This window comes from Anabas testudineus, chromosome 22 (assembly GCF_900324465.2).
Source record: "Anabas testudineus chromosome 22, fAnaTes1.2, whole genome shotgun sequence".
NCBI lineage: Eukaryota > Metazoa > Chordata > Actinopteri > Anabantiformes > Anabantidae > Anabas > Anabas testudineus.
In genome coordinates this window covers 20,896,504-20,966,779 of record NC_046630.1, presented here as the reverse complement: position 1 = coordinate 20,966,779, position 70,276 = coordinate 20,896,504, and the positions used below count along the sequence as shown (strand labels likewise).

Genomic DNA, 70,276 nt, shown 5'->3' with positions numbered 1-70,276 from the left:
CTCAGCTTTTCCTTTTGCTCTTTATGATTTGCTTTCTTGACTTATGTGGGTGCTTTCATTTGTGTGCTTTTCTCTAGGTCAGTGGTGACGTCATCCAGAACTGAAAGTTTGCGTGAAAGTGCAGGGGCCTCAACACCGTGCCCAATTGAGTCCTAAATCCTGTCGAGAGATCCTTCTGGGTAACTCACTGGTGACGTTGGCCGGAAGTGAAAAGGTTGTGGATCTGTTTGCTTCTCCGCGCCAACATTGACCTCTTAACACAATGACATTGTGAAAAGAGTTTTTTGCAGGTACAGCTCTCGCTTACGGCCACACCACTGTGAGCGCACCCGATCTCGTCTGATCTCGGAAGCTTAGCACGGTCGGGCCTGGTTAGTACTTGGATGGGAGACCGCCTGGGAATACCAGGTGCTGTAAGCCTTTTCATTTCTGCTTATCGACAGCATGCTTTACTGGAGACGCGTCTCAGCTTTTCCTTTTGCTCTTTATGATTTGCTTTCTTGACTTATGTGGGTGCTTTCATTTGTGTGCTTTTCTCTAGGTCAGTGGTGACGTCATCCAGAACTGAAAGTTTGCGTGAAAGTGCAGGGGCCTCAACACCGTGCCCAATTGAGTCCGAAATCCTGTCGAGAGGTCTGTCTGGCTAACTCACTGGTGACGTTGGCCGGAAGTGAAAAGGTTGTGGATCTGTTTGCTTCTCCGCGCCAACATTGACCTCTTAACACAATGACATTGTGAAAAGAGTTTTTTGCAGGTACAGCTCTCGCTTACGGCCACACCACTGTGAGCGCACCCGATCTCGTCTGATCTCGGAAGCTTAGCACGGTCGGGCCTGGTTAGTACTTGGATGGGAGACCGCCTGGGAATACCAGGTGCTGTAAGCCTTTTCATTTCTGCTTATCGACAGCATGCTTTACTGGAGACGCGTCTCAGCTTTTCCTTTTGCTCTTTATGATTTGCTTTCTTGACTTATGTGGGTGCTTTCATTTGTGTGCTTTTCTCTAGGTCAGTGGTGACGTCATCCAGAACTGAAAGTTTGCGTGAAAGTGCAGGGGCCTCAACACCGTGCCCAATTGAGTCCTAAATCCTGTCGAGAGATCCTTCTGTGTAACTCACTGGTGATGTTGGCCGGAAGTGAAAAGGTTGTGGATCTGTTTGCTTCTCCGCGCCAACATTGACCTCTTAACACAATGACATTGTGAAAAGAGTTTTTTGCAGGTACATCTCTCGCTTACGGCCACACCACTGTGAGCGCACCCGATCTCGTCTGATCTCGGAAGCTTAGCACGGTCGGGCCTGGTTAGTACTTGGATGGGAGACCGCCTGGGAATACCAGGTGCTGTAAGCCTTTTCATTTCTGCTTATCGACAGCATGCTTTACTGGAGACGCGTCTCAGCTTTTCCTTTTGCTCTTTATGATTTGCTTTCTTGACTTATGTGGGTGCTTTCATTTGTGTGCTTTTCTCTAGGTCAGTGGTGACGTCATCCAGAACTGAAAGTTTGCGTGAAAGTGCAGGGGCCTCAACACCGTGCCCAATTGAGTCCTAAATCCTGTCGAGAGATCCTTCTGGCTAACTCACTGGTGACGTTGGCCGGAAGTGAAAAGGTTGTGGATCTGTTTGCTTCTCCGCGCCAACATTGACCTCTTAACACAATGACATTGTGAAAAGAGTTTTTTGCAGGTACATCTCTCGCTTACGGCCACACCACTGTGAGCGCACCCGATCTCGTCTGATCTCGGAAGCTTAGCACGGTCGGGCCTGGTTAGTACTTGGATGGGAGACCGCCTGGGAATACCAGGTGCTGTAAGCCTTTTCATTTCTGCTTATCGACAGCATGCTTTACTGGAGACGCGTCTCAGCTTTTCCTTTTGCTCTTTATGATTTGCTTTCTTGACTTATGTGGGTGCTTTCATTTGTGTGCTTTTCTCTAGGTCAGTGGTGACGTCATCCAGAACTGAAAGTTTGCGTGAAAGTGCAGGGGCCTCAACACCGTGCCCAATTGAGTCCTAAATCCTGTCGAGAGGTCCTGTCTGGCTAACTCACTGGTGACGTTGGCCGGAAGTGAAAAGGTTGTGGATCTGTTTGCTTCTCCGCGCCAACATTGACCTCTTAACACAATGACATTGTGAAAAGAGTTTTTTGCAGGTACAGCTCTCGCTTACGGCCACACCACTGTGAGCGCACCCGATCTCGTCTGATCTCGGAAGCTTAGCACGGTCGGGCCTGGTTAGTACTTGGATGGGAGACCGCCTGGGAATACCAGGTGCTGTAAGCCTTTTCATTTCTGCTTATCGACAGCATGCTTTACTGGAGACGCGTCTCAGCTTTTCCTTTTGCTCTTTATGATTTGCTTTCTTGACTTATGTGGGTGCTTTCATTTGTGTGCTTTTCTCTAGGTCAGTGGTGACGTCATCCAGAACTGAAAGTTTGCGTGAAAGTGCAGGGGCCTCAACACCGTGCCCAATTGAGTCCTAAATCCTGTCGAGAGATCTGTCTGGCTAACTCACTGGTGACGTTGGCCGGAAGTGAAAAGGTTGTGGATCTGTTTGCTTCTCCGCGCCAACATTGACCTCTTAACACAATGACATTGTGAAAAGAGTTTTTTGCAGGTACATCTCTCGCTTACGGCCACACCACTGTGAGCGCACCCGATCTCGTCTGATCTCGGAAGCTTAGCACGGTCGGGCCTGGTTAGTACTTGGATGGGAGACCGCCTGGGAATACCAGGTGCTGTAAGCCTTTTCATTTCTGCTTATCGACAGCATGCTTTACTGGAGACGCGTCTCAGCTTTTCCTTTTGCTCTTTATGATTTGCTTTCTTGACTTATGTGGGTGCTTTCATTTGTGTGCTTTTCTCTAGGTCAGTGGTGACGTCATCCAGAACTGAAAGTTTGCGTGAAAGTGCAGGGGCCTCAACACCGTGCCCAATTGAGTCCTAAATCCTGTCGAGAGGTCTGTCTGGCTAACTCACTGGTGACGTTGGCCGGAAGTGAAAAGGTTGTGGATCTGTTTGCTTCTCCGCGCCAACATTGACCTCTTAACACAATGACATTGTGAAAAGAGTTTTTTGCAGGTACATCTCTCGCTTACGGCCACACCACTGTGAGCGCCCCCGATCTCGTCTGATCTCGGAAGCTTAGCACGGTCGGGCCTGGTTAGTACTTGGATGGGAGACCGCCTGGGAATACCAGGTGCTGTAAGCCTTTTCATTTCTGCTTATCGACAGCATGCTTTACTGGAGACGTGTCTCAGCTTTTCCTTTTGCTCTTTATGATTTGCTTTCTTGACTTATGTGGGTGCTTTCATTTGTGTGCTTTTCTCTAGGTCAGTGGTGACGTCATCCAGAACTGAAAGTTTGCGTGAAAGTGCAGGGGCCTCAACACCGTGCCCAATTGAGTCCAAAATCCTGTCGAGAGATCCTTCTGTGTAACTCACTGGTGATGTTGGCCGGAAGTGAAAAGGTTGTGGATCTGTTTGCTTCTCCGCGCCAACATTGACCTCTTAACACAATGACATTGTGAAAAGAGTTTTTTGCAGGTACAGCTCTCGCTTACGGCCACACCACTGTGAGCCACGCCCACTCTGAGAGCTTTGGCAGACAGTGTGGTTCAGCTGGCCTGGTGGTGTTTCGCCTTGGTTTTTTCTGGGTTTTTTTATCCTGGTGACAGCTTTTTGCAATCTCCCCCTCTCAGTCTCGGCTGTTAGGGGGTGTTCCTTTCCTTCTGTCTTGGTTTTCTTTCTTTTTTAGGTGGCTACATTTTTGGTTTTGGACTGAGGTGGATTCGGCCATTTTTTGTTTGGTGCGCATTCTCCCCGGCCGCTTTGCCGGACCGGGGACGCTTTGCTTTGTGTTTTTTCAATCGCTAATTTATGTGTGTTGGTTTTGGACTGCCTATCTTTTCTCTTTTGTTTTTGTGGCCATATTCCTGAAAGGGGATGATGTCCGGGAAGAAGATGGCGGCCATGACGGCCGGGACGGCGATTTCGGCGGGCCGCACGGGACTTCCGGCGGCCGGGACGGCGATCGCGGCGGTCCGCACGGGACTTGCGGCGGCCGGGACGGCGATCGCGGCGGTCCGCACGGGACTTGCGGCGGCCGGGGCGGAGATGGCGGCGGCCATGACGGCCGCGCCGACGACGGCGACGGCTGTGACCTCGGCCAGGGCGGCCGCGGAGGAGCGGAGACTGGTTCCGGCGGCCGTTGTGCGCGTTGAAGCGGCGGAGGGAGCAGCACTTCGAAACCGAATGGTGGAGGGCGTGACGAGGGACGTCGCGATCAAATATGAAAAGGATTTGACTGTTCTGGCTGAAGTTATTGGAGATCAGCGGTTGAAAACGTTGGAACTGTTGCGGGCAATCCGTGATGTGTGTGGAGGAGTGGCGGCTTTACGAGAGACTGGACCTAACAAATATGAAATAACTGTGAAGAATGGAGCTGCCAAGACGAGACTTTTGGACGGTTTTAAAGTGGGTTCGGCGGTCGTCATGGTGAAGTCTCTGGCTCTGGATGAGCTGGTGGTTTCCTTTTTGAACCTGCCGGCCTATGTGCCTGATGAGGACATCCTGGAGAGACTGGACGGGTGGGGGGTTAGGGCAATTTCGCCTATTAAACGGAGGATGTGGCCAGGCACGGATGTGGCCGATGGCACCAGGTACGTTAAAGTTAAATTTAATGATACTGTCCAGTCTTTGCCATATTCTACTCGGTTTGTGACTGCTACAGGACCGGAGTATTTTCGTGTCATTCATAATAATCAGGTGAAAGTGTGTCGCATGTGCCTGCAGCCTGGCCACATTGTCCGGGACTGTCCGGAATTTCTGTGCTTTCAATGTAATAAGCAGGGGCATTTTGCGAGGGAATGTGATGTGCGGTTGCGCAGGTGCGTCACCTGCCATAGTCTGGAGAGTGAGTGTGTGTGTGGGGGGGATGAGGCTGTGGAAATGAGACAAGGTATGGCAGAGGGGGGAGACTGTAGGGGGTCGGATGTTGAGTTGGATGGGGAGGGTGGGTGCCTTGGGAGGGACTATGGGGCGGCAGTCAGTAGCGATGAGGGGAGTGAAGGGGGCTTGGAGCCTAGTGGAGTCGGTGGGTGTATGACGGCGGAACAATTTTTTGCACAGGACTCCGACCTTGAAATCGGGTCCAGCATGGACACGCTGCTACGCGAGCGGAGTGGGACTGGGGGTGGGGGTCCTGAGATGAGGACCCTGCTGGCCCCGGCCACCTCCGCTTCTCCGGCGTTGTTCCCACCCAGTGCCGGTGACTCGGGTTTGGCCAAGCCCTCCTTCTCTGTGGGGCCGGTGGTTCTTAAAACAGCCCTCACCGATTCTGAGTCGGAGATGGATATTCAGATGGTTAAGAAGGTGCGGAAAGGTTTGGCTGCAACTACGCTGGGGAAGGCTTTTCATAATGAGGGTGGTGGGAATCGCAAGAGTCGCAGGCAACCGAAAAGCTGATTTTCCTACTTCTTGCCATGATTATAGTCTCACAGAACATTGCCGGTGTGCGCCAGTTTGACCGTGTGTGCTTGTTGTGTGAGACTATGGCGGGTGACGTCCTGTGCTTCCAGGAGTGTAGGTGGGGAATGGATTTCCTGGTGAGGATGCGTGCGGTCTGGAGGGGGGAGTTTTATTACTCTGCCGGGCCGACTAATTCGGCAGGGGTAGCGATCTTTATTAGGCCGGGGGTGTGTGATGGCCAGGTGTTGGTTCACAACGATGCGGGGGGGCGCCTGTTGGTGGTGGACATCCTCCGGGGGGTGGAGCGTCTCCGGGTCATGAACTTGTATGGTCCAAATGGTGAGGGGGAGCGGGCAGCTTTCTTCCGCCGCTGCCGGCGGTGGGTGGATGCTCAGTCGGTGGTTATAGGGGATTGGAATGTGGTAATGACGAGGGCTGACGTAGGTGTCCATAACACCTTTAAGAGTGACACTAGTAGGACGGCTGTTTTGAACTGGATGAGTGAGAGTGATTTAGTGGATGCGTGGCGACTCCTGAACCCGACTGCTAGAGCTTATTCGCGCAGGCAGGTGGTGTTAGGCAAGTTGAAACAATCGCGGATCGATATGTGCATGTTGGCGACCGGTCTGGTCTCGCACCTGGCTTGTGTCCGATATGCATGGGCCTCCTGGGGTGATCACGCCTCGCTGACGGTGACTCTGGCAGAGGGCGGTCTGCGACGTAACGGGGGCATGTGGTGCTTTAACTCCGCCCATTTAGAGGATGACGGGTGTCGGCGTAAGCTGCGGTCTTTTCTCTCTGATCTGTGTGATGAAAGTGCGTATGTCACCGACATCATAGAGTGGTGGGAGGCTGCTAAGGACAGGATTAAGAGGCGCTGCATTGCGATGGGCAGGGAGAAAAGACAGCGGGACCGGCGGGTGGAGGCAGAGCTGAGGGAGGGGATGATGAGGGAGCTTGAGCTTCTTGAGGCCGAACCAGGGCACCCGGTGGACGGTTATCTTGGTCTGAGAGAGCAGCTGAGGCAGATGGATGAGGAGAAATGCCGGGGCGCAGTCGTAAGGAGCAAAGCTCAGTATATGTTAGAGGGGGAGCGCTGTACTGCCTTTTTCCTGGGGCTGGAGAAGCAGCGTCAGGCTAAGACATTTATTTCAGAACTGAGGACTAGTCAGGGCACTTTGTGCAGGGATGAGGTGGATGTGCTGCAGGTCGTGCAGGATTTTTACACTGCACTGTATGCACACCAGCCTGTGGCTCCTGCACAGGTCGAGAGAGTTTTGGGAGCCATTGACAGCTCTCTCAGTGATGAGGAGGTGGCACTATGTGAGGGGGGAATCAGGCTGGAGGAGGTGAAGCTGGCTGTGGCTGCTCTCAACCGGGCCAAGAGCCCTGGCTCGGACGGGCTCACGGCTGAGTTCTATCAATGTTATGTTGATCTGTTGGCACCTGTTCTTTGTAGACTGTTCTCCGTGATGCAGGAGGAGCGGCGGTGTGCCGAGTCCTTTTTGAGAGGCGTGATCACTCTGGTGTACAAGAAGGGTGACAGGGCAGACCTGGCTAACTACAGGCCCATCAGCCTGCTCAACACAGATTATAAGATTTTGGCTAAGGTGTTGGGGTTCAGGCTTCGGGATGTGATTGGCTCTGTGGTGGGGCCGGCCCAGACATATAGTGTGCCGGGGAGGGACATCAGTGACTGCATCTTGTCCATTAAGTGCTCCTTTGAGCGCATGATGGCTTCCGGCGGATTTCTCCTGAGTGTTGATCTGGAGAAGGCTTTTGACAGGGTCAGTCACGATTTCCTCTTCGGCTGCCTGGAGGTGTTTGGGTTTGGTCCAGACTTCAGAGCGTGGATGAAGTTGCTGTATGGGGGGGCGACTAGTGTGGTCAAGTGTAATGGTTTGGTGACGGACCCATTTCCCTTGGAGCGGTCAGTGCGGCAGGGCTGCCCCCTGTCGGCCATGCTGTATGCCATCGTTGCTGAGCCATTGGCTCAGCTGATTCTTCGGGACCCGATGGTTCAGGGTATCTCCTCCCCGGCAGGACGCCATTTTAAGATAATGCAGTATGCTGATGACATCACCATCATGGTCGCAGACTGTGACGGGCTGGGGAGGGTCCTGGGGCATTTGACTGCCTACGAGCTGGCAGCAGGGGCACGTGTGAACAGGCAGAAGTCATGCCTCATTGCTGCGCCGGGCTCCTCTGCAGGGGAACTGGGTCAGTTGTTTCAGACTCGGGGTTCTGGCCTTGAGCTCCTGGGCACCTACGTCAGCTCTCAGCCGCAGGAGGGGGACAGGAAATCTTGGGAGCGCAGACTTGCATGGTGTAAATCTAGGCTTGGCTTGTGGAGGTATAGAGGCCTGGGTCTTAAGGGCCGGGTGGCGGTTGTGAATTCTCTTATCGTGCAGGGCCTCATTTACACCATGCAGGTCTGTCATGTGCCGGCTGATGGGATGTCTGGCATTCGGGGCGCGGTGGCTGCCTTCCTCTGGCGGGGAAAGGCCACGGCCATTGCGCACAAAACTTTGATTGGGGAGTACAGGAGGGGGGGGCTCGGCCTGTGTGACTTGCCGACTAAGCTGGCCTCACTCCGTCTTAAGCTGCTAACTAAGCTGCTGTGTGATGACACGGAGTATGTTTGGAAGGATTACTTGAGGGCGGAGATCGGGGCGCGGGGGGGTTGCGGGCTGTATAATCTTTGCTCCACCCTACTGGCCAAGCGCGGAGTGGGGGGTGCTTCTCTCTGGCAAGAGGTCGCACGGGCATGGGTGAGAGCTCTCCCCTTCCTGGAGTGCGTGGTCCGCTCGCCTTCGGCTGTTCGCCGCCAGCCGCTGTTTGGCAACCCCGCTTTAGGGGGGGGCACGGGGTGTCTGGCTGGGGCAGGGGTCCTGGCCACGTTGTTGAAAATGGTGGGAGAAGTGGTGACTGCCCAAGGGTCAGTCGATAAGCAACGGGTTCTCGCTGGCCTGAGGGCCAGGGGTTATGTGGGGAGGAGGGGCGCCGTGGTGCGGTTGTGTGACAGGGTGGAGGGTAGCCTGCCGATGGGGTGGCGGGAGGTGTTGAGGGGGACCCCTGACGCTCTGGTGGGGGAGGAGAGGGTGAGCTTTGTGCTCGCTGATGACGTCAGACATCGGTCATTGCAGGATCTCACGTCCAGGTTTTGGTATAAACTGTTTGTCTCCGCTTTGTTCAAACCTCCTGCTTCAGCGGCTGCCTGGGTGCAGCTTTTTCCTGGTCGGTCCATAACCGACCACTGGCTTTCGTTGCATGACAGGTCCCTGCATCCGTCTGTTTTTCGTTCCAATTTTAAGCTGCGTCATCGGCGGGTGCTGCCCTCGATTGTCCTCCATCAGATCAACAAGGCGGCGTACTCCAGGACCTGTCCGGTGTGTCACCTGGTGGAGGAGGATTATGCTCACCTCCTCCTTGCCTGCCCTGTGGTCCAGGGATTCAGGAATTGGGTGCGGGGTTTTCTGCTCCGGACGTGTGAGGGCTTTCAGGTGCAGGGGGAAGAGTGGGATTGGGTGTGGGTGATGGGTGTGGGGAAGCGGCAGAAGGGCATGAATGTTCGGTTGATCAATTATTTGCTGTGTATCGCCAGACACGTGCTCTGCATTGCGAGGAATTTCGCTTTATATGAGGGGAAGAAAGTGGACAGGGTGTGTCTGTATCGGCGTTTTGTGTCTTATTATGTGGGTCTTCTCTTTTCGGCCGATGGCGAGCGACTGTTTGCAGTGTGGGGTGATCTCTCCTCTTTCTGTACAATGACTGAGGGGGGGAATGTGGTCTTTGATTATGGGTAATTTGGGGTACTGGTGGGGGCGGTGAGGTCATGATATCTGTGTTTTGGGTTTGGGTGCTTTCCTTTTTTCCGGATTGTGCCTTTTGTTACTTTGATTTCTTTTGATGTTCGTTATTTTTACTTTGTGAGGGCTCTTCTGTATGTGGCATCTTTTGTCGATGGAGTTTGTTTATATTGAGTTTTTCATATCTCTTTCATTGTGGGGGGGCGTGGTTAGGGCTTTTTGGTGTCTTGTTATATTGTCTGTTTCTGTGTTGCTCTTTTTGTTGTTCTAATGTGTTTTCTGTGTCTGTATTTTTCTTTATTTAGGGGCTTCTAATGTCCTGTCTGGTAGTTGTTAATTCTGTGTGATGCTTGGTTTGACTATTGTTTTCTGTCTTGTGCCGTCGCTTATTGACGCTGTGCCTCTGTGTATATGGTGTGGTTACTGTACATGTATTTCTGATAATAAAAAGATAAAAAAAAAAAAAAGCGCACCCGATCTCGTCTGATCTCGGAAGCTTAGCACGGTCGGGCTTGGTTAGTACTTGGATGGGAGACCACCTGGGAATACCAGGTGCTGTAAGCCTTTTCATTTCTGCTTATCGACAGCATTCTTTACTGGAGACGCGTCTCAGCTTTTCCTTTTGCTATTTATGATTTGCTTTCTTGACTTATGTGGGTGCATTCATTTGTGTGCTTTTCTCTAGGTCAGTGGTGACGTCATCCGGAACTGAAAGTTTGCGTGAACGTGCAGGGGTCTCCACACCGTGCCCAATTGAGTCCTAAATCCTGTCGAGAGATCCTTCTGCGTAACTCACTGGTGACGTTGGCCGGAAGTGAAAAGGTTGTGGATCTGTTTGCTTCTCCGCGCCAACATTGACCTCTTAACACAATGACATTAAGAAAAGAGTTTTTTACAGGTAGAGCGCTCGCTTACGGCCACACCACTGTGAGCGCACCCGATCTCGGCTGATCTCGGAAGCTTAGCACGGTCGGGCTTGGTTAGTACTTGGATGGGAGACCACCTGGGAATACCAGGTGCTGTAAGCCTTTTCATTTCTGCTTATCGACAGCATGCTTTACTGGAGACGCGTCTCAGCTTTTCCTTTTGCTATTTATGATTTGCTTTCTTGACTTATGTGGGTGCTTTCATTTGTGTGCTTTTCTCTAGGTCAGTGGTGACGTCATCCAGAACTGAAAGTTTGCGTGAAAGTGCAGGGGCCTCAACACCGTGCCCAATTGAGTCCGAAATCCTGTTGAGAGGTCTGTCTGGCTAACTCACTGGTGAAGTTGGCCGGAAGTGAAAAGGTTGTGGATCTGTTTGCTTCTCCGCGCCAACATTGACCTCTTAACACAATGACATTAAGAAAAGAGTTTGTTGCAGGTACAGCTCTCGCTTACGGCCACACCACTGTGAGCGTACCCGATCTCGTCTGATCTCGGAAGCTTAGCACGGTCGGGCCTTGTTAGTACTTGCATGGGAGACCGCCTGGGAATACCAGGTGCTGTAAGCCTTTTCATTTCTGCTTATCGACAGCATGCTTTACTGGAGACGCGTCTCAGCTTTTCCTTTTGCTATTTATGATTTGCTTTCTTGATTTATGTGGGTGCTTTCATTTGTGTGCTTTTCTCTAGGTCAGTGGTGACGTCATCCAGAACTGAAAGTTTGCGTGAAAGTGCAGGGGCCTCAACACCGTGCCCAATTGAGTCCTAAATCCTGTCGAGAGATCCTTCTGCGTAACTCACTGGTGACGTTACCCCGAAGTGAAAAGGTTGTGGATCTGTTTGCCTCTCCGCGCCAACATTGACCTCTTAACACAATGACATTGTGAAAAGAGTTTTTTGCAGGTACATCTCTCGCTTACGGCCACACCACTGTGAGCGCACCCGATCTCGTCTGATCTCGGAAGCTTAGCACGGTCGGGCTTGGTTAGTACTTGGATGGGAGACCACCTGGGAATACCAGGTGCTGTAAGCCTTTTCATTTCTGCTTATCGACAGCATGCTTTACTGGAGACGCTTCTCAGCTTTTCCTTTTGCTCTTTATGATTTCCTTTCTTGACTTATGTGGGTGCTTTCATTTGTGTGCTTTTCTCTAGGTCAGTGACTTCCAGCGGCCGGGACGGCGATCGCGGCGGTCCGCACGGGACTTCCAGCGGCCGGGACGGCGATCGCGGCGGTCCGCACGGGACTTACGGCGGCCGGGGCGGAGATGGCGGCGGCCATGACGGCCGCGAAGACGACGGGGACGGCCGTGACCTCGGCCAGGGCGGCCGCGGAGGCGCGGAGATTGGTTCCGGCGGCCGTTGTGCGCGTTGAAGCGGCGGAGGGAAAAGCACTTCGAAACCGAACGGTGGAGGGCGTGACGAGGGACGTCGCGATCAAATATGAAAAGGATTTGACTGTTCTGGCTGAAGTTATTGGGGATCAGCGGTTAAAAACGTTGGAACTGTTGCGGGCAATCCGTGATGTGTGTGGAGGAGTGGCGGCTTTACGAGAGACTGGACCTAACAAATATGAAATCACTGTGAAGAATGGAGCTGCCAAGACGAGACTTTTGGACGGTTTTAAAGTGGGTTCAGCGGTCGTCATGGTGAAGTCTCTGGCTCTGGATGAGCTGGTGGTTTCCTTTTTGAACCTGCCGGCCTATGTGCCTGATGAAGACATACTGGAGAGACTGGACGGGTGGGGGGTTAGGGCAATTTCGCCTATTAAACGGAGGATGTGGCCAGGCACGGATGTGGCCGATGGCACCAGGTACGTTAAAGTTAAATTTAATGATACTGTCCAGTCTTTGCCATATTCTACTCGGTTTGTGACTGCTACAGGACCAGAGTATTTTCGTGTCATTCATAATAATCAGGTGAAAGTGTGTCGCATGTGCCTGCAGCCTGGCCACATTGTCCGGGACTGTCCGGAATTTCTCTGCTTTACATGTAATAAGCAGGGGCATTTTGCGAGGGAATGTGATGTGCGGTTGCGCAGGTGCGTCACCTGCCATAGTCTGGAGAGTGAGTGTGTGTGTGTGGGGGATGAGGCTGTGGAAATGAGACAAGGTATGGCAGAGGGGGGAGACTGTAGGGGGTCAGATGTTGAGGTGGATGGGGAGGGTGGGTGCCTTGGGAGGGACTATGGGGCGGCAGTCAGTAGCGATGAGGGGAGTGAAGGGGGCTTGGAGCCTAGTGGAGTCGGTGGGGCCCCAGCAGAGTGTATGACGGCGGAACAATTTTTTGCACAGGACTCCGACCTTGAAATCGGGTCCAGCATGGACACGCTGCTACGCGAGCGGAGTGGGACTGGGGGTGGGGGTCCTGAGATGAGGAGCCTGCTGGCCCCGGCCACCTCCGCTTCTCCGGCGTTGTTCCCACCCAGTGCCGGTGACTCGGGTTTGGCCAAGCCCTCCTTCTCTGTGGGGCCGGTGGTTCTTAAAACAGCCCTCACCGATTCTGAGTCAGAGATGGATATTCAGATGGTTAAGAAGGTGCGGAAAGGTTTGGCTGCAACTACGCTGGGGAAGGCTTTTCATAATGAGGGTGGTGGGAATCGCAAGAGTCGCAGGCAACCGAAAAGCTGATTTTCCTACTTCTTGCCCTGATTATAGTCTCACAGAACATTGCCGGTGTGTGCCAGTTTGACCGTGTGTGCTTGTTGTGTGAGACTATGGCGGGTGACGTCCTGTGCTTCCAGGAGTGTAGGTGGGGAATGGTATTCCTGGTGAGGATGCGTGCGGTCTGGAGGGGGGAGTTTTATTACTCTGCCGGGCTGACTAATTCGGCGGGGGTAGCGATCTTTATTAGGCCGGGGGTGTGTGATGGCCAGGTGTTGGTTCACAACGATGCGGGGGGGCGCCTGTTGGTGGTGGACATCCTCCGGGGGGTGGAGCGTCTCCAGGTCATGAACTTGTACGGTCCAAATGGCGAGGGGGAGCGGGCAGCTTTCTTCCGCCGCTGCCGGCGGTGGGTGGATGCTCAGTCGGTGGTTATAGGGGATTGGAATGTGTTAATGACGAGGGCTGACGTAGGTGTCCATAATACCTTTAAGAGTGACACTAGTAGGACGGCTGTTTTGAACTGGATGAGTGAGAGTGATTTAGTGGATGCGTGGCGACTCCTGAACCCGAATGCTAGAGCTTATTCGCGCAGGCAGGTGGTGTTAGGCAAGTTGAAACAATCGCGGATCGATATGTGCATGTTGGCGACCGGTCTGGTCTCGCACCTGGCTTGTGTCCGATATGCGTGGGCCTCCTGGGGTGATCACGCCTCGCTGACGGTGACTCTGGCAGAGGGCGGTCTGCGACGTAACGGGGGCATGTGGTGCTTTAACTTCGCCCATTTAGCGGATGACGGGTGTCGGCGTAAGCTGCGGTCTTTTCTCTCTGATCTGTGTGATGAACGTGCGTATGTCACCGACATCATAGAGTGGTGGGAGGGTGCTAAGGACAGGATTAAGAGGCGCTGCATTGCGATGGGCAGGGAGAAAAGACAGCGGGACCGGCGGGTGGAGGCAGAGCTGAGGGAGGGGGTGATGAGGGAGCTTGAGCTTCTTGAGGCCGAACCAGGGCACCCGGTGGACGGTTATCTTGGTCTGAGAGAGCAGCTGAGGCAGATGGATGAGGAGAAATGCAGGGGCGTGGTAGTAAGGAGCAAAGCTCAGTATATGTTAGAGGGGGAGCGCTGTACTGCCTTTTTCCTGGGGCTGGAGAAGCAGCGTCAGGCTAAGACATTCATTTCAGAACTGAGGACTAGTCAGGGCACTTTGTGCAGGGATGAGGTGGATGTGCTGCAGGTCGTGCAGGATTTTTACACTGCACTGTATGCACACCAGCCTGTGGCTCCTGCACAGGTCGAGACAGTTTTGGGAGCCATTGACAGCTCTCTCAGTGATGAGGAGGTGGCACTATGTGAGGGGGGAATCAGGCTGGAGGAGGTGAAGCTGGCTGTGGCTGCTCTCAACCGGGCCAAGAGCCCTGTTTCGGACGGGCTCACGGCTGAGTTCTATCAATGTTATGTTGATCTGTTGGCACCTGTTCTTTGTAGACTGTTCTCCGTGATGCAGGAGGAGCGGCGGTGTGCCGAGTCCTTTTTGAGAGGCGTGATCACTCTGGTATACAAGAAGGGTGACAGGGCAGATTAGGCTAACTATAGGCCAAATAGCCTGCTCAAAACAGATTCTAAGATTCTGGCGTGGTGTTGGGGTTTCGGCTTCGTGATGTGATTGGCTCTGTGGTGGGGCCAGCCCAGATTATAGTGTGCCAGGGAGAGATATCAGTGACTGTATCTTGTCCATTAAGTGCTCCTTTGAGTGCTTGATGACTTCAGGGCGTTCACGATTTCCTCTTCGGCTGCCTGGAGGTTTTTGGGTTCGGTCCAGGCTTCAGAACCTGGATGAAGTTGCTGTATGGGGGCGCGACAAGTGTGGCCCCTGTCAGCCATGCTGTACACCATCGTCGCTGAGCCATTGGCTCAGGACCCAGTGATTCAGGGCATCTCCTCCCTGGCAGGATGCCATTTTAAGATCATGCAGTATGCTGATGACATCACCATCATGGTCGCGGACTGTGATGGGCTAAGGAGGGTCCTAAGTCATCTGACCGCTTATGAGCTGGCTGCAGGGGCACGTGTGAACAGGCAGAAGCTGTGCCTCATTGCTGCGCCAGGCTCCTCTGCGGGGGAACTGGGTTGGTTATTTCAGACTCGGGGTTCTGGCCTTGAGATCTTGGGCACCTACATCAGCTCTCGGCCACAGGAGGGGGACAGAACATCTTGGGAGTGCAGGCTTGCATGGTGTAAATCTAGGCTTGGCCTGTGGAGGTATAGAGGCCTGGGTCTTAAGGGTCGGGTGGTGGTTGTGAACTCTCTCATCGTGCCGGGCCTAATTTACACCATGCAGGTCTGTCATATGCCGGCTGAGTGGATGTCTAGCCTTTGTGGCGTGGTGGAAGACCACGGCCATAGTGCACAGAACCTTGATTGGGGAGTACGGGGGGAGGGGCTCAGCCTGTGTGACTTGCCGACTAAGCTGGCCTCGCTCCGTCTTAAGTTGCTGACTAAGCTACTGTGTGATGACACGGAGTATATGACACGGAGTATATTTGGAAAGACTACTTGAGGGCGGAGATCGGGGCGAGGGGGGGTTGCGGGCTGTATAATCTTTGCTCCACCCTAGTGGCCAAGCGTGGTGCGGGGGGTGTCCTCTCTGGCAAGAGGTCGCAAGAGCATGGGTGAGGGCTCTCCTCTTCCTGGAGTGCGTGGTCCGCTCGCCTGTGGATGTTCGCTGCCAGCCGCTGTTTGTCAACCCCGCTCTAGGGGGGACCACGGGATGTCTGGCTGGTGCAGGGGTACTAGCCACTCTGTTAGAAACAGTGGGAGAAGTGGTGACAGACCAAGGGTCAGTGGACAAGCAACCGGTTCTCGCTGGCCTGAGGGCTAGGGGGTGAGCTTTGTGCTCGCTGATGACGCCAGAAATAGGTAATTGCAGGATCTCACACCCAGGTTTTGGTATAAACTGTTTGTCTCTGCTTTGTTCCTGCTTCCGCTGCTGCCAGAGCGCAGCTTTTTCCATATCAATCCATAACCGAACACTGGATTTCATTGCACGATAAGTCACTGCATCCTTCTGTCTTTCATTCCAATTTTAAGCTACGTCATCGGCAAGTGCTGCTCTCAATTGTCCTCTATCAGATTAATAAGGCGGCATACCCTAGGACCTGTCCGATGTGTCACCTGATGGAGGAGGATTTTGCTCACCTCCTCTTTCTTTTCTCCCTCCTCTGTCAGGTGACCTGCTAATTACCAATTGTCTGCACCTGTGCTTCCCCTGTCCTTTTATTAGCAGGCCTGTCAGTCTCCTCGTTGCCAGATAGTTACGTCTACCTGAGAATCACACTATCCAGCAATATCTTGGACTGCTTATCGGATACGAACCCTGCCTGACCTGAAACTTGTCTCTGCCTGACTCCCCTCTAACCGGACCTGCCTTCTGTTTTGACCTGCCCCTGCCCCTGGCCCTGCTCTGCGGTAACGTTTGTCTTTTTCTGCCTGACCTGTTCCTGCTCCCCTCCGTCTCCTTCCCTGTCCTGTCCCTGAATTGGATTTCACTGTGTTTTCACAGTCCGGGACTGTCCTGAATTTCTGTGTTTTAAATGTAACAAGCAGGCTGTTTTAAATGTAACAAGCAGGGGAATGCAGAAAGGCAGGGGCATTTTGATAGGGAATGTGATGTATGGTTGCGCAGGTGCGGTAATTATACGGCGCTAGCGCATGGCAAGCTAATGAATGTTAAAAAGGACACGGTACTAGGAAAGCGCTAATTACTTAAAGTAATTATTTAATTATTTTTGTTTAGATCCAGTCGAAGTGGAAACAAGGTTTGTTCACGGATTTGTAAAGTTTTAATTGTATTGTGTTTAAGTTATCATGGCATTATTTTACTTTAGCTCTTACGTTAATTTGTGGAGTTAAGCCCAAGGAAATAAAAATTACCAGACCATCAGTAAAACACGTTTCTTTTTAATTGGACGGGGATGCTACAGTAAGAGCTTGTCCCCACTGGTCCCACTACATTGAAGTTGATGGTCATGATGACTGCAGAGGGACTTGATGATGGTCTAAGTTTGTAATGCTAAAATGGAAGCATCAGAAATATTAACCCAAAATAACAAGGATTCAGACCAGAGATTGGATGCCTGTCAGCATGGCGGAGAAGAGGAACTTCGCCGGTCTGCTCGCTCACAGAATCCCACAGAGAGGATGCTAGCATATCAGAGAGAGGAGGCCTACAGTAGGGAGAAAAGGCTTTTGCAACTTTATGAGCAATGGAAAATCCAGGCACGAAAGGCCAGAGAACAGCTGAAGGTAGATATTCCTGAGAGCCAAATTGCAGATCTCATAGACACATTAGAAAAGGCAAAGAATGATATTCCTGATATCTACATGGAAGTTAGAGACCATGTTACGCCGTCTGGTGAAACAAGACCATGGATTGATGCTTATGAGGCAGTGACAAGGGACATTGTTAATGTTGCCTATGAAAGGATTGCAGGCATAGATGAAGATTTTGACAGTACAACAGTGAAGCAGCGTCTTTGTGAACTACTCAATAGAGATGCTCGCTCCATCTATGGAGCATACATTCTGTAACCTCCAACGTAGCAACCAAAATTGCAGATACTGCAGCAGAACTAGCAGCAAAGAAAGTGGAGAATGAGATGCTAATGGAAGAAGAAAAACAATGTGAAAGAATCCAACAGTTGGAAGAACAACAGAAAAGGAATCTAGCAGTTCAAAAACATGAACTGGAAAAGTTGAAATTTGATATAGGGATATAAAAGCAGCACAAGCTAAACTGAATGTCTACAATACAGAAATGAAGCGGGAAACTGATGTAGAAAGTGTTGATTACAACGCAAGTAGACAGCAGCAGACATATCCCCAGGCAACTACTGTATGTTTCCAGCCCCAGTCCAGTAGCCCATCAACGGTCCAGTGGTAACATCACCTTCGCAAAATGATGTTTCTTATCTTGCTCAAGCCCTCCAAGACAGCATGGTCATGAATAGGCTTTTTATGCCACAACCATCTGTATTCACTGAAGACCCCATCCAGTTCATTGAATGGAAAGCTTAATTTATATCACTCATAGATAGAAAACACATCTCTTCAGCAGACAAACTACATTTTTTGAAGAGGTATGTGGGAGGTCCAGCCAGAAAGACACTTGATGGCATATTTTATAGGAATATAGGATAAAGTATACAAGGATGCTTGGACTCGTCTCAACCACAGGTATGGTCAGCCATTCATCATACAGAGAGCTTTCAGAGAAAGACTGGCAAGCTGGTCAAAGCTTCGCTCAAAGGATGCTGAAGTATTTAGGACATTAGCAGATTTCCTACAAACATGTCAAGAAGCCATGCCCCATGTCAAAGGTCTTGATATTTTGAATGACTGTGAAGAAAATCAGAAAGTAGTTCAACGGCTACCCGACTGGGCAGCATCACGGTGGAACCGACAGGTCACTAAAATTATGGAAGACAGGCAGGACTTTCCAAGCCTCCAGGGCTTTGTAACCTTTATGCTGAAAGAGGCAGATATTGTCTGCAACCCCATAACATCCTTTCATGCCCTTCACTCCTCAGGAACACACACAGAGAAATTCTGTCTTAAGGAAAGAAAGGCTAAATTCAGTGTGGTCCACACACAGACAGCAACCGAGGCTGATAGCCACACACAAGTGAAACCACGTATAAAGGCACCATGCACATTTTGTCAAGACAGCAAACATCGTCTGCACGCCTGTCCTGAGTTTAAAGGGATCTCTTGAAGAAAGACGAAAATATGTAAGGGAAAGGAGACTTTGCTATGGTTGTCTGCAGCCAGGTCATAGGGCACGGGAATGCCAACACAGACACACATGTGATGTCTGCAAAGGGAAACACCCAACCTGTCTCCATGATGATAACTTCAACAAGGGCAAGGCAATAGCAGCGTAAGTGAAGGAGCTACCGCATTGTCTCTCAGTGTGGAGACTGAGCAACCATCCTCCAACACCTCCATGATTGTCAGCAACCCAGGTATGAAAAGACTGGTTTATGCCTTGCTCGACAGACAAAGTGACACAGTTTTCATTGACCAAGAAGTCAGCCATAGCATACAGACTAAGTCACACCCTGTTAAACTGAAGCTTACCACTATGACTGGACAAAATCCATTAGTGCACAGTGAAAGAATCACAGGGCTCAGAGTGCGAGGCTACAACTCCACTCTCTTCATTGATCTCCCTCCTGCTTATACCAAAGATTGCATACCGTTAATAGAGCATGCATTCCTACTTGTGAAACGGCAAAGCACTGGAATCATCTGCGCAAAATAACAGAGAAAATTCCACCACAACTGGAGTGTGAAGTTGGTCTATTAATAGGCTATAACTGTTCAAGGGCACTGGCACCACAGCAAGTAATCTTGGGGAAGGATAACGAGCCTTATGCAGTTCTCACAGATCTTGGCTAGAGCATTGTAGGCTGTACACCATCCTGCCATATCACACAAAACACCACCAAAATGTGCCACAGGGTAGCAGTCAAGGAACTTCCTCCTGCAACTCCATCTGATGTGATTAAGGTGCTTGAGTCCAACTTTAAAGACACTTGTAAGGATGATAGGACTGTGTCCCAGGATGACATATTTTTAAAATGCTAAAAGAAGGCATTCAGAAAAATGCTCAAGAACACTACGAGATGCCACTACCCTTTAAGAAAAGACCACAACTCCCTGATAACAAACAACTAGCCATTGTCAGGCTTGGTCATCTGAAGAGGAAGCTGTTAAAGGATGACAACTACAAGGAACATTACATAAAGTTCGTTAACAAGGTAATCGAAAGAGGTTATGCAGAAGAGGTCTGTGGTGAAGGAAAGGAAGGGGGAAAATGGTATATACCCCACCACGGAGTTTATCACTCAAGAAAACCAGATAAGCTTTGTGTTGTCTTGTTCTGCTAGGTACCACTCAATGGCCATTTGCTATCAGGCCCAGATCTGACAAATAGTTTAGCTGGCGTTCTCATCAGATTCAGAAGACACCACATAGCACTCGTGTGATGTTGAGCAGATGTTTCATCAATTCCATGTGCTCAAGGCTGATCGAGACTATCGGCGTTTCCTGTGGTGGAAGGATGGAGACCTGAATTCAGAGCCACAAGAGTACTGCATGAAGGTCCATCTTTTTGGTGCTGCATTGTCTCCTGGATGTGCCAACTATGGTCTGAAATATCTCACAAAGGAGAATGAGAGCCAGTTTCCCCTAGGCAAACAGTTCATCATGAGAAACTTCTATGTTGATGATGGTGTTGCAAGCTTAGCTAGTTTGAATGAAGCTGTACAGCTTGCGAGTGAAGCACAGAAACTTTGTGCTGTTGGCGGTCTGAGGCTGCACAAGTTCGTGTGTAACAACAAAGCAGTGCTGGAAAAAATCCCACTGTCTGAGCAGGTTACGGAAGCAAAGACCCTTGGACCTTCCCTTTTGTGACACAAGGATAGAAAGAGCTCTGGGAGTATTTTAGCACATTGAAAGTGACACTCAAAGATATCACATCTGCTTGAAGGATCAACCAGCAACACGCCGGACATTACTGTCTACAGTCGCTTGTCTTTATGATTCACTGGGGTTTGTTGCTCCTTTTTTATAGACTGGAAAAAGAATTCTTCAGGAAATGTGCAGAAATGGAACAGGCTCGGATGCTCCTCTCACCAGTCAACTGCAGCCAGTATGGGAACACTGGAAGAGTGACATTGCAAATAAAGATACCTCGTTGCTATGTGCCAGCTGAATTTGGACGTTTTAAAAAGAGAGTTACACCACTTCTCTGATGCAAACACACATGGTTATGGTCAGTGTTCTTATCTGAGACAGGTGAATGAAGATGGGAATGTTCATTGTGCTCTCATCACAGGAAAGTCGAGAGTGGCTCCTTTAAAGGTCATTACCATCCCTAGGTTAGAGTTAACAGCGGCTTTTGTTTCAGTTGCAGTGAGTAGTATTCTAAGGGAGGAGCTTGGTTTCTCAAACATGGTGATTACTTCTGGACCGACTTCAAGGTGGTTTTGGGGTACATCAACAAAGAGGCACGTTGTCGGTGAAGATTCTCAGTCGTCCAGGTGAAGTTATCGGGAAGTTCTTCAGTCTGACTGAAGAAGCTACTTGGATGAGTAGCGAAACCTTTCAACTAACTAAAGGAAGTCCAGTTGCCATGACTCAACTTCCAAAGAGGCACGTTGTTTTCACATGTTTGTATCAAATCGGATACATCTCACCACAACCCCTCAACAGTGGCAATATGTTCCTACTGATAGGAACCCTGCAGACATTGCCTCAAGAGGTGCAAGTGTAAGTGAGCTTCTTTCATCAGACTGGTTTGCAGGACCACAGTTTTTGTGGGAGAAAGAGATTGTTCTACCTACAGAGGTCATCACAGAAATAACAATTGGTGACCCAGGAGTCAGAAAGGTTCAGTCACTGAATGTGCAAACCGCAGAAGAAATAGGTCTCACACTGCTTGTTAAGATTTTCTTCATGGTATAAAGTCACTCAAGCTATCGCACGTTTGCTTCGCCGTATCAGGGGCAACAAGTCCACAGGCCACACCACTGTTCAAGAACTAGAGGAAGCAGGGTGCATCATTGTAAGAGATGTGCAGAAACAAGTGTATTCAGAGGAGATCAATTTGCTTAGTAAGGGATCCCAACTTCCATCTAAGAGCAAACTGTATCACCTGGATGCTTTTCTGGATAAGGATGGAACCCTTAGGGGTGGGAGGAAGACTGAAAAATGCTTGTCTCCCTACTTCACAGAAACATCCAATGATTTTGCCAAAGGACCATCATGTCACCATCAAGATGATAATTATTCACTATCATGAGCAGGGTCAGCATCAAGGAAAAGGTTTCACTATTAATGAAATCAGATCATATGGATTTTGGGTTCCAGGAATAAACAAGGCTGTTGCATCACACATACATCAGTGTGTCAATTGCCAGAAACTCAGAAGACTCACAGAAGAACAGCGAATGGCAGATCTGCCGTCAGAGCGTGTAGAGCCATCACCACCATTCACCTATTGTGGAATGGACTGCTTTGGCCCATTCATTACCAAGGAAGGACACAAAGTACACAAGCAATATGGTCTGCTTTTTACCTGCCTTTGCTGTCGAGCTATCCACATTGAAATGCTACATGACATGTCAACAGATGCCTTTATAAATGGGCTACGTTGTTTTATAGCATTAAGAGGGGCAGTACGTGAATAAGGTGTGATCAGGGAGGTAATTTTGTGGGAGCAAAAAATGAACTTAAAGATGCTCTAAAGCAAGTGGATGCTAATCGTTTAACTGCATTTCTGGCAGAGACACAGTGTGACTTCAACATGAATACTCCTCATTCCAGCCATGTTGGAGGCGTATGGGAAAGACAAATCAGGACTGTGAGGTACGTGCTTCGTTACACACTCTCACTCTCACCAGGCAGGTTAGATGACGCCTCACTGCGGACTTTCCTCTATGAGGCAATGGCTATTGTAAATAGTCGTCCACACACACACACACTTCAAAACTTAAATGAACCGTTAAACCTTAAGGAGTAAAGGTCACTTTGATTTTGAAAATTATATGTGTTTAGTTGTAGCTATATGTAAACACCCATAATTTGGTGGGAGTGTAAGTGACCTCAAAGGCAAATATTGGAGTGTTAATGGTTTTGCTATAGTTAGTTTTGTTGAATGCATTTGTTTTGGTATTTCCTGTTAGGATGGACATTTTATTTTGAAGAGTCAATTCAAGGAAGTAGACGGTGATTATACGGCGCTAGTGCACGGCAAGCTAATGTATGTTAACAAGGAACAAGGAAAGTGCTAATTACTAAAAAGTAATTAATTATTTTTGTTTAGATCCCGTCAAAGTGGTTTGTTCACGGATTTGTAAATTGTATTGTGTTTAAGTTATCATGGCATTATTTTAATTGTTTGTACTTGTTTTACTTTAGCTCTTATGTTGGTTTGTGGAGCCCAAGGAAATTAAAAACTACCAGACCATCAGTAAAACATGTTTCTTTTTAATTGGATGGGGCATGGCAGAGGGGGGCGACTGTCTGGTGTCTGATGTTGAGGTGGATGAAGAGGGTGGCTGCACTGAGAGGGACTGTGGGGAGGCAGCCAGTAGCGATGTGGGGAGGGAAGGGGGCTTGGAGCCTGGTGGAGTCTGTGGGGCCCCAGCAGAGAGTATGTCAGCTGAACAATTTTTTGCACAGGACTCCGACCTTGAAATCGGTTTCAGCATGGACATGCTTTTGCGAGAGCAGAGTTGGACTAGGGGAGCCTGCTGGCCCCGCCCTCATCCGCTTCTCCAGCGCTGTTCTCGCTCAGTGCCTGTGAATCAAGTTTGGCCAAGCCCTCTTTGTCGGTCCGGTGCTTCTTGGGGCGGCCCTCACCGATTCGGGGTTAGAGATGGATGTTCAGATGGTTAAAATGGTGCGGAAAGGTTTGGCTGCAACCACGCTGGGGAAGGTTTTTCAAAATGAGGGTGTTGGGAATAGCAAGGGTTGCAGGCAGCCGAAAAAAAAACTGATTTCCCTACTTCTTGCTATGATTATAGTTTAGAACATTGCCTGTGTGCGCCAGTTTTACCGTGTTTGCATGTTGTGTGAGACTATGGTAGGGGACGTCCTGTGCTTCCAGGAGTGTAGGTGGGGACTGGATTTCTTGGTGAGAATGCGGGGGTAGCAATCTTTATTAGGCCAGGGGGTGTGGGTGTTGGTTCACAACGATGCGGGGTGGCGCCTTATTGGTGGTGGACATCCTCCGGGGGGTGGAGCGTCTCCGGGTCATGAACCTGTATGGTTTGAACAGTGAGGTGGAGCGGGTAGCTTTCTTCTGCCAGTGGGTGGATGCTCAGTCAGTGATTATAGGGGATTGGAATGTGGTATTAACGAGGGCTGACGTGGGTGTCCAAAACACCTTTAAGAGTGAAACTAGTTGAACAGCTGTTTTGGACTGGATGTGTGAGAGTCTCTGGTGAAAAGAGCAAAAGATAAAGAGCAAAGAAGCCAAAGTAAATCTTCGACTCTCGACTGTCTTTAACATCATGCAGCACCACCTTTACCCTCTCTCTGCTTGAACATGGAGTAAACACTGTAAACTGTTCATTTGTATTATTTATATTTACGTTATAAAAATAAGTTTGTTCAAACTTAAAAATATAAAGTATTCTTTTGTTTGCACAACAAAACCTGATGACAGTGACAGTAGAGTGATGTAATCCAGTAAGAACAGCAATATGATGTGTTGGAGAAAAAATAAAATCACCTAGAAATTAACTCATTTCAAAAGTTAAGTTACTAATCACCTGCTGCCTGAAATTAATTGATATGGAACTAATGCGATTGATAAAGTAATCAATCTTTAATACATCGGAAATGTGTGAAAACTGGTTCCGTTTCCGCTTCTTGGAAGATGCACGTTTTTTCGTCTGAGAACAGCGGAATTTTTAAACTCTACACAACATTTCTCCAACTCAGGTACGTTAAAATGAGTAATATTCAGCTTGTTCAGTGTGTGGAGTGCAGGAAGTTTAGACCGTCTTCCTCCGCCGTTAGCGATAATTTTACCTGTGACAGGTGTGTGTTAGTTAGCACTTTGACGAAGAAGATAACAGCGTTAGAGGAGCGCATCCAGACTTTAGAGAGAGTCAGAGAGAGCGAGAGTAGTGTTATTTCTGTAGCGGAAAGTCTGGGTGCCGCTGGCGGAGATAGCCAGTCCCCGACTCCGGCATTAGAGCCCTCACAGCGGGGCAAGTGGGTGACGACTCTGCGGCATACTCACGCAGCCAAGGCTAAGGCTAACCCACCGGAGCACACCACCCCCTCGCTTCACATGTCCAACAGGTTTGCCCCTCTCAGTGATTCACCCGCTGAGAAACCTGGAAGAACTCTGGTCATAGGAGACTCGATAATGAGACACGTGAAATTAGCCAGACCTTTAGGGGCTCCAGCGGCTGTGGTCAGGTGTATCCCGGGGGCCAGGGCACCGGACATTGAAGGCAATCTTAGGGCCTTAGGACAGCATTGCTTAAGCTCTTACTGTTAATGAAGCTATCACAGATCAGAATTTTGATATACTCTGTTTAACAGAAACCTGGATTAAACAGGACGAGTATGTAGCTTTAAATGAAGCAACTCCTCCTGGATACAGCTACGTTCACCAGCCTCGTCTGACTGGTAGAGGAGGAGGTGTCGCAGTTATTTATAATGATAAACTGACTATCGTACAAAAATATGTACACAAATTTAAAGCTTTTGAATGTCTCTATAGTAACATAACAAGTGTAGATACAAATATAAAGTCTGCTCAGCCGATCCCGCTAATTATCATTTACAGACCCCCAGGGCCCTACTCTGAATTTCTTTGTGAATTTGCAAATTTCCTTTCTAACCTAGTCGTTTCTGTAGACAAAGCGTTAATTGCTGGAGATTTTAATATTCACTTTGAGAATTCAGAAGACCCTCTGAGAACAGCATTTATGTCCATATTGAACTCACTAGGAGTAGATCAGTGTGTAGTAGGACCCACTTATAAAGCGGGTCACAAGATTTAATAATATGCTCCGGTTTAAGTATAAGAAATTTACTTACGCTCCCACTGTCTGAAGTTATCTCAGACCACTATCTTGTTTCAACTACAGTGTGTCATATTAATAATGTATACTCAGCATTAAACGTACATTTACATCAACTACCGCACAGAGCTTTATTAGTAATTTCCCAGAGTTATCAACGTTGATTGGATCACCGTCTGACCCTACAGAACTAGACCAGGCGACTGAATATCTATAGTTGTCATTCCGTTATACCTTAGATAATGTAGCTCCAGTTAAAAGAAAAGTCATTAGAGATAAGAAACTTGCTCCTTGGTATAACGATGACACGCGCGCCTTAAAACAGACTGCTCGAAAGTTAGAACATAAATGGCGCCAAACTAAATTGTTAGTATTTCAGATAGCATGGAAGGAGAGCATCCTGAACTATAAAAAAGCTCTTAGTGCAGCTAGATCAACGTATCTCTCCACTCTTATAGAAAACAAAAATAACCCTAGATTTTTATTTAATACAGTAGCCAAATTAACTAGAAAGAAAACCACTGCAGATATCTCCACAACAACGTTGTGCAGTAGTGAGGACTTCATGAACTTTTTCAATAACAAAATTGTAAATATAAGGCATAAAATTCAAGCTTTAAAACCAGACAATTCAGTTAACGCAGATGATGCGCTAACCACAGCAGATCAGTACCTTGAATACTTTACTCCTCTTGAAGACCATGAACTAATTTCACTCATCTCTTCTGCAAAATCTTCAACCTGTACATTAGACCCTATACCGACACACTTTCTAAAACTGAAATAATAGAACCCCTGCTGACAATCATAAATTCTTCTCTCAGCTGTGGGTATGTCCCAAAGTGTTTTAAATTAGCAAGTTATTAATCCGTTAATCAAGAAACCAAATATCGACCCCTGTCAGCTGTCCAATTACAGGCCGATATCAAACCTCCCCTTTATCTCAAAGATTCTCGAAAAGATAGTAGCTGGGCAGCTATCCTCGTATCTTCATAGAAATAACATACATGAACTCTATCAGTCAGGATTTAGGCCTCATCACAGCACAGAGACGGCACTTGTTAAAGTAGTAAATGACCTCCTATTGGCCTCTGATCAGGGTAGTGTCTCTATGCTTGTGCTACTCGACCTCAGTGCAGCGTTTGACACCATTGACCATAGTATTCTCCTTCACAGACTAGAAAATGTTGTTGGAATTAAGGGAACGGCCCTCTCCTGGCTTAGGTCCTATTTGACTGATCGTTATCAGTATGTAGATCTAAATGGCGATTACTCCACTCCAGTGGAGTTTGGTGTTCCACAGGGTTCAGTTTTAGGCCCACTGCTATTTTCCCTCTACATGCCTTCTCTGGGCAACATTATCCATAAGCATGGTATTAACTTTCATTGTTATGCTGACGACACACAGTTATGCTTCATCAAAACCAGATGAGATCAAACAGCTTAATAAAGTTGAGCAATGTGTAAAGGATATACGAGACTGGATGCTAATTAACTTCCTTCTGCTAAATCCTGATAAGACAGAAGTACTAGTTATAGGATCATCTGCAGCTGGAAGCAAGATTTTAGATCACGCCGTAACTCTCGATGGTCTTTCTGTTACATCTAGTGCAACAGTAAAAGACCTTGGTGTGATTCTAGATTTGAGTCTTTCATTTGAAGCTCATGTAGATAATGTCACCAGGACAGCTTTCTTTCACCTCAGAAATATTGCCAAGATAAGGAATATTTTGTCACTAAATAATGCAGAAAAATTAGTCCATGCTTTCATAACCTCTAGGTTGGACTACTGTAATGCCTTACTGTCTGGCTGTTCAACCAGGTGCATAAACAAGCTTCAGTTAGTTCAGAATGCAGCAGCGAGAGTCCTCACTAGAACCAGAAGATATGAGCACATCACCCCTATCTTATCTACACTTCATTGGCTCCCCGTGAAATTTCGCATTGATTTTAAAATACTACTTTTGACATTTAAAGCATTAAATGGTCTAGCGCCGCAGTATCTAAGTGAACTGCTAGTGTCTTATGATCCACTGCGCCTACTTCGATCAAAGGATGCAGGCTGCCTGTCAGTGCCTCGTATCACGAAAACTACAGCTGGTGGCAGAGCTTTTACTTACAAAGCCCCAAAGTTATGGAATAGCCTTCCAAATAGCGTTCGGGACTCAGACACAGTCTCAGTATTTAAGTCTAGGCTGAAAACCTATTTATTTAATCAAGCATTTTTGTAAATAGATTTGGGAAGGACTCATGGACGTAGAGCATTATGGTGAACTGGTATGTTTAGATGCTGTCTTCCCCACTCTCATTGATCACTCAGGTTTGTTGATGGTGAAGTGATCGGTTGCTCTACATCCCAGTGAGCCCTCATGTCTGTGTTTCCTTCAGGCTCACCCTTTTAGTTAGGCTGTCATAGTTAGTTCTACCGGAGTCCCTGCTGCACTATACACTAAAAATACATTCACCTCAAACTTTATCTGACTGTGAATACAGCTAACTGCCATCTCTCCTCTTCTCTTTCTCTCCCTCTCTCTTTTCCCTCTTCCCGTCTCTCTGTCGAGCTACACGTCGTTCCAACCTTTGCCCTCTGGACATGTCTGACTCGTCCTGATGTCCAACTTCTGGCTGGAGATCTTGTCGCCTGGATCCACTGTTTGCCCAATGGGATGCGTGTGGAGACTGGAGTTGGTCACACGCTACTATGAAGTCGGTCTTGGCCTCGGCGGATGTTGGAAGCCGTTTCTAGGAGGTCTTGACTCAATGCTTGATAGTCCAGGAATGGAACAAGTCTGCCTGCAATTAACTAACTGAACTCCACATTAACTTAAAGACATTAACTGTTATACTGGACTGCCTGCTGCCTACACAGCATGTTATCACCCATATGAGGATGGGTTCCCTGTTGAGTCTGGTTCCTCTCAAGGTTTCTTCCTGTTGCCTTCTCAGGGAGTTTTTCCTTGCCACTGTCGCCCTCGGCTTGCTCATCAGGGACAATCTGATTATTATGATTCTTACTCATTCACTGTTCATGTACTGTTCTTTGGTTGTGTAAAGCTGCTTTGTGACAATGTCATTTGTAAAAAGCGCTCCATCCATCCATCTATCTATCTATATATATATCTATATATATATATATCTATCTATATATATATATATATATATATATATATATAATGTGTGAGATGACTATAAATAAAAGATAAACATTACTATGTAGAAGTGCTTCTCTCGCTGAGACAAGGTGATTGCGGCTATAATAATGAGATTGGTAAAGCTGTTGACTGCCAATTACATGATTGGTGTTTCATAGAGTCATAGTTGCAGGATGTGTTGGGTTTTATGGTTTCAGAAGCAGGGACTATCACCAGACAACAGCTGCAGATAAAAGGTCACATGGAGTCAGATAGTAACATGGTGGAAAAGTAAGTCAGATCAACAAACCAATCAGGATGTAGATCACATTCCTATGTTCATACAACATTCTGTTCTGTACAAAAAGACTGGGTCACGATAAGATATTAAGTCAGACCTTATGAACTGACACACTTTGTTGTTGGTCAGGGATAGGAAAATCTAGACCCAGAGATGTGTCTGCTTAATTTATTTTGCTTTGAATAGTCATTTCTTTATTAATTAGCTGTTACATAAACTAATGATTTAAGACTGAACACCTTCTCCTATTGCTTCATTTAGAATACGCAGGACTTGGCTCACACATAGAAGAAACTTGGTAGTAGAATGAGAAAGAAAAAGACGACGGATAATCGCAGTATGGTAACAACAACAACCAGCGGTGCAGCATCTAAAAAAGCTATCTTAAAAGCTATAGAAGGTCACAGGTTTTGGATGGTAGCTAAAAGCTTGTGTGTGATATGCTATGGTGGATGCAGTCCCAGTGTAATATTGGCTGTTAAACCTCAACGGGACAAAACTAGAAATTCATTGCTGGCAGGTCTTTCTAAAGGAAAGTAAGATGCTGCGATGAAAGAGTATGATGAGTGTGGAAGAATTTGCACAAGGTTCCTGGGTACAGGAGAAAAAGAGGTTAACATCTTTTTTACGGAAGGCTAAAAAGGAGAATGGTGGAAGTGGTGACAGTATGGATCAAGAGGAAGTGGAAAAAAAAGAGACCATTTTTGAATAGATGAAAAGGCATCTGGACAGACAGGAAGCCACCCAGGTTCAGGACAGTTACAGACCACACTGTTTAGGAATGCTGTTATGGCTGGGATGTCCAAGGCAGTAAAAGGGGCCATGGAAAGCAACCCAGACATCCCACTGAGCAGTGGGAAAAACATTTAATACATCACATGAAGAGACACAAAACTAAACAGGAGGAGGATTAGCGGAACACTGAGTCAGCCCAGGTGTAGCTCCTTAAACTCCAATTAAATTTTATGTTATTGGTTAAATGTATTTATGTTGGTGGTTCCTTTTCTTTCTGACTGTGTTGAGAACAATGGTAACGAGGCAAAACAATTTCCCTCTGGGATTAACAAAGTTTTTTGAATCTTGAATCTATGTGGTAGGAGCAATACAGGTAGAGCTCAATCAGTGGATTAGGGCAGGGTTTTTGACAGCAGCAAAAACTCCAATTAAACATAAGAAGTATGTCAAACAACTGGTTGAAGCCCTAATGAAACCAACAGAAGTAGCAGCGATAAGGTGCAGAGGTCATGATAAAGCAAAAACAGTAGTAGCAAAAGGAAACCAGAAAGCACCTTGGGGAGAGACGCCGCCCACCACAGACTGGGTCCTGCTGAAGGTGATCAAGAGAAAGTAGTCGGAGCTGAGGTGGATGGGGTCCAGTAAAGTGACTGAGGGTGCCTCACACACAGTGAGACTGCAAGGAAAAGGAGACAGTTGTTACCACTGGAGCCAGTGTGCTGAAGCAGATCCTCTAGCCAGGACCAGAACAGTTTAGAGGAGTTACAAAATGGAGGACAATGGAGAAGGTTCAGGAGTGCAACAAGAGTATCACAGAAGCACCATGAGAATACAGTCCAATGTATGAGTGAAATCCAATGTCTAAACTGGGTGTGGGAAAACAGTCTTGTGTTATGAGATAAGGCAGCCCAAACTAATAATTCATCAGGCAAATACAGAGGTCTAGGGTAATCCAGGTCATACACGGTTAGGAAGTTCAGAGATAGGTCCGGCAAGCAATATCCAACACAAAGGCAATCCAGGTCAAAACACAGGGAGGTACAAACTGAAACAGAGCAGGGAAGGGGACAACGAGGGAGAAAACAGATCAGGGGGAAAACTCACAGAACCAGGGGGGTAGATGGGAAGCAAGGTCAGGTCAGGTTGGTCCAGTGGGGAATCCAGGGTAGAAGGGGTGCAGGTCCGTCAAAGGGAATCAGGCAGATATAGGTTCCGGTCTGGTAGTGTGAGCAGGGGGAACGACAGGGGATCAGGCAAGAGACAAGGTCCAGACCAGGCAGAGTCCGAAAAATCCAAAACAAGTCAGTCCAAGAGAAACGCTGGATAGTGTCCGGGAGTTGAGAACAAACTATCTAGCGTGGGAGAAAGGTGAGCAGGCCACTATTTATAGTGTGGGGGGAAACCAGGTGTAGTCAATTAGGTAAGTGAAAGGCAATCAGACTGAGAAGAGGAAACAGGAAGTTGTCAAAATAAGACCAAAGACCTCTTTGACCTGGACTGTTCTCAGTTGTGGATTATGGATTTTCCGTCTATTGGCTTGCTATGTATGACCCGGATTGCATACGGTTTTGGATTTTGGACTTCCTTTGGACTGGTTTCTGTGTATGATGTATTCAGCTGCTCTGCCTTAGCCCCTGGTGTACTGTGTATGATTTGGACTGCCCCTGGACGCCCGATTTCTGGTCTGCCCTTGCGACTCTGGTGTTGTGTCACTGCTGACTATTCTCTCGCCAGTTTCTCTCCTCAGCCTCTGCAACGCCACGTGCTTTCCCGCCGTCCGCCATTTTGGAGCACCGGAAGTTGTTCGCCATCTTGGAGGTCACACCAGAAGCGCTCCCCGCTTGCCCTGCCAGGCCACCCTGCCCCTGGGCGTCTGCTACCACACCGTCCAACCGCATCTGTGAGTATAAGTCTCACAATTCAGCAAGTCTCAAGCAAGCCCCTGGCTAACTGGCAAACTCTGTCTCCCCTCATAGACTGCCGACCCAGTGCTGTTCCCACCGACGACCGCCTTGTTGGACCCCCGCATCTGCCATCCCCTTGCACTGCATTGTTGTTAATAAAGCCTTTCTATTTCATATATTTGTTTTGAGTCTCTTCTCTGGCTATGGAGTCCGACCCTAGATTTGTGACAGAACTATCTGGCCACAAGACGGACTCTGCCAGAGACCAGGCCTGGAAGGGACAGGTAGAGGGCGCCCTAGCTGACATTGGAACCCGTCTAGAGACCCTATCCACAGCTATTCAGGGTTTGGGCGAGAATTATCGCACACTTGCATCCCGTGAGGCACAGGCACCCTCGGCTTCTGAACCAGCTTTCTCTCCCTCGGGAGATAGCACTGAGCAAACCGCCTCCTTACAATGGTGACCCGGAGAACTTTAGACCCTTCCTCACCCAATGCGATATCTATTTCAGTTTTCAACCATCGGTTTTCATTTCGGAATAAGACAAGGTGGAGTTTGTGATTTCTCTGCTGACAGGACCTGCCAGGGCCTGGGCAACAGCCGAGTGGAGCAGAGCATCAGCCTGCTGCTCCTCCTTCAAGAGCTTCTCTGAGGAATTGACCAAGATCTTCGACCCAACCAAACCAGATAAAGAGGCTGCCATCAAATTATCCGAGATCAAGCAGGGCTTACGCATTGACCGATCCCCTTGCACTGCATTGTTGTTAATAAAGCCTTTCTATTTCATATATTTGTTTTGAGTCTCTCTGGCTATGGAGTCTGACCCTAGATTTGTGACATTTTGCTTGTTTGATCATATATATTTTTTGACTATATTTGTTTAAAGATGTTTGTGGGAGAAGGAAAACCATACCATGCTAAATGGTGATGGTTGGTAATTTTTCTGTCAATCTCTGCTGCAGCGATGTTGTATCCCCAGTATTCGATCTCTGTTTTGAAAGGTTGATTCTCACTGCCATCAAGAAGAACCCTATCAGACCTCAGACCTCAATTCAATAGAGATTTTGTACTAGGACTTAAAAATAACTATTCACACCTGATCCCCACACAACCTGACAGAGCTTGAGAAGCTTTACAAAGAATAATGGCATAAGATTCCAGTGTCCAGATGTGCTAACTTAATTGAGATCTATCCACACAGACATGTGCTGTGTGATTGCAGCTAAAGGTGCATCTACTGAATACCAACCTGAAGGGGGTGACTATTACCTAACAATAACAAGCAAACACTGATTTCAGCTTACATATTTTTAGTTAATTGATTTTTACAATTACTTTGTAAACCTGTTTTCACTTTGACACGAATTAGGTATTTTTCTGAAATTCTTCACCACCTTTTATTGACCATGACTGATTTATAGTTTCACAAAAATGATTAAACATCTAAGAGGGTGAATAGTTTTTTTTTTTTTTTTTTTTTTTCTTTATAGGCACTGTAGTCTGCCTCTGACTGGTTGTGATTTTTCTTGTTATTTCCTCATCATATAACTTTAGTTCTAATTCTTCTACTTCTATGAGGAAATGTCCAGCTGTAACCTTTATCATTTCTGTTTTGTTAGTTTGATTAGGGGGTGATGCAACAGAACAATATCATAAGTACTAGTAGTATTATTACTATCACCATATGATAGTGTTCTACAATATATCCCTGTGATTATGCCATTAACCATTCCCAACATCTGTCACTCCTGTATTCCAATTAGAAATTCTCACATGTTCTCAGATCTGACAGGCTCTTAGATCCTTCATCCATTTTGCTCTGGGGCCATTTATGTGCCTATAATAAATCTATTCTGTAGCAATATAGTAAATGTGGCATGCAATTAGGCCTGTGTTCCTTCTATTGACAGTATGGTATAATTAAAATATAATACTGACAAAGATTTTTTATTTATCCATCTGCATCTAGCTATATATTGCTGTTAAGCTTTCTCCTTATATGAGCTCCTGATATGGACATCATGTGGGTGGGGGCTGAGTCACGTGGTAGAGGTAGTGGTGAGCCTTTAGTGAAGTGCAGTGGGTTTGAGGCTCTGCCTGGAATCTATTGAAAAAAAATTATCAAATTCGTAGCATGGTCAACATTCCCCTTAGTCACTGAGGGGAATGTTGACTTGTAGCCAGTGATGTCCTCATGCTTCTCCACACCTGGTTATGCTAATTGCTCTGTCTCAGTTTCCTCCTGTAATCCTCCTTCCCCTCCCTGATTCTGACACACAGCAGTCTCTGGACCCTCCTTGCTGCCTTGCTGTCTCCTGAACTGACAAAGCCATCGATGTCTTTAGTCTGTTGTTGGGAAACAGCAAACAGTTTTAGTAGGTACATGGGTTTCCACACAGAAATTAATGTAATCAGTGATGCAGTCTCTCAGTCCATCAATGTACTCACCATGAGTCTTTCGAACTGTATCTTCAAAACAATGTGGGTCCACACTGTCCACCTTTTTACAGTGGAGCTGTAGGCATCATTAACATACATTAGGTCCAGTGTCCTCTCCCCCCAGGTGGGACAGCTCACGCAATTAAATGATGTGTGAAAACTCTCTGGACAAATATTATTAATATAATATATTAAATTCTCACGGCCAGCAGTTTAATATCATTGCTGCAGACCCGCTTTTTCACAGTTACATGACCAGGATGGTGCCACCTGTTCAGAGTCTTTGGCAGGTGATGATATTAAGGTGCCTGCTATAGATTACTGAAACAATGTCAGGTAAAACAGTGACTGAATATATGTAGTTTAATTTCACACTGTGGTGGAGAATTTAATGAATCTGCGTATTGTCTGTGGTTCCATAAGTGCAACTTAAAGTTGACTCCACATTAGATAAAAGATCAGAATAGCACACTAGTTTTTAAACACGTTTGCATTTAAAAAAAAAAAAAAAAAAAATGCCATTTTTATCCCACAGCTTAAAATGTACATGTGAATACTACATTTGTGTTATATCTAAATTGACTAATAACTAATGACATTTTATTGATATCTAAGAAAAGAAAAAAACAATTAAAATAACTAGAACTGAATAAATCCAGAATATAGTTCAAAAGTTGTGATGCATTACATAAAATAGTATCTGCATCCATGTGAGGCATATTTTGTTGATTAATATTGTTTTTGATACCAGGTGATTTAACCAATACATTCAGGTAAATCAGAGTGCAGTTTTCCAAGTGACCTGAAAAAGGAGAGATGAAAACTAAAGATCAAAGCAGCAGAAACACACCTGTCCAGATGATCTGTATTGAAAGTTGAGTTTAAAAAAGTCTTGCATTTTGTAGCCTTTAAATGCCATTCTGTTACGAACGAGCCAATTAGTGGACCCAGTTGCAGAATGACAGCAGAAAAGAGTGTGATTTCCCACAAAAGATTTATTAACAGAAGTAGTAACAATAAATGCTGAACAGACGTGATGTAATGCAAACAAAAAAATCTCAAAAGGAGAAAAACTAAAGAACACTGCAAAAGGCAGGCAAACTAGAAACTCACTAGTCTAAATAACAAACAAAGACATACAGCAAACTCGATACAAAGGAAATCAAAATCACAGCTGAACCTGGAACTAACAAACTAACACTACTCAGCCAAAGCTGGAACTACGACAAACAAAACAACACAGCTAAATGCTGGAACAAACTACAAAGCTAAACCTATAACTAACGGGGAAAAGGTAAATGGAGGAAACAGGGAAGAAACGAGGTTGACAGTTGACACACTAGCAAATGACAAACACTCAGACATGGACTTAAATACAAGACACACTAATGATCAACACAAAACACCTGCTAAAAACACACACCTGTTGCCACTCAAACCAGCCAAGACATGTCCCAAAAAACAAAAATACAGAGACTTCCGGGGACGTGTCTTGGCTGGCCAGAGGAGGGAAATGTAACACATTCTAAAAGGTGGACATCTTGCTTCATTTGACCAATGTACTGACTGCTCCAACAGATCTCAACAGTGTCAATTTATATAACCACCATATTCTCTTTAACCAAGGTTGTAGCAGAAATGAACCTGTATTAACGTGATTGCTGTGTTTGGGAACAGAGCAGGTAAGCAGACCACAGTTTAAAGAGATGGATTCTTAGATTCTCTACACCAAGGTCACAGTCTCTGGCTTTTCCTTGCCTGCTTGGTTTATAGGCATAAATAATCAGTTAGACAGATTTCAGCTTGTTGTTCTATTCTTTTCTTCACGCCATGCTTCACATCACCGTCATGTTGTGGGATGATTTTTTGCGATAACTACATGGTTTGAGCTGTACCAGGTTATACACATTGGGCTCACTGATCCTGATGTCTCCTAGCAGGTGGTGGATTGTAGAAGTTGAGCAGGGCAGCCAACCAGATACCAGAGAGTGTTAACAAAAAAAAGAAGAAGAAAAAACAGCCTTTATCATCCATTCATCCTTTCCAAGACTCACAACTAACTTTGTGGTACACCAGCTTTGCAGCAACAAGCACTAGAACCCTGAACATACTGTATCTAGAGTTACTCCTTAACCTGTTAGCCTCCCTATATGCGAAGTCTAGATAATGTCAGAGTGTGATTTCTGGTGTGCTTTGGTGTGCATGTTCTATACAGGTACTGCTGCCCCTCGTGAAATAAAGCTGAGTATCTCCCCATGTGAGACAGACAATCCATCTGTCTGACAGCACAACTTTGCATTATGTCCAGACTTGATTCTCCTGACATTGTCTGTAATTGTCATTGTTAAGTGACAAGGTTGAGAGTGTCCTACAATTAGAGAGGAAAAAAATGTAAAAAATTATGTTTTTTGTATCCCAATTAATTTCGTAGAAGGATATTAAATATATTAAATATTAGTCATGGGGCGAGGGGTGTGGTGGTGTATGTGGTAAATGTGAAGACATAGGTTGTGTACTGATTATGAATCTCCACTGCTGTCTGACCACAGTGATTATTCATTAATACATTACATTACAGTACATGTCTGGCTAGATTCTGCAACAGAACTGTTTTTAGAAAAAACATAGAGAGGCAGCAAAGAAGCAACTATACTTAAAAAAACAATCCCAAAACTTTTCTGCAACTTTACAAGTGTCTCTTTTTAACATTAAGAAAAAAAAGCAAATTGACTTCACTTCATTACCAGCTATGCAGTTCACACTTGAGGTCATTTTGAGAACAGTTGTATTAACACGTGACAGTGAAGACTACTTACATTTACCCACAATCCACACACAACACTGTATGCGTGAGGATCCAACAACGGAGTTCCGGGTTGGACTCTTATTTTGAAAGCTACATTTCCATGTCATGTGAATTTCATGCAGCAGCTTTACACTCATTAAGCCGATTGATAACCCCTGTTGTGCAGTGGTGTGCATTTAACCTGCAGTGTTCCACAGACCTGTTGCCAGATCATTGTTGCTTGAGACTAAGCTATGATCTCATAACACAGTACGACATTGTGTTACAGTCTGTTAGATGGATTGAGTTGCCTCCTCACGGTTCTTAGGAGCTTTGCGTGTGACATCATTCAGGCAGTCACCACCAGTCTGAATACTTTATGATCTCTGGATACATTAATCATGCCATCCTCATTAAGGCATTTACTATCTTTACCCAGTTTGTAATTTGCCTTTGTTAAAGATGGCTATAGGCTCCACTGCCCTCCCCCCTCTGGGAAAGTCAGATCACATTCTGGTACATCTCCTGCCACAGCTCTCAGACCATTAAAACTGTAAAAAGGTGGACAGAGAGGGCCCAAATTGCCTTGAAGGGAAGATACAGACTGGAAGACTCCCTGTAAACCTCATGGTGTGCATAGGCTGCATCAATGATTATTTGTCCTGGGCTGCACACTGGAGTCCATCCAGGGGGTGGCGGACAGGAGGATGTTGGCTAAACTAACATCCATCATGGATAACGCCTCCCAACCCCTGCACCAAACTGTAGAGGCTCTGACCAGCTATCTTATCTTATCTTAATTTCTATGGTTACTAGGTACATGATTGTGGACACCCATGTACCTACTAAAACTATTTTCTGCCCTGGGTCACTAAAGACATCAAAGCCATCCTGACTGACAAAAAAAGGCCTTCAGGTCAGGTGACAGAGAGGAGGGTCCAGAGACCTGCCTCCTCTAGTACCTCCCCCACATGACTCAGCCACCACCCACACGATGTTCATCTTGGCCGATTAGGTGGAGGAGGGAGCTGAACAGGCTTTATCCCACATACGTTGCAGGGCCTGTAGGCTGAAAAGCCTGTGCTCTTCAGCTATGCGTTGTTCTCTAACACATCTTCATGTTCCGTCATCTGTCTCTCTATACAGGGGGAGGAGGTGGAGGTCATATCCAAGTACAAATACCTGGGAGTGTACTTGAACAACAAACTGGACTGGACTCTTTTTCCTTTCTCCCTTTTCTGTGTAAGCAGGAGGCAAAGGGTGTGTAACATAAACTGGATCTGGGAATTGCTAAAATTGGCATTCTTAACAGATCTGGTGAATTGCCAGAAAAGGGAAAAGAGAGGTGAGGGATGGGAGGTTAAAAAAAACTAGTCGTTAAGCGAACTAAAGGGGATTAGCGGAGAGACGTGGCAGGCGACACTTTTTCTCCAGTTGGTAAGGAAAGGTGAACTCGCACTTTGTCTGTTTGGGCACACCACCAAAGAGGTGTAAAGGGTTAGGGTGGCCTTTTTGGCTGATAAAAAATGAGATGTGCTGCTGTTCTATTTCTTAAATGTCTTTCTTTTTGGGAATGGTCTGAATTTCTCACTTTTCTCTTTGTAATTCATAATATTCTACTTTGCTATCACATGTATTGTAATTTATTAGCTTAAAATTACATTTAGTCCATGCATTTGTTACTTCCAGACTGGACTATTGTAATTCCTTATTAATAGAATGTCCCAATAACTCATTTAAAAGCCTCCAGTTAATCCAAAATGCTGCAGCCAGAGTTCTGACTGGAATTAGCAAGAGAGATCATATTTCTCCTACGTTAGCTTCTCTCCATTGGCTCCCTGTAAAATGCAGAATTGAATTTAAAATCACTTAATCCTCACTTATAAATCACTTAATAATCAGGCTCCATCTTATCTTAAAGAACTCATAGTTCCATATCTTCCAAGCAGAACTCTCTGTTCTCAGACTGCAGGTTTACTTGTGGTTCCTAGAGTTTCCAAATGTAGAATGGGAGGCAGAGCCTTTAGCTACCAAGCTCCTCTCCTGTGGAACCAGCTCCCAGTTCAGGTTCTGAGGCAGACACCGTCTCTACATTTAAGACTAGACTTAAAACTTTTTATAAAGCTTATAGTTAGAGATGGATCAGGTGACTCTGAACCATCTCTTAGTTATGCTGATATAGCTTAGTCTGCTGGGGGACCTCTACTGATAAACAGGATTCTCCTCTATCCATTCAAATGCCACCATTGCATGTCATTAACTTTGTGTCTTCTCTCTCTTTTAGTTGTGTTTCCTCCTCTCTGTCTCCCTCTCTCTGTACTTTTCTGCAGGTATCCTCGGCCTGGAGCTGTACATCTCCAGAATCCAGTTCATCTGCCCAATGTTCTTGCTGCTTGTTGTTGTCTTATTGCCTGCTGTTCTTTTCTCTCTTCTCTTTCCACTCACCCCAACCGGTTGAGGCAGATGGCCGCCCACTATGAGCCTGGTTCTGCTGGAGGTTTCTTCCTCTAAAGGGAGTTTTTCCTCTCCACTCTTGCCCAAAGCTTGCTCAAATGGGATTGTTGCGTTTTCTCTATAATTTTTTGTATAAATATTTTCTGTAAGGTCTTAAATCTTACACTGTAAAGTGCCTTGAAATAACTTCTGTTGTAAATCGGCGCTATACAAATAAAACTGAATTGAACTGAATTTACATTTAGTCTGCTAAATGTAAATGTAATTTTAAGCTAATAAATCTTAGATGCATTACATCAAACAACCTTTTATGTTCTGTTAGTTTCACACAGATTGCAAAATGAATTTATTTGTAAAACATCTGAAAATCTTTATGCAGCTGACATACTGTTAGGTGCTTCTCAATTATTTTCTGTTACGCCCCCCCCAGGAAGAACAAAACATTTGCGACACAGTATACCCACCGGTCTTTCCTCACCGTAGCCAGGCCAAGCGCTACATAACCTTCGTCATATTTCCTCGTCCTAGCTTTCGGGTGACTTTCGTCTCCCTCGTTATCTCTCTCTCTTTCTTTTCGTCCCTGTTAAATATTTTTCCTTGGTGTCTTTTGAGGGTTTGTTCACTACACTTCAAACCTCCCGCTCTGTGCGGTGCGCATATTCAAGTACGGCCAAAAAGCATGTTTCCTGGCGTCACACGCGCTCCCCCCGCCACCCCCCACTATTTGAGAAGCACTGGCTTAAAGAAACCCAAAAATATCAAAAAGCTACAAATATAACTAGATATCACTTCAACTAAATATTTCTAGGAATCAGAACTGCTGTAAAGGATTCACAAATCTTGGCGAGGGCTTGTAAAAAAAACTTGTCATCTGCTAATATGTGCTACCATAAACCTCCCCAACCCAACATCCATGATTGAAATTATCTGGATTTGAATAATAATAGTAATAGTAATAGTAATGACATTAGTTATATATATGTGATCATTGAGGGAAAAAGCTGCAGACATAAGTTGTAGGGACCCTCTTAATACTCAGTTTTCTCATTTTCATTCTCTTTGGCCTGCTCCAGAATAAACGCATTCTGTGGTTTACAAGCTTCAACAAAAAAATTGGTATGATACAAATTAGTGTTACACTTTTTGTTTTATTCTCATCCTCTCCTACAACCCTTCCTTTCTCGGTAGCGGATGCACCCTAAGATTGTTCTGATTGGTGCTGTCCTGGAAAAAGGTTTTATAGATGTTTGTGCCAAGGGTGATGAAAATGGCACAGCACTCTGGGGAAAGGATATCCAGTGACACAATACTTCGGCCCAGACCCGCCTGGTGTTTCTCCATGCTCCTTATGGTGGCAGGAAGCGGCATTTTGTCATAGACCTCAACACTCATAGGCTGACGTATCTATATGTGTTACAGTTCCTCCCTCTGCCCTTGTCTGTGGGTTTTGTTTTGTTTTGTTTTGTTCTGTCTCACTCTCCTGCCACTCCATATATGAACTTCCTCCACTCTCCACTCCACTCACCAGACTAAGTGACTCATTAATTTCACCTGTTACGCCCTCCATTTTATAAGCACCCCTCAGTCGATTGCTGGTTTGTTGCTCACTGACATCATTCATGCTGTTCTCTGCATTACCTCTGGTTAGTTAGTTAGGTTGTTCGCTGGATTTTTTGGACTCTGTCAGCCTTGTGTTCCTGTCTGTAAGTTGCCTGTAGTGATGGTGAGATGAAGCCTCATGTGGCATTGAACCACTTGAGCCAACTGGTTCGCGAAAGGGTTCATTTCTCTAAGCTTCATGTGCACACGAAACCACCTACTGGCCAAGTGTATAATCACAGGCAGCTGTATATGAACCACATAATGTGTGATGCATTGAACTGAATTATGTCTGTTGGGAATGACTATGAATTACAAAAAATGCATGACCAAATAATAGATCATCACATTTGTGTATAACAGATTTTTTTAATGTATACTGTGTGTAAATTTTCCCACAATGGTAATATCATGATATCAGGTTAAACAGTTTTTTCTGCAAATGGCATGGACATAATCAGGCAGAGGACAGTGAAAGTGCTTGTGGAACTAGGAAAAGGGCAGAGGTTATGTTTTTGTAACTTGGACAATGATGTACAGGACAGGGGAAATTTCAGTCATTTTTATTCAAAAACAAGAGTTTCTCAACAGTTTTCGGTTTTAAACGATTTCTTTTTTTATTTTTTTAAAACAACCTCTCCGGCCTTGGAAAACACTCTTTCACAAGGCACAGAAGATGCCGGTGTGCACAGAAAAGGCAAGTGCAAGTTCTTGTAAGTGTGGGTAGATTTGTTTCTGCCTCTCCCAGTACTCCAGAGGGTTTTCCAGTCTTCCAATGTTGCCTCAGAAAGGTACTGCTGGACCTCTACAGTGGCATCTGCTGTAACATTTTGACTCCTCCTTGCCTCCATCACGCTGGTGTCTAAATGACGCCACAGTTTGCTACCTAAGAGGAAATCACAGATCATGTTAGTAAGTGTTCTCATAGGAATAAATGATATCAAAATGTACAATAATAGATTACCTCCAGTGACATCATAAGAGGTAGAAGCCTGGGGGATTTCCTCTCTGCTTTGTTGTGCCCTTATAATGGTAGCACACTCTGAGGTCAGTGGCTTTATAGCTTCAGTGGCTTTTGTTTGACTGAAGAATCCAATGATTTTAAATCGGGGGTCCAGGAGTGTAGCAAGGGACATGATGCTCATTGACTGTAAAGTATAAAGCTTCTCCTGGAGCTGCCTGATGAGCTGGTCTCCCATTTCCAATGCCACTGCATGTGCCGGCTTTGCCATTTCCCCCTGAAGGTTTTGCTCCAGCATTGTCATCAAGGGGACAACTTTGGAGGCAGATACATTTTCCTCAGCCGACAGCTCTACAGTGGCATCATAAAAGGGAGACGGCAAAGAAAGGCACCCTCCAACAATGTTAAACTCTTCGGATGTGATCATAGGAATATCATGTTGTAGCCCAGCTAACACTGCTCCGACTGGCTCCCTTAGCTCCACCAAATGTTGCAGCATCAAATATGTGCTGTTCCATCTGGTCTCCACTTCTTGCATTACCTTCATTTTTGGCACCCCTAGATGTTGCTGCACCTGTGTAAGCTTCTCCTTTGAGGACAGATGAGTAGGCCATTAAATCACTGCAGGAACACAGACAAACTATTAGTGTTATTATACATTGCAATAAAGGGAATGACCATACCTTAGCAAGCTGGTGCTGCTTCTAAAGAAGCCAACCAGCTTCCTTGCTTTGGCCCGGATGCCAGAGAGCACAGGGTTCTGGTCAAGTGCCTTCTTCACAATCAGATTTAGTGTGTGTGCAATGCAGATGTGGTGCCGAAGCTTCGGCTCTCTCACACACGCAACCATATTGGGAGCATCATCAGTGACCATGCATGTCACCTTATTAGTGATTCCCCAATCCTCCATCAGGGAGGCTTTCACACAAGCTATATTTTCAGCAGTGTGTGAATGGGGGAATGCCTGCACTCCCAACAGCACTGAGCTGAGCCTGCCTTTCTCATCCACAAAATGGCATGTTACAGCCAGGTAGGCATCCATGTTGATGGATGTCCACATGTAAGAAGTAAGGCTAACAGCAGCCACCTTTTCAACTTTAGCCTTAGCCTTCTCCTTTGCTGACTCGTACTTGGCCTCCACCATGGCCTTCAGAGCCTAAAGGGAAAAAAATATAATGCTTAATTTGTCTGAATCTGAGACATACAATTAAGTACTAATTTGTTTTATGCATGCACCCATACATACCTGCCTTGTAGGAAGAACATAACTGGGATCCAGTTTGGACACAAATGCCCTGAATCCAACATCTTCCACAATAGTGAAGGGCTGTGTGTCCTTCACTATCGAGAGCTTCATCCAGCTCCTGTTTTCTGGTGGCTGGTTAAAAGAGAATAAATACTTCTTACTTGTCTTTATTTGCACAATAAACAAAAGTAAACAGAAATATTGTGATGGTGATATGGTAGATAGATAGATAGATGAACTTCATTGATCCCACAGCGGGGAAATTCAACAATATTAGTAATATTGTTATGACTTACCTTGGCTAGATGAAGCCCTAGTGTCCTCCTTATCCTCATGCAAGGCACGGTAATGCCTTAGCATGGATGAGGTGTTGTTATTGTACCCCAACTCCTTGGAACACAAACACCTCACCTTTGAATAAAATAAAAAACAATGAAAAATAGTCCTTGATAAGCAAACCTAATGTTTCTGTAATAATGTTAGATTTGGCTTACCTTGTAAGGAGATATCAGCTCGAAATGTTCCCACACACAGGGGAGATCCTCCTCTTCCTAGCTGGCTCCATCCTCTCACCTATCCTACTCTCCTCACTCTCCTAAATATCTCCAAACTATCTCCATCTCTCTCCCAACTATCTCACTAAGACCCACATCTTGAATGGAGCCTAAGGGGGTTTATATCGCTGTCAAAACTCGCGGCGAAACCTGAACCACTTCCTGAATTGGTCACGTGGTACAGCCAGGCAGCGAGGTTTCATGCGTCATCATTTTCAGCTCCTCCCCTAAATGAAGCAAGCGCCGATACGCGCATCGCGGAAACGCCCCCTCCCCTACTCGGCTCACGCTTCCTAGCCTCCGTAAGGAACGTCACATCACTAGTTGCCTGCCTTTTTTCGTTGTTACTTTGTCTTGTTTGCTTTGTATGTTTGTTCCCGTTTGCCTGCCTTCCGCAGTGATTTTGGTTTGTTACTTTGTACATCTAGTTTGTCTGTTAGTTTCTTTTCCACATTAGTGCGTGGGTTTTTGTTGGTACTTTGTATGTTGTCGTTAGAGTTTTAGTTTTTGCCTGCGTTACCGCAGTGTTTTTGTTGTTACTTTGTCCTGTTCACTTTGTTCCTGTCATGCCTGCCTTCCACAGTTCGAGTTTTGTTTGTTACTTTGTTTTTGTTGGATTCCCGGTTTGAGTTTGTGCCTGTGTTACCAGTGTTTTACGTTGATACTTTGTTAGTGTTTGTTAGTTCCTTGTGTCTCCTGCCCTTTTGTCAATAAAACATCCTTTTGTTATTACCCGTTTGGTTCCCCGTCCGTCCTTAGTTTGTAACAATATGAGCTCTGCTCACACATTTGTTTGTCATTGTGGTGCATGAGCCTTCATCTCACCAACCTTAGCCCAAAGAGGAAATCAGTATGCATGTTCTTTCACGTTTTGAATGTAAAATTATGCTAATACTATCATTTATGGCACCAGAGGTTTATGAAATATAAAGCTCAATAAACAAGTACCAGAAAAATACTCAACTACAAGCAGAGATATTCCTTATTTTTCTACTCAACAGTACAACCTGTTACAAACTAACAAACGGAAGAGGGGAAACGAGTACAAACAAAAAGGTATTTATTAACAAAAGGGAGAAAGGGGACAAAAGGAACCACCACACTACCACAAAACAAGATAACAGAAACAAACTCACGAACAAGAAATACAAAGTAGCAACAAAAACTACGTACTACTGTGGACAAAACTATCAGACAAACTACATGTACAAAGTAACAAACAAATCACTGCGGAAGGCAGGCTGGACAGAAACAAACATACAAAACTAACAGGACAAAGTAACAACAAAAAATGCACTGCAAAAGGCAGGCAACTTACAAACAAACTCACAAACGAAACCAGGGTCAAACAAAGTGCAGTCCGGGGTGAAACAAACAAGTCCAGAGTATCCAAAAAGAGTGACTAACTGACAAACTAGTGGTGAGGATCTATAAACAGTGTGCAACAAACCAGCAAAAAAACGGACCACTGAGGGGTGCTTATAAAACAAAGGGATGCACAGGTTAAACAAGTCAGTAATTAGTCCGGCGAGTGGAGGAAGAGGAAGTCCATATATGGTGTGGCAGCAGAGTGAGCACACTGACAGGGGCAAAGGGAGGAATTGTAGTAACCATTAAATGTTACTTAAAATAGTACTGACCCACTCTTCTCCTCTCTCATCTCCTCCATTCCTCCGTCATTAACTTTCTGTCTTCTCTCTCTTTTAGTTGTGTTTCCTCCTCTCTGTCTCCCTCTCTGTACTCAAAGTTTGACTATGAGTACAGAGACTATGACTCACTGTCATAGTTTGTTCTGTGGTTAATCATGTGTATGTGTTCTGTCACAAAGCTGACAAAAAAAATGATGCTGAAATGAATGAAACTTTGAACTTGAAGCTTTTTCTGTTCATAGGGACTAACATTGTCTAGATTGTGTGGAACTGGCATTCCACTATGTACGTCAAACACATCAATCTGGCATAGTAATGGGCCACGTCTTCTTCATCTTTTTAAATGCATTCGGTCCAATTAGCTAGCTCTAGCCTTACCTATTTGCAATACTGCCATGAAATTGTCCGGTCTAGTGTTCAAATCAGCATGATTGTAGGGTAGAGGGTTCCCCTTATTATTGTTTGTGTTCTAATCGCAATGGAGTACACACGATCAACTCCTACTACCTGTTCCTTTAATCCATCTAACTCTATACCATTGCACATACTATATATCTATGGTGTAGCCCCCGAATGCCTCTCTCAAACTTGGTTCCTTTCACTTTTGGGTGTGATGACTTTTAGGACTTTTAAAACATCAGTAGAAATACATACCTCCATCATAGGCATCTAGTTGTCTAGGACTGTCTAAACTTCCAACCCCCATGAACTTTACTTTTTTACCACAAAGATTTCTGATACTTTGAATTATTTGTTTCTATTAATATATATCTTATTATTATTATTATTAGTAGTAGTAGTAGTAGTAGTAGTAGTAGTAGTATTATTTCTAGTTCGAACTTTATTTAACTTATCACCAGTAGATATGACATTCACCCTGCTAACTGGTCCATTCAGCAACACTTTTTCTGTTGGCACTGTTGTTGTTACTACTATTCAATTCAATTCAATTCAATTCAATTTTATTTGTAGAGCGCTTTTTACAATTGACATTGTCACAAAGCAGCTTTACACAACCAAAGAACAGTACATGAACAGTGAATGTGTAAGAATCATAATAATCAGATTGTCCCTGATGAGCAAGCCGAGGGCGACAGTGGCAAGGAAAAACTCCCTGAGAAGGCAACAGGAAGAAACCTTGAGAGGAACCAGACTCCACAGGGAACCCATCCTCAAATGGGTGATTATATGCTGTGTAGGCAGCAGGCAGTCCAGTATAACAGTTAATGTCTTTTAAGTTAATATGGAGTCCAGTTAGTTATTGCAGGCAGACTAGTTCCATTCCTTGACTATCGAGCGTTGAGTCGAGACCTCCAAGAAACAGCTTCCGACATCCGCCGAGGCCGGGACCGACATCATAGTAGCTTGTGACCAATCCAGTCTCCAAACGCATCCCATAGGGCAAACGGTGGATCCAGGCGACGAGATCTCCAGCCAGAAGTTGGGCGTCAGGACGAGTCAGACAGGTCCAGAGGGCAAAGGGTGGAATGACGTGTAGCTCGACAGAGAGACAGGAAGAGGGAAAAGAGAGAGGGAGAGGGAAAGAGAGAGAAGAGGAGAGATTGCAGTTATTTGTATTCACAGTCAGATAAAGTTTGAGGTGAATGTATATTTAGTATAGTGCAGCAGGGACTCCGGCAGGACTAATTATGACAGCCTAACTAAAAGGGTGGGTTCAGAAGGAAACACAGAGATGAGGGCTCACTGGGATGTAGAGCAACCAATCACTTCACCATCAACAAACCTGAGTGATCAGTGAGAGTTGGGAAGACAGCATCTAAACATACCAGTTCACCATAATGCTCTACGTCCATGAGTCCTTCCCAAATCTATTTACTCAAATGCTTGACTAAATAAATAGGTTTTCAGCCTAGACTTAAACACTGAGACTGTGTCTGAGTCCCGAACGCTATTTGGAAGGCTATTCCATAACTTTGGGGCTTTGTAAGAAAAGGCTCTGCCCCCAGCTGTAGTTTTTAGGATACGAGGCACTGACAGGCAGCTAGCATCCTCTGATCGAAGTAGGCGTGGTGGATCATAAGACACTAGCAATTCCCTTAGATACTGTGGCGCAAGACCATTTAATGCTTTAAATGTCAAAAGTAGTATTTTAAAATCAATGCGAAATTTCACGGGGAGCCAATGAAGTGTAGATAAGATAGGTGTGATGTGCTCGTATCTTCTGGTTCTAGTGAGGACTCTCGCTGCTGCATTCTGAACTAACTGAAGCTTGTTTATGCACCTGGTTGAACAGCCAGACAGTAAGGCATTACAGTAGTCCAACCTAGAGGTGATGAAAGCATGGACTAATTTTTCTGCATCATTTAGTGACAAAATATTCCTTATTTTGGCAATATTTCTGAGGTGAAAGAAAGCTGTCCTGGTGATATTATCTACATGAGCTTCAAATGAAAGACTGGAATCTAGAATCACACCAAGGTCTTTCACTGTTGCACTAGATGTAACAGAAAGGCCATGTAGAGTTACGGCGTGATCTAAAATCTTGCTTCTAGCTGCAGATGATCCTATAACTAGTACTTCTGTCTTATCAGGATTTAGCATCCAGTCTCGTATATCCTTTAAATGGTAAATGGTCCGCACTTATATAGCGCTTTTCTACCTAGCAGGCACTCAAAGCGCTTTACACTGCATCTCATTCACCCATTCACACGCACAAGCACACACACATTCACACACCGATGGCAGAGCTGCTATGCAGCTGACCTGACTCACCGGGGGGCAACTAGGGGTTCAGTATCTTGCCCAAGGACACTTTGGCATGTGACGTGGCAGCCAGGAATCGAACCACCAATCCTATGATTGGCAGTCAACTGCTCTACCTATTGAGCCACAGCCACCCCCTTAGAAAGGCCACCTTTACACATTGCTCAACTTTATTAAGCTGTTTGATCTCATCTGGTTTTGATGAAACATATAACTGTGTGTCGTCAGCATAACAATGAAAGTTAATACCATGCTTATGGATGATGTTGCCCAGAGGAAGCATGTAGAGGGAAAAAACGCTGCACTGAGGTCGAGTAGCACAAGCATAGAGACACTACCCTGATCAGAGGCCAATAGGAGGTCATTTACTACTTTAACAAGTGCCGTCTCTGTGCTGTGATGAGGCCTAAATCCTGACTGATAGAGTTTGTGTATGTTATTTCTATGAAGATACGAGGATAGCTGCCCAGCTACTATCTTTTCGAGAATCTTTGAGATAAAGGGGAGGTTTGATATCGGCCTGTAATTGGACAGCTGACAGGGGTCGATATCTGGTTTCTTGATTAGCGGTTTAATAACTGCTAATTTAAAACACTTTGGGACATACCCACAGCTGAGTGAGGAATTTATGATTGTCAGCAGGGGTTCTATTATTTCTGGCACTATCTGTTTTAGAAAGTGTGTCGGTATAGGGTCTAATGTACAGGTTGAAGATTTTGCAGAAGAGATGAGTGAAATTAGTTCATTCTCTTCAAGGGGAGTAAAGTAATCTAGGTACTGATCTGCTGTGGTTAGCTCGTCACCTGCGTCAACTAATTGTCTGGTTTTAAAGCTTGAATTTTATGCCTTATATTTACAATTTTGTAATTGAAAAAGTTCATGAAGTCCTCACTACTGCACAACGTTGTTGTGGAGATATCTGCAGTGGTCTTCTTTCTAGTTAATTTGGCTACTGTATTAAATAAAAATCTAGGGTTATTTTTGTTGTTTTCTATAAGAGTGGAGAGATACGTTGATCTAGCTGCACTAAGAGCTTTTTTATAGTTCAGGATGCTCTCCTTCCAAGCTATCTGAAATACTAACAATTTAGTTTGGCGCCATTTATGTTCTAACTTTCAAGCAGTCCGTTTTAAGGCGCGCGTGTCATCGTTATACCAGGGAGCAAGTTTCTTATCTCTAATGACTTTTCTTTTAACTGGACTAGCTCTGTAGGGTCAGACGGTGATCCAATCAAAGTTGATAACTCTGGGAGATTACTGATAATGCTCTGCGCTGTAGTTGATGTAAATGTACGTTTAATGCTGAGTATACATTATTAATATGACACACTGTAGTTGAAACAAGATAGTGGTCTGAGATAACTTCAGACAGTGGGAGCGTAAGTAAATTTCTTATACTTAAACCGAAGGATATTATTAAATCTAACGTGTGACCCGCTTTATGAGTGGGTCCTACTACACACTGATCTACTCCTAGTGAGTCCAATATGGACATAAATGCTGTTCTCAGAGGGTCTTCTGGATTCTCAAAGTGAATATTAAAATCTCCAGCAATTAACGCTTTGTCTACAGAAACAACTAGGTTAGAAAGGAAATCTGCAAATTCACAAAGAAATTCAGAGTAGGGCCCTGGGGGTCTGTAAATGATAATTAGCGGGATCGGCTGAGCAGACTTTATATTTGTATCTATACTTATGTTACTATAAAGACATTCAATACTACCACTACTACTACTACTACTACTACTACTACTACTACTACTTTCCACATTTTTTTTACTTTTATATTTTTGTCTATTTCTATTTTACTTTTTATCTTTTATTCTCTTAGAACATTTCTTTGATTCCTCAACTCTTTAATGTGTTGCACAGAGGTATTTAATCCTGTAGTCTTCTCACACAGACTATGAACTGAAAAGGAAACCTTGTTTCCCTGTGGTTCCAGACCACTTTTATACTTAAGGTTCCAAACCTTAAGTTTAATATAAGTTATCTTTCAACCTATTCTTTTAACTTTTAACCTCATCACCACTATTTTCACAATGATTGATGATGTTTAACAAGAAAAGAATTCTTGCAGCCAGCTGACACTCATTACTTTTTTACATTTTACAGGCAAATTATGGTGCTGAAATACACACAAACTTATGAGGATGGAAGTCCATGCTAATTTATTCCATTCATGTCAAGGCACTTTACTGTGTAAGGTTTAAGACCTTAAGAAGAGTATAATTGTACAGACCATTACATAGAAAACCGAACAATAAGCTTTAGGCAACAGTGGGGAGGAAAAACTCCCTTATGTCCTAAAAATCGCAGAGACACTAAGTCTGAGGTTCCTTACTCTAAACAAAATAACCTCTGTCTTGAGTGAATTTAGGAGACGTAAATTGACGGTTTGACTGTTTAGTAATTATTCGCACATGCTAAATAAATATAGAGAGTTCCACTTCTGACTTTCTAATTATGATTACAGTTTATTATATAGTTCCTTCTTTGCCAAATCCCTTAAAAAAAGAAATAACTTAGTTGTTTAAGTAGCTAAACTGAATTGAATCCTCTACACACACTGAGTCAGACAGCCATAGGGGCTACATTTAGTGTATGCTATTTTGTCATGTATTGACAGGAAATACAGATTTTCAAAATCTATAACACAACTATATAACAAAACTAACAAAACTATAATGCAGTCCATTGAGTATTGTGTTTCTCTGTAATTGCAGTTATGAACTTCAACGCACCCTCTTTGCAGCCTTTAAAAAATGCAACTCCTTGACATAACATCTCCATTGACTTTCTATTTAAACTACAAATTTCAACTTGTCACATATTCAAGTTTAATTTTATATCAACAGAAAAGAATTGCTTCAGAAAGTATTCTCACCCCTTGCTTCTGACACAGGGCAAAACTTGTGTTAATGACACTGTGCATTGTTTAGTCAAGGGTAGTCAGCTAAATGTAGATTTTTTTTTTTTCCCAGACAGGAGGGTTAAGGTTAAGATCAAACAGGAGTGGGGGTGTAGTGGTTAGCACTGTCAAGAATCCACGGGGTCAAAAGAGTGCCTTTCTGTGTTGAGTTTGCATGTTATCTGTGGGTTCTCTCCAGGTACTCCAACTTCGTCCCAGCTCCAAAGACATGCATGTTAGGTTAATTGGTGACCCTAGATTGCCCATAGGTGTGAATGGTTGTCTGTCTCCGTATGTTGGCCCTGTGGATGGCGACCTGTCCAGGGTGTACCCTGCCTCTCGCCCAACGATAGCTGGGATAGGCTCCAGCATGCTTGTGACCCTTAAGACAGGAGCTATCAACACCTACACCAAGGATAAAGAGGCAATTGTACCTTATATGCAACATGATAGAAAAACACCTGATGCAAAAGGATTTGTGGTAGGCTGCCTTCCTTCATAGTTGTCCAAATTGCAATATCATTGACGCTGTTAAGGCTTGATCACCCATATGTGTATGTAGAGCCTGTGAATCTTCATAGACAAATAGTATGTGTGTGGTTGGTTGTGTCATTATAGTGGTCATTAGAATGTACTATGCATTTTAACTTTGAGCTAATAAAGATGTGTTGCTGTTCAAAACATTGACAAAAAGACAAGCTTTCCCTTTATCATTTAACAAACAAGCTTTTATTAAAAATACAACTACAACATCCTTGATGTTTTAGATATACTTAGCAATCTTTTCAGCATCCTATGATCACACCTTATCAATTCAAGGATATATATCAAAAGCACATACTGACTTTGCAGTCAGCAGGAGCATTTTTGCTTGATTTTATTCCATCTCCATTATGCGAACAGACTGGTTGACCACATTTAGGGAGAGTGGGGTCACAGTTTTGGTCAGGATGGCCGTGGTACCGGGGTTATATTTGTACTGTCTCTCTCTGGAAGAAAAAACACACAGCAAAAAACAAATGTGAAAATTAATGTGTTTCACTTTGCTGGCTATGTATTTTAAAGAACCACAAGTAAACCTGCAGTCTTAGAGCAGAGAGTTCTGCTTGGAAACTATGGAGCCTGATTACTAAGTGATTTATAAGTGAGGAGAAGAAATTTTAATTTAATTCTGGATTTTACAGAATATAATTATACAAAATGTGATATAGAAAACCCAACAATCCCATTTGAGCAAGCTTTAGGCAACAGTGGAGAGGAAAAACTCCTTTAGAGGAAGAAACCTCCAGCAGAACCAGGCTCAAAGTGGGCTGACTGGAAAGAGGAGAGAGAAAAGAACAGCAGGACATAAAACACAACAGCAAGCAGCAAGAACATTGGGCAGGTCAACTGGATTCTGGAGATGTACAGCTCCAGGCCGAGGATACCTGCAGAAAAGTACAGAGAGAGGGAGACAGAGAGGAGGAAACACAACTACAGGAGAGAGAAGACACAAAGTGAAACAAACATGCAATGGTGGCATTTGAAAGGATATAGGAGAAAGGAGAGAGGAGAGGAGCTCAGTTTGTCAATAGAGATCCCCCAGCAGTTTTGGAGATAATATAAAAGAGGACAGACTGAGGTGGTTTGGACACGTTCAGAGGAAAGATCGAGAATGTATGAGTAAATGAGCAGGAGGTCTAGAGGAAGACTAAAGAAGAGATTTATGGATGTAGTGAAAATGGAGATGAAGTTAGTTGGTGTGAGAGAAGAGGATGCAGAGGATAGGGTTAAATGGAGCCAGAGAATTCGCTGTGCGGACCCCTGAAAGGGAACAGTAGAAAAGAAAAGAAAAGAAAAGTAGAAGAAGACAGACAGACATTTCCAAAATTCTGTTTTCACTTTATTATTATGGAGCACTGAGAGCAGATCATGAGAAATACATTCATTTAAACAACTGTGGTTGCAGGCTGCAACAACACAAATTTGAAAAAATAGTGTCTTTCTGAAAGCATTCTCTGAGTTGTTATCCTCTGATCTACACATAACTAACACCTTACCTTTTTCCCTTCATTGTAGGCTTATCATAGCCTCGCAAGTACTCCACTCCAGCCTCAGTGATAACACACAGGTCCACGTTGCTGCCTGAACCCAGGTCACAGAAAATTCCTGCAGCAATGGCATCTCTTACAAGCTGTTTTGCCTCCTCCAGCTGAAAGGAGAAAGGAACATCTGAAAACTTAAGTAACTATAATGCCATTGACAGCAGCAGCAGATTTTATTTAAGGAAACACTGATTCACAGTTCATGTCTCTTAACAGGTAATTTTAGTCACATGTGTATATATATAATATATATACAAGATTTAAAATACTTTACTAATCCCAGAGGGAAATTGTAAAGTTTAGTGGCCAAAGGTAGAAGGGATCTCCTGTGGCATTCTGTAGCGCACTTAATGTTGATCAGTCTCTGGCTGAACGTGCTCCTCTTCCCAGCCAGTACACTGTGTAGTGGGTGAGAGAGATTGTCCAGGACTGAGAGTAGACAGCTCAGCTACAACATGTAGAAGGTCCAGCTCCACCCCAAGAACAGAGCCAGTCCTTCTGATCAGTTTGTTCAGCCTGTTAGTGTGTCTCCCACCACATCATCCATGCCATCACAAACTCATATAACATTCACAGCATGGTGCTGCAGACAGTGAAGTACCAAGTCTTTTTTGTATAGTGTTGATAAATTCTTTGTCCGGTCCAGTTTGTTGTCCAAGTACACTCCCAGGTATTTGTACTCGGATACAACCTTAAACTCCTCCCCCATGTATAAAGAGAGGGGTGACAGGACTCCCCTATTTCCTGAAGTCTGTTACTAGCTTCTTTGTTTTACTTATGTTGAGACAAAGATGGTTTAGTCCACACCAGTTCACAAAACTGTCCACCACTCCCTGATACTCATCTCCACCCTGGATACATCTTCCAACTGCAGAGTCATCAGAGAACCTCTGAAGATAGCATGAATCTGAGTTGTACTTGAAGTCTGAGGTATAAAGGGTAAAGAGGAAGGGAGACAGAACTGTGCTCTGTGGAGCACCTGTGCTACAAACCACACAGTGTCAGACACACAGTTCAGCAGGTGGACGTACTGGTGGTTGGTGAGGTAGTGTCAACAGAAGAGTGTCAAACTGCATTTTTTGAATTTCTCTCCCAGCAGTGCAGGTTGGGTGGTGTTGAATGCACTGGAGAAATCAAAAAACAATCCTCACTAAGGCCCCCGAGAGTTTGCATGTATCTACTCTAAGACACCACAGGACTGCCTTCAGGTCAGTCATAATATAATTTAGTGGTCCTTTGTGTAACAGAGAAGCCCACTCTATGTAATCCTACATACTTCTCCTTCTTCTTATTATTATTATTCAACTCAAAATGTTGCTGCAAAACACGTCCAGCAGTCAAACCCAGACACTGGGTGCAGTTCAATTAGTAATGGTGTGCTATGATTGTTTGCAAAAAGCTTGTTTACAGTACCTATTAAAAGTATTCGCCCCCTTGGATCTTTCATCCTTTCATTGACACTATAAATCAGTTATGGTCAATCAAAGTTGGTGACTGGTGACTGAAAAAAAACTTGAAAACTTGTATACTTTTTATAGGCACTGTATGTTAGCATCTCTGTGCTATGTAACACACAGCTGAATCCAACCGTTTGATCAAGATCAATGTCGTGTTAATGAGCTCTGTCAAACTACTAACACACTCTTAGTTACTGGGGGCAGTTGTGTTTCAACAGAGGGGGTTTACCCAACAACCATAGGGTTGGGGGTTTGATTCCCAGCTCTTCCCATCTGTACATGTCAAAGTGTCCTTGCTCAATTATACAACTTTAGTAGAAGGCCAGTGTACAGGAATTTTAGTGAACATGATAAAAAAAAAAGCTCACATTAATGGCCTTGCAACATTCAAAATAAAAGCCTTCCCTATTACATTCCTACCAAATAAAAGCATATAATGGTGAATTAATTGCAAAAATGCTGAATTTAATTAAATTACTGCCCAGAACACAGATAATGGCCTCACGTACTCAGATCCAGTGTTTGACCCTTCCTGAGCAGAGGCCCACGATCACAAAGACAACTGGACTTCTTTCTTGTTAGGCCTAAACTATTAATCATGGCAAGTCCAGTTTCCATGACTCAACTTTCAGATATTTTTGTAATCAACAACCTTTGTACAGCATCTGTTAAATCAATCTGACTTCAAAGAATGCTTGAAATGCAATTGTCCTAAATCACAATAAAGTCAGTTAGTAAGCTATGCATTGCATTCTGGAATTGATAGGGCATCAGAAGCCTGTAAAAGCATTACACTTGACTGTTCTGTTAAGGTGTAAGGTTAATTTAGTATGTCTTCGACTGGGAACTTGAAGTATTAAAGTCTTGGATCTTTATCAACTCGATAAAACTTTGCACATCATAGTCAACAGAGATTCTGCCTCACATCACATACAGACTAGCCTGTTTTTCAGTGTGACCTTTCTTTGTGACCCTTCAACCCCAAAATGCAACTCACAGTTAACTATTTGATGTAATTGTGAGGAATATTCTCCACATTTAGATAAGAAAGTACTAACAAATATTTGAAAGAAGTAACATTCTGTAGCGTTAAGATAAATAAGAGAAAACAATATCACCTCCATATTTGGTTTGAATCTGTCTTCAAAGACAGAGACAGCAGCTGCAGCACCGGAACCTGAAACCAGAGTCAAACTTTCTTTTTATTAATTGACTCAAGACTTGTCCTAAATGAAACAGTTCTCATCAAGCAGTAATAATAATAATCAATACAATTTGTAGGCTCAAAATACCAAATTTGTTAAAGTTGATTTGTACACGTTTTTTCTTCACATACATAAATGTGCAGAACATGAACAATTACCCATGGTAAGGAAAGGCAGTTTGTCATAAGAGCCATGTGGATAAACGCTGTACAGGTGAGCTCCATTCACATCGACTCCTCCAACAATTAGAGATGCACCAACATGACCCTGATATCTTAAAAAACAGACATACATCATTATGAGTGTTGATTACATTAACTTTTTACTTTCAGTCAGAGGATGTTGAATGTGTCTACAATTGTTACAAATCTTTTCATACTGACTTGATTCAGCAGAACAGTAAGACAAAACATTTTATAGTTAATTTATTGTTATCTCACAGAAACTTACAATCAAAACTCGATTTACACTTTTCCATACTCTGTTGTAAAGACTGTTCTCAGATTTAAACATAGCACAATAAAAGCCTTTTGTCTTAATGGGTGGAAAAGTGCAGGTCAGGCTAAACCCATATTTTCTAATTGTAATGGATGATGTGTTTCAATATTTTCTTAGAGGGTTCATGATTTTGTGATGCTGTTGAACTAAGTGAATGTTTGACATATCAATAGAAAATTAGTAGAATAGATTAAGCTGCCAAAGCTTTCCCAGGTGTTGAAAACGTGTATAAAAACGTGTCTTCTAACAAGAAAACTGATCCTGATCCTAAACACCAGCAAGACAAAGGAGCTGGTTCTTGACTTCAGAAGGTGCCCTCCCCCACACTCACCGGTGAACATCCAGGGCTCAAACATTGAGACTGTGGACACATTTAAATACCTGGGTGTTCACCTTAACAACAAACTGGACTGGTCTAGCAACATGGACGCTCTGTACAAGAAGGGACCATAGTCGCCTTCACCTGCTGAGGAGACTGAGGTCTTTTGGTGTGTGCAGACAGCTGCTAAGGACTTTTTATGACACTGTGGTGGCCTCAGTAGTCATTTATGGAGTTGTGTGCTGGGTAGGGGGCAGTACAGGCAGAGACAGGAAGAGACTTAACAAACTGGTTAAGAAAGCCGGCTCTGTCCTGGGCTGCACACTGGAGTCCATCGAGGAGGTGGCGGACAGGAGGATGTTGGCTAAACTAACATCCATCATGGATAACCCCTCCCACCCCCTGCAGCAAACTGTAGAGGCTCTGACCAGCTCCTTCAGGATGAGACTGTTACACCCACAGTGCAAGAAGGAGCGCTACCGCGACTTTACAACACAGTACTACAGTGACACACTGTGTACCTACACAGTGTATTTCATTCGTTGTTGTTGTTGTTTCTGTCGTTTGTTTTTATACTGGTGTTAACTTTATTTTTGGTTATATTATCGTTGTTTGGTGTGTAATTAATTAATTAATTTAATTGTCTTGTAATTTATTAGATTTTTTTCTGGTGTTGTTAATATTGATGTTGTCCACTCTATACTGCTTTTCTATACTGTCCTATTTAATGTCACCTTGCTGCTGTAGACAAAAGAATTTCCCAATCGTGGGATGAATAAAATCTATCTATCTATCTATCTATCTATCTATCTATCTAAAAGTTCAAGCTTCAAATTTTGAAGCCAGTATGGAGACATGTATGTGAGCATTTAAAAACAAAAATGCTTAGCATTACACCATTAATGATTTGAGTATTTTACAACTTGGTCAACTTCACCCTTACCTGAACAGCATCTGTTTCAACTGTCGAGTTACCATGGCAACGAGGGGAGGTCGCCCAGTGTTGAGAGTGTGCAGTTCCACATTGGATGCCATAATCTGTGTTGTGATTTCTGCATCTGCAGCCACACCAGCGCCACAGCAACTAGAGAACATGTAAGACACCATGTAACACTTGAATAAACATGATCAAAGCATTACAGCTTGGCCTTAGTAACTTGAAGCTGTTTAATTTTCTGATATATTTTTCTAAATGGTAAAAAAAGTAACAAATTCTAAAAATCCTGTAGTGAGATTAAAGGGTTGTGCAAGCTTATTTTTATTTTGGTAACATTATATATTATATCGCGATATTATACATTATGTTTATTATTAGTTTATTAGTTATTAGTAGAGTTGTCTGTTTTTTATGTACTTACAGTATTGTTATCCATTATCCATGATGTTATCAACTTCTTTATATACATACTTTCTGTATATCTATTATTGATTTGCTTGCATCTCTCTTCTCGATATTTTCTGTCTGCTGTATATGTCCCAGATTATATTAAAATTGCATGTGTGCAGCCCCTTTTGAAAAAACCTGCACAAGATCCCTCTCTCCTTGAAAACTACAGACCAATCTCCAAACTACCTTTCATATCCAAGATTTTAGAAAAGTATTTGTCTAAACACAACATTTTTGACCAATTCCAATCCGTGTTTTGCAAACATCACAGCACAGAGACCGTGCTACTAAAAGTGACTAATGATATTCTGTCTCCGCTGTGTCTCATTAATTAGACTTTAATACTCAGATGTGTCATCGGCTTAAAATTGTAGCGACAAAAATATTGGTTAGTTATTATTAGTTATTATTTGCATTACCTTTTCTGATTTCTGATTTTTAAAAATATTAATCCTTAATCCAGATTATAATTATATCAATTTCTAGAAATGATTTATTTTTCTAAGGTATAAAGAAAGTTGTTCACAGCTGTTTGTACACCTGTGATGGTCTACTCCTACTGCTGCTCGTTCACCAGGATGAAACGGCACATTCTACAAGGAATTACATGGCAGAGTTGCTATGGAGCTGACCTGACTCAACAGGGGCAACATGGGGTTCAGTATCTTGCCCAAGGACACTTTGGCATGTGACATGGCAGCTGGGAATCAAACCACCAATCGATGGTGATTGGCAGACAACTGTTCTACCTATTGAGCCACAGCCAACCCGAAAGTGCAGGGCACTTTTTGACCTCTTTCATGTCGAGATACTCTCTGGGCACCATGACAATGTCTGGAGAGCTTTTCGACTGGAGAAAGACAGGGTGCGGCACGTAGACAGGTTGTTAAACAGGTCACCCCCAGCTCCAAACCATCCCTGAGTTCCAATCACTGTAGGGATTATGTTTTTGAAGCCATGTGACTCTGAGGATTAGGGGAAGTCGGGGCGGATCATGATGATTTTCTTTAGACAACTGGACAGGCAAAGTTAGTCTGGAACATGGAAGGAATTGAATGATTGTCTAAGGGAGTTACTTGAACCAGTGATTGTAGGGCTTCAGTCTAGAGGCCCATTTGTTGAACCAAAGCTTCATTGGGCAGCATTTGTCTGCAAACCCCAAGATGAGTGGTTTGATTCCTGGTTCCTCCTGGCTACTTGCTGAGATGTCCTTGGACAAGACACCAAGACCCCGTAGTGGCACCCACATACTGTCTGGCAGCTGTCCAACAGCAATTTCCCCAAGGGGATCAATACAGTATTTATTATTATTGATGAATTCTGTGTCTGTGCCAGAATCAATGAAAGCAGAAATGCTTTTCAAATTGTAGGGAATTGTAGGTGAACTGGAGTCAGAAACTAAACTCAACGACCTGCACAACCACAATACAGGCACAGACTCTCTTTGGAGCATATGTTGCTTTCTTTGCGGGTGAGACCTGTTCTAGTCTATCGGCATTGGTTCTGGGGAGGGCAGATGGGGAGTCGACTTAGTTGCGACTTCTAATGTCCAATCGGGGACCAAAAAACTACATAGCAACAGGTGTGCAGTTTGATTGCAATTTCATTGTACTGTTGTACCAAGTGTGACTGTCCATTGACAATAAAGCTTTATCTTATCTTGATCCAGATGAGTTTGGGTTACATGCTCACTTCGACGACCTCCCTGATCTAAATGTGATAATCATCTAGCTGTCTCTGATTTTTTTCTGGTCAAAAACTTTAATGTATTCTTTAGAGGTTTTAGAGGTACTTTGGTAGGTTCTGACTGGAAAACAGAGAGCTGCATAGAACAGGAAAAGGTTAAAGGATGACAGGCATAGCATTCGGGCGGAGCGACCAAGGGCTCGTAACTTTGAGCTAAGAGGGAGATGACGGGCTGAACTGTGTATGCAGAGGGTGACTGAGCAGGAGAGGGAGGTGCAGGTTGGGGAAAGGTCGAGGTTATATGTGACTCTAAAGGTCTCAAAGACTCAATTGCTTTTGCTTTTTAAATGATGACAACAAAATGTAAGAGTTGGCAGATGTTGGCAAGGGAGTGAGTTTGCAGCATCACAAGCTTGAAGGATTAGAACTCTCATTCACAACTCAACATTTCAAAACACCAATGTTATTAAAGGTTACAATACTCTCGTCCCAGTTCAAGGTACATCTACAGGTCCTAATCAATCGTATAATAGAAGTGGACAAACTATTTACAATTTTGTTAAAGATCAAAATTTGTTAGAAATTTGGAAGCACTTATTCTAGTAAATTTCAGACATATTCATGCATGAACTATTTTCTAATTTCAGTTAGGTTATTCTTAAAGAGAGAGGGGGGGAGAAGTCCGCTTGGAATTAATAACTGGTAGAAAAAAACGTTACTCACTAGATTTTTGGAGCAATGTAGTGAATCTTCATGCAATTTTTGTCAGCCACCACCATATCATCTGTAGCCCTGGTGTCAGCTCCCAAGATCACACCATCCTGATAGACAGGGCAGGAAATAGTCAGCAATCGGGGGGATGTGCAGTTACTTTCTAAACACTAAAATCTTCCTTTATGCACATGGCTTCTGTCCGTTTATATGTCTGTCACCGAAAACACTAAAGATGATTCTCACCTTGTAAATAATTCCAGCGATGGTTGTTCCTGTCTTTCTGGCACTCGGAGCTTTATAGCTGAGCTCTGACAAACTGGATTCCAACACTTCATTCCTGAAATGATAAATTAGCATTAATAACTGTTAAGGATAAGGCTCGCAATTCTCTATATTTGTTTGACTAAAACATGACATTCTTCTCTATTTGCTGTAACATCTGTGAATCCAAACCTAATTTAACCTGTCTGTACCCTTTAAACAAGACAAGGGATGTTCACAACTGATTTAGATTAACTTCTTAAATGTCTCCATTAACATACAGTACCTTCAGAAACATTAAGACACTCTATTTTATACAAAGTGCTATAAAGTAGACCTATTAAAAAACAGCCATGAAAACAGCAAGCATGTCAGTCATATTCATTTTAGTTCAAATCATTCAACCCTAAAAATCGATGCTGTCATTTTCTATTGACTTCAGGTGGTATTGTGGACATCTCTGTGTCTGAGAGTCATGATTATATTCAGACTTTATACTTGCTGTTACTTAAACACATAAAGACATTATTATTTCTCATTCAAAGAGTTCATCAGATCTAAGTAAGTAACCAAAATGGGTCAAGAATAGAAAATCTGATTATTTGATTTTTACCAATATATATAATAATGAATACTTTATTGATCCCCTTGGGGAAATTGTGGGTGGACAGCTGCTAGACAGTATGTCAGCGCTACACTACGGGGTTTCGGTGTCTTATCCAAGGACACCTTAGCAAGTAGCCAGGAGGAACCGGGAATCAGACCACTCACCCTGGGGTTAGTAGGTGACTGCTCTACCACCTGAGCTACTGCCGCCCCAAAACATGGAAAAACATCAGATTCAGGTGCACCACCATGCAGAAGACTGCAATGTAAGCCAACATGTAGATCTATTATCTGGCAACAAGTGAATTTTAACAGGGTGGGTGTCGAGGATGATTGACAAGATAGATGGAACATTCTGTTAGGCATTCATAAAGAAATAAGTAGTTCAGCAGAAGCAGGTAAGTCATGAAGACTAAAAAGTTGCGCATAGGCTTACATTAGCTAACTACATTACATTTAACTGTAATTCTTCATCGTTTTCCTGCAAAATGTCTTGATAAACTCTGGAATTCAGTTTTCCATCAATGACAACAATCCGTCCAGGCCCTGAGGCAGCAAAGCAGCCCCAAACCATGATGCTTCCTCTGCCATGTTTTACAGTGGGGATGAGGTGTGCTGTGCCTTTTTTTCTCCACACATAGTGTTGTGTCTTTTTTTCCAAACAACTCAATTTTGGTTTCATCTGTCCACAGAATATTTTGTCAGTAGTGCTGGTGCAATGGCTTCCTCCGTGGTGTCCTCCCATGTACTCCATTCTTGTTTGATGGTTTCCTTATTGTAGATGTGTCAACAAAAATGTTAGCATGTGCCAGAGATTTCTGTAAGTCTTTAGCTGACACTCTAGGATTCTTCTTTACCTCATTCAGCATTCTGCGCTGTGCTCTTGCAGTCATCTTTACAGGACGACCACACCTAGGGAGAATAGCAACAGTGCTGAACTTTCTCCATTTGTAGACAGTCTGTCTTACCGTGGACACATGAACATCAAGGCGTTTGGAGATACTTTTGTAACCCTTTCCGGCTTCATGCAAGTCAACAGTTCTTGATCGTAGGTCTTCTGAGAGCTCTTTTCTGCGAGGCATGGTTCACATCAGGCAGTGCTTCTTGAAACCAGTAAACCCAAAACTGGTGTGTGTTTTTAAAGAGCAGGACAGCTTTCAGCAACACATCCAATGTCATCACACTGATAGGTTGGCTCACTCCTGGCTCCAATTAGCTCTTGGTGAAGTCATTAGGCTAGGGGTTCACATACTTTTTCCACCTTGCACTATGAATGTTTACATGTTAGGTTCAATAAAAACATGAAAACATATAATGTTTGTGCACTATTATTTTAAGCAGACTGTGTTTTTCTATTGTTGTGACTTGAAGATCAGAGCACATTTTATGACCAATTCATGCAAAGGTCCATGTTCTCAAAGGGTTCACACACTTTTTCTTGCTTCTGCATTTCCACTTTTTGGTGGCATGGTGAACTATGATAGCAAACAGTGATTTTTGGAAGTAGTGATTTTGTAGTGCCTGTCTGAAGGCTTGAAGATTGCAGGATCCAATATTTTGTTTTGACCTTGTCTGATGTATACAGAGAGTTCTCCATGTTGCCATGTCTCCATGATGTTTTTGTTCTTTTATAGCAAGGACTGTAGAAGATGATATAGTATAAGTCTGCAACTTCACTCTAAAGAAAATTATTCTGAAATGTTTGACAAAAGCTTTTAACCGACTGGTGCCCATCTTTACTTTTGAGAGACTGAACTAATCCTGTAGGTGTGAAAGCAACCTAAGATTATCTTTTTACACCCAATCATGTTACTGACCTGTTGCCAATAAACTAATTTTAAGTAGCTGCAATATGTTCTTCTAGCCCTTTCTTATTAGTAGCACTTACTTTTACAGTCTTTTGTTGACTCCATCCCAACTTTATTAGATGTTTTTTTAAAGATACATTGGAGTTTATGAGATTTGCAAATCATAGCATTCTGTGTTAATGTAGATTTTACACAGCATCCTAACTTTTTTAGAATTCAGGTTGTTCTTGTTTTGTAAAAAATAATCTTTGTCTTAGTTTTAGATGGTTACTCTGCTGATTAAATTGTCACAGATGAATAATGAACATGTTTTATCAGTTTTGGTATTCATTCTTTTTTCATTCTTTTTTTTTTTTTTTTTTTTTTTAGTTAAAAATCCAATGATGTTGATGTTTCCCAACATTTTCTTGGCATAGCTTAGTGTCAATATTGTAACCATAACCGACAAGTTTGATAAAAAGTTAATTGTGAGACTGTACAAGTCTATGTCCATCCCACTTAGATTTCTGTCACAGTGATGTCCAGTACCCTGCAGATCAGTTTCTACACCTTCCTCACAGGTAAGGGTGCTATGGCCTTAACCCATAACTTCATGTGAAATAACCGCGAGCAGAAAACAATGCATAAATAATTGTGTTCACGTTTATACGGTTTATACGTTTAACAGTAGCAAATGTTGTAGAGCAGTAACAAATGCTTGGTATCCCTTCTTCCTTCTTCTGGCCTTTAAAAATCCCCTTTTCACCCATCCCACCCACCCAAAATGTCATGTTTAACTAATTCTCAGTGAATAAATGTATAAAATGTTAAATCTAGGAGTGCAGTTTCACAGGCACCTGCACTACTCCATTGCCAAACTAGAAGACGCAGACCCAGATGCTTTATTTTTTCACATTTTTGATAACACAAAATAGGTCAACAATTAAATTTTGTTGCCATAAGGGTTTCATGTTGATGAAGATATGAACACAAATTGTTATGCATTGTCTTCTATCTAAGTTATAGGTTTAGGTCATAGGACCCTTACCTGTCTGTCATGGACAAAGGCAGGCAGGTGAGGGAGATGTGTGGAAACTGCTCTACAGGGCATTGGATTTGCTGCAACAGAAATCTAAGGAGTATGTACAAGGCCAATTAATTAAATAACTTTTTAATTAAACTTGTCAGTTATAGTTACAATATTGGCATTTAACACCACATAGAATATGTAAATTGACACTGTTAGATTTTTACTCTAAAAGAAAAGAAAATGATATTGTTGCCTTACTGCATAAAATACTCAATATCCCTGCCCCTTTTATAAAGAAGGTGATGAATCAGAGGGGCCTAGCTCCATTGTAAAGCATGCATCTCCACTATCTAGAAATGTAGCCAAGTTTATTAGATGACCTAAACCTTGACATCTCGGTGTGGAGCCCAGGACACAGAGTCTTACAGACTTCTCTGCAGTTTAACACTCAATCCATAGCTTACGCTTACATCGCGTAAGCTGGAAAAGAGGTGGCGTTCCACTGATTTAGATGAATCTTGCCTAGCCTGGAAACACAGGTTGATAATATATAAAAACAAGTCCTCTGTAAAGCTAGAACAACTTATTGTTTCTCATTATTAGAGGCAAATAAGAACAACCCAGCTTTTTTTTCTGGAAACTAGCTAGGTGAACAAGCTCAAAGTCACACAACAAACTTCTCTCTATATTCGTCTTGTTAGATCTAAGTGTTGCATTAAACACTATAGACTATAGCATCAACCAACTTCTACAGAGTTTCCGCTAACGTACAGACACTCTCACATTATCCTGAAGAATTTTTAATATGTTTGGGAAGCTGGCCAGGCCCTGATGCAGTAAAGCACGCCCAAATCATGATGTTTCCTCCATCATAGTTTACAACTGGGACAATGTTTTCATGACGATATGCAGTGCCCTTTGCCAGGTGTTTAATACGAGTGCTAACAGACTTGGCATGGGCATTCATTATCTGACCCGTAAAAAAAAAGATCAGCTTGTTTCATATCCTTATTCATAGCAGTAGTTTCCAACGCTTGTCCTCAAGGTGGACTGTTCTGCTCGTTTTCCAACTGCCCCTGTTCCCCTCAGTGCGGATTACCTGGATCAGGTGTTTTCAGCCAATCACAAACTGATTGGAAAACAAGCAGGAGAGTGGGCCTAATGTCACCTGTTATTAAAACTGTTTCTGTTAAAATCCCCTTGACAAACACAGCTTCTTACTTCTGTTTAATGTGAACACTTCTACTTATCTGTCCAACCTGAATCCTATCTATAAGGGGTTGGCAGTTAGCTCAGTTAGTAGAACAGTCACCTATGAACCTCAAGAGTGTCCGATATGTGGCACAATTTTGTGGGAATGGGATTCAAAGCCTGAAGCCTAAAATAATTGGCTATAGCCTCAAGTCACATGTTTGGGGCCATGTTGATGGCAGATGAGAGGGGAATTTCGTGGAACTAGACATGAAATTGTGAAAATAGGTCAGGTTAGGTGCTGTCAGGGGAGGGGTGCTGGCCAACCAAGTAGTGTATTTAAAGGGTGTTCACAGCCAGGTTTTTAGACATTTATCCAGATGTGTCTAAGTATATTGACCTTTTTGTAAAAACATGTTGCTGCCTCTTTGCCCGTTTTTTATGGAGAACTCCTTCAACATTGACAGGGAAGATTATTAGGAAGAAAGACTTAACTGAATCGGCCCAAGTAAAAGGAAAACTATGACACCACACTGAAATGTGGCTTGGAAAGCAGCATTTGTTTTGGTTTTTGTAGGGTGGTTTGGACAAATGTGTGGCTATTCTGTTTATCTAAAGCATGCTACAGCTTTTTTTATTCAAAATCTGCTTGTATACCTAATGTTGTTTGTTTGCATTCATTATAAAATTCTATGAAACCTTTTTAACATGCATATAGAAATGTGATATTCATGTGTGGAATTCCAGTTTCTGGAAAAATATGTTTTCTTATTTCCTCGAGTTTCACTCTGTATACGTCTGAAGGATACATCTCAATAAAGAAGGATAGTTGTTATTGTTGAAGACTTAATCTGTCTGCATAGCTGTGCTCAGGCCTAGCAATGACGGCAGAACAGCATACTATACATTTAACAGGGAAATTTAACTTCTATTTTATTTGCTGATTAAAGAATGTTTTGTACTCAATATGCTTAACTGGACTATCTGTAAATAAATTAAAATAACCATGGAGTCAGACAGTGAGGCTTTCAAACAAAATGTACAACCTAAAATAAATGACAGACAAGACGGCAATGTTGTGTAAAGCAACATAATAGGAACACCAAAGTAATGCTGAGATTAGCATATAAGATAAAGAGTAATTTCTAAAATGTATAAACTCTGTATGAACAATAAAGATCACCTGAACAATACAGATCACAGCTTTTATGAAACAGCTAGGATGCCATTTCCTCCCATGCACCATTTTCTCTTTAGTAACAATGCAGAATGTCCTTACCTGCGGCTGTTTTCAAAGCAGAAACCTCCAGTCTGCATTTCACAAGACTTCAACCTGTGGAGCATCTTCTGTGTGCAAAAAAGGTGAAGATAAAGTTGAGAACTGGTTCAGAATAATAACCTTTTTGAAAAAGCCTTGTTGGACTATGTGTCAGCGCTTTTTTACTTTTACTTTCACTTCAACACAAGCCAAGCCTCCCAGATGCCCACTGTAAAAAATATCCACCTTAACTTTGACATTAATGAAGTTAATGTGGAACAGCTTTATTCATATTGAGTATGAAGCCGTAATTTCTCACCAAAAGAAAGACAAGGAACATTTTTTTTGTTTTGTTTTACTATAATACTTTCATCTAAAAATATGTTTCCAAAAAGCCCATCTAATGTGGAACAAAAACACATATTTTTACTAAAGAAAGAAAAAAAAAAACATGTATTATTTTTGGAAAAAAGTTATTTGTATGTAAGGACCAGCCATTATGTCAGTTGCTTAAATAAAGATAAAATTTAAATCAAATATGGGCCAGTAAAATGAACCGCTTAATTATATGTACTGATATTTCTTGCAGCATAGGAAATCTGAGACTTAACAGGTCGGCGTGTGGCATGTGGCAATGAACAAACTTCAACTAAGTGGTTTCTCTCTCTTTTTTCTTTTTTTTTTCTATGTAGATTAAGGGTTTCTTATTGATGATATGATTTATTATTTCTAATAATTTATTCTAGTTTCCGAAAGTATTCCCTCTACTTTTTGCATAATCTACATGTGGCGGAACAGTTATTACGCTCAAATCATAACTAGAAATAATAGGATCAAACTTGCCTGCTTTTTATGTGTGGAGTTTCCATGTTCATGCCTTGTAGTCAATTTTCCTTGCTTAGCCCAAAGACATGCATGTTAGGTTTACTTGTGATTCTAAATTGCGCATGTGAATGGTTGTTTTTCTGGCTGGATATGTCTCTAACTAATCCAAAATGCTGCAGCCAGAGGTCTTGCTGGAATTTGCAAGCGATAATATTTTCCCTATATTAGATTCTCTCTTTGGGCTTCCTGTAAAATCCAGAATAGAATTTAAAAAACGTCTCCTCACATATAAAGCACTTAATAATCAAACTCCATCATATCATTAAACCACATTTTTCTCTCTTACTCTCTCTCTCTTTTCACTCACCCCAACCAGTAGAGGTAGATGACAGTACACCTTAAGCATGATTGTGCTGAGGGCTTCATTTATTAAAGGGAGTTCTTCCTCTCTCTGGTTTTAAATATAATTGTAAACACAGTTATATTTAGTAAAGTCTAAACCTTACGCCTTGAGATGACTTTTGTTGTGATTTGGTGCTGTATAAATAAACTGAATTGAGTTTAAAATCTAAATTTAATATAAGTTGTCAGAGAGTGAATGGCACTCCACGTATATAACACAACAAAAGATGGGTGGAGTTTGGAAAGAAGAATCGAATGTGCTTCTTTACCACACCCAATATAAAGAGTAGACAAATTGGGAATGTTAGAGATGTGGCTACAAGACATTTTGAGACAATGTTATTGTTATGATAATAATTGAAAGATGAGTATTTATTGACTTATTTACTTAATGACTGCTTGGAAAAAAAGGTAATCTCAAGGAGAAAATAGCCCTGCAAGGTCTTTTTGTTTACTACTTCCGTTTTCCTCTCCTTTTTTGTTATGCTCATTGTAGATGTTAAAAAAAATCTAGCCACAGGGGTTGCAAGCCAGTGACTTCTGTGCCAGTCCCAATCCCGGATAAATACAGAGGGTGCGTCAGGAAGGGCATCCTGCGTAAAAATTGCCAAAATAACCATGCGAATCATCAATAAGACTTTCATACTAGATCGGTCGAGGCCCGGGTTAACAATGACCACCACCGATACTGTTAACCTACAGGGTGCTGGTGGAAATTTGACTACTGTTGGTCGAAGAAAGAGGGGAGACAGAAGGGTTTGTGGTCAGAGAGAGAAGAGGAAAGGCAGGAACATAGATCTGAGAATAGGGACTCTTAACGTTGGCACGATGACAGGGAAAGGCAGAGAGCTGGCTGACATGATGGAGAGAAGGAAGGTAGATGTTCTGTGTGTGCAGGAGACAAGGTGGAAGGCCCGTAGTATTGGAGGAGGATACAAACTGTTCTACCATGATGTGGATAGAAAGAGAAACGGGGTAGGAGTGATCCTGAAGGGGGAGTTTGTGAACAATGTCCTAGAGGTGAAAAGAGTCTCGGACAGGGTGATGAGCCTAAAGCTAGAAATTGAAGGGGTGATGGTGAATGTAGTCAGTGGGTATGCTGTTGGGTATGAAATCCTTGAAAAAGTAGTTTCTAAGCAATTATGTGACTACTTGTGCAGGATAATTTATATGATGATTTCCGGTCAGGATTTAGAGTACAATACCGACGTACATTACTACCGAAACAGCACTGGCAAAAGTCATATTAACGATCTTCTTTTAGCATCAGGCAACGGATTCTATACTCGTCTGTTGTGCTGTATGTTAGAGCTGCATTTGACACTATAGATAGATAAAATAAGAAAATACATAAATACCACAAACTGTGGTATAAAGTACAATCTAACAACTCTGTAGCATTACTTGAAGTTTGTACTTGTCTAGATTGGAAAACTAAGTTACTTCAAAAGAGAGAACCACTCTTGAATGATATTTAATTGATTTTAGTTTTAGTTTTTTTATTTAATTTAAGACCACTGTACAAATTTAACAGTCTGCTTCTGGGGGATTTTATTCTGAATTCATTGATCACTGTTCTCTCATACCAAATGAAATAACACATTGGTGGGTCTAAGTGAATAAGGTGCATTTTTACAACAGAACTAATTTAATGTGTAATTAGACAAAAAACACAATTCAATGAAACTATATTACAGGTTATGGATTAGATGGGAGTTGTGGGTCTATAGTGTAATGGCTGTGCTGGAGTTTACATGGCCAGAAAGAAAAACAAGGGTAAAAAGGCAAATAAAAAAGTCTGTAAAAGAAAAATTAAGACAAAAAAACAAATAGGGGGAAGAGAAAGTCCAGGAACAAGGGAAAACACCAACTTTCTATGTTTGAGAGGCTTTGTAATTAAATAATATCTCTCAGGGGTGAATATTAATTCTGGGGACTTGTATTACCATAGCCCACATCTCAAATCAGAATTATTTTCAATATCCAGCCATTTTAAAATAAGTGACAATACCAAGGGTGTCACATGTGGAATTCTATGCATGTGTAGACATATAGATGACTTTTGAATTATTATAAACATTTGGATCTAGTTACAACATAGATTATGATTTTGTCCTGTTGATTCTCACACATTCACATTGTGCTACAAGTCCATGAACATATCTCCCACATATCTCATATATTACCCTTCCTTACTGTGCAATCCCATACAAAGCAGAGGTGTCCCTCTACACATATTATCACAAAGTCAAAGTGGTTTCAGGCAAAATTTACCTAATGAATCATTTAGTGATAGCACTGAGGCTTTTAACATGTATTTTTCAACTCAGTGTTCACAAATGCCATTGCCTCAACAGGGGTAGAGAAAACCTTGAATTGTATTTGACACTAGTCAACAGACAAGTCTGCCTAGAAAGTGGAAGCTAGGTTTGGTCTTGAACTCCTGTAGTTTGTCCAAGATGTCGCTGAAATTACATCATTTCCATATCACTTCAGTTGTGTAGTCCAGGAAGATGCAACGACGAGCTTGCGTACAAAGATGATCCCTTTGTACTCAAGCTCATCCACCCTCTGGAGGCTCCGACCATTCATGGCAGAATTGGACGTGAGCCCCCTCTGGTGGTGGCAGTTGCAGGGTTCTGTGGGCTCTGTGATCACCAGTGGCATATAGATGTTTTCTCCTCTGAGAAGTTTCAGGATAAGGGATTTGACAAATTTAGTTGTTACTTCTTGTTCAGAAATACAATCTTGATATTGTTGCAACAA

General features: G+C 43.6%; 2 protein-coding genes and 10 non-coding genes across 12 annotated transcripts; 10 read left to right on the top strand and 2 right to left on the bottom strand.

Moving 5' to 3' along the window:
- The first annotated feature begins 301 nt into the window (after window positions 1–301).
- On the top strand, window positions 302–420 carry LOC113151668. Its single transcript, XR_003297801.1, has one exon. It is a non-coding gene; the product is annotated as a 5S ribosomal RNA (ribosomal RNA).
- Window positions 421–765: 345 nt separating this feature from the next.
- On the top strand, window positions 766–884 carry LOC113148844. Its single transcript, XR_003297517.1, has one exon. It is a non-coding gene; the product is annotated as a 5S ribosomal RNA (ribosomal RNA).
- Window positions 885–1,229: 345 nt separating this feature from the next.
- Window positions 1,230–1,348, top strand: LOC113148833. The gene has a single exon (XR_003297506.1). It is a non-coding gene; the product is annotated as a 5S ribosomal RNA (ribosomal RNA).
- Window positions 1,349–1,693: 345 nt separating this feature from the next.
- LOC113148822 lies at window positions 1,694–1,812 on the top strand. The gene has a single exon (XR_003297495.1). It is a non-coding gene; the product is annotated as a 5S ribosomal RNA (ribosomal RNA).
- A 346-nt stretch (window positions 1,813–2,158) lies between these two features.
- LOC113148811 lies at window positions 2,159–2,277 on the top strand. The gene has a single exon (XR_003297484.1). It is a non-coding gene; the product is annotated as a 5S ribosomal RNA (ribosomal RNA).
- Window positions 2,278–2,622: 345 nt separating this feature from the next.
- LOC113148781 lies at window positions 2,623–2,741 on the top strand. Its single transcript, XR_003297456.1, has one exon. It is a non-coding gene; the product is annotated as a 5S ribosomal RNA (ribosomal RNA).
- A 345-nt stretch (window positions 2,742–3,086) lies between these two features.
- Window positions 3,087–3,205, top strand: LOC113148839. Its single transcript, XR_003297512.1, has one exon. It is a non-coding gene; the product is annotated as a 5S ribosomal RNA (ribosomal RNA).
- Window positions 3,206–10,180: 6,975 nt separating this feature from the next.
- LOC113148841 lies at window positions 10,181–10,299 on the top strand. The gene has a single exon (XR_003297514.1). It is a non-coding gene; the product is annotated as a 5S ribosomal RNA (ribosomal RNA).
- Window positions 10,300–10,644: 345 nt separating this feature from the next.
- Window positions 10,645–10,763, top strand: LOC113148843. Its single transcript, XR_003297516.1, has one exon. It is a non-coding gene; the product is annotated as a 5S ribosomal RNA (ribosomal RNA).
- A 345-nt stretch (window positions 10,764–11,108) lies between these two features.
- LOC113148838 lies at window positions 11,109–11,227 on the top strand. Its single transcript, XR_003297511.1, has one exon. It is a non-coding gene; the product is annotated as a 5S ribosomal RNA (ribosomal RNA).
- Window positions 11,228–40,186: 28,959 nt separating this feature from the next.
- LOC113148494 lies at window positions 40,187–42,265 on the bottom strand. The gene is made up of 3 exons (XM_026340199.1): window positions 41,722–42,265; window positions 41,422–41,643; window positions 40,187–40,257 (listed from the first exon to the last, which is right to left on the bottom strand). The coding sequence occupies exons 1-3, from the start codon at window positions 42,263–42,265 to the stop codon at window positions 40,187–40,189; spliced, it is 837 nt and encodes a 278-aa protein (XP_026195984.1).
- A 9,241-nt stretch (window positions 42,266–51,506) lies between these two features.
- psmb10 (proteasome 20S subunit beta 10) lies at window positions 51,507–66,491 on the bottom strand. The gene is made up of 8 exons (XM_026339983.1): window positions 66,305–66,491; window positions 60,394–60,487; window positions 60,160–60,257; window positions 57,307–57,447; window positions 55,705–55,820; window positions 55,460–55,518; window positions 52,840–52,991; window positions 51,507–51,789 (listed from the first exon to the last, which is right to left on the bottom strand). Exons 1-8 carry the CDS (start codon window positions 66,367–66,369, stop codon window positions 51,678–51,680), a joined length of 837 nt encoding a protein of 278 aa, XP_026195768.1. The 5' UTR covers window positions 66,370–66,491; the 3' UTR covers window positions 51,507–51,677.
- Between the last annotated feature and the right edge of the window lie 3,785 nt (window positions 66,492–70,276).

What these genes read in the sequence shown, in the direction of transcription:
- LOC113148494 (XM_026340199.1), bottom strand. Translation starts at nt 42,265, where the DNA reads ATGAAGGTAATGCAAGAAGTGGAGACCAGATGGAACAGCACATATTTG. An exon ending in CTCTTATGATGTCACTGGAG is followed by an intron (nt 41,644 to 41,721) that starts GTAATCTATTAT and finishes ATTTCCTCTTAG; the next exon opens with GTAGCAAACTGTGGCGTCAT. An exon ending in ACCGGCATCTTCTGTGCCTT is followed by an intron (nt 40,258 to 41,421) that starts GTGAAAGAGTGT and finishes TTTTTGTTGAAG; the next exon opens with CTTGTAAACCACAGAATGCG.
- psmb10 (XM_026339983.1), bottom strand. Translation starts at nt 66,369, where the DNA reads ATGCTCCACAGGTTGAAGTCTTGTGAAATGCAGACTGGAGGTTTCTGC. An exon ending in TGCTTTGAAAACAGCCGCAG is followed by an intron (nt 60,488 to 66,304) that starts GTAAGGACATTC and finishes TTATCATTTCAG; the next exon opens with GAATGAAGTGTTGGAATCCA. An exon ending in TTGAAACAGATGCTGTTCAG is followed by an intron (nt 55,821 to 57,306) that starts GTAAGGGTGAAG and finishes CTGTTTTTTAAG; the next exon opens with ATATCAGGGTCATGTTGGTG.